Here is a 60,948-nt window from a genome sequence, read left to right as displayed (position 1 = left end):
AAATCATGTGTTACATAAACTTTACTATAAAAGATCAGAGAGCCAAGGATGGAAAGAAACCTAAAGGAAATATAACCCAGAAAGTGATGAGCTTTTCCTAGGAAAGAAGAATAGGGCAGTGGCAGGGGGAGAACACACCAAAGGCAGGGATAAGAAACCAACTGGACTCCAAATAACTTAAAAAATGTATTAGAGTTTCATTGAGCTATAATTGACATAACAATAAATTGCAAATATTATAGTATAAAATTTGATAAGTTTGACATCAGTATTCACCCATGAAACCTTCACCACAAAGTAGTGAATGTATCTACCATTTCCAAAAGTTTCTTTCTGTCCACTTGTAATCCTCCCTCTCAACCCTCCTCACCTACCCTTCCATTCCCAGGCAGCCAATGGTCTGCTCTCTGTCACTATAGATTACTTTGTATTTTCAAAAATGTTATGTGAATACGGTCATGCAGTATGCACTCTTTTAGGTTTGGCTTCTTTCACTTGACATAATTACACTGAGACTCATCTAGGTTGGTGGTCATATCACTAGCTCCTCTCTTTTTATTGCTAAATAGTATTCAGTTGTAGAGCTGTACCACTGTGTTTTTATCCATTCATCTGCTGACGGGCATTTTGGTTATTTACAGTTTCTGGCTGCTACAAATGAAGATGCTGTGAACATTTGTGCACAAACTTTTGTATAGACCTATGCTTTATTTTCTCGGGTAAATACAAAGGAATAGGATGGCAAGATCATAGAGTAGATATATGTTTAACTTTTTAAGAAACTACCAAACTGTTTTTTGAAGTGATTGTATCATGTGACATTTGCACCAGCAGTGTTTGAGAGAACCAATTTCTCTGTGTTTTCACCAATATTTGGTAGTGAGCTTTTTTGATGTTAGCCACTTAAATGAGTATGTAGTGGCATTTCATTGTGTTTTAATTTGCATTTCCCTAGTGGCTAATGATGTTGAGCATCTTTTCATGTGCTTATTTGACATCTGCATGTCTTCTTTGATGAAGCATCTGTCCAAATATATTGTTTCCAATAAACTTTACATTAAATGTAAATTATCTGAATATCCTACATAAAAGACCTTTGTTGTTAGATTAAATAAACACACACACACGCAATCAATGAATTTTTGCATGAAACACACTTTATGAAGATATAAACAGATCAAAAGTAGAAGGTTGGAAAACCTATACCACCCATATTCTAAGCATAAGAAAGTTTGTGTAGCTTATTAATATATTACTTATTAATATATTAAAAAGTGACTTCAAGTCAAGAGTATTACCAGAGGTAAAGAGGGATATATTATAATGATAAAAGGACCAATTCATGAAAAAATGTAATATTCCTAAATGTACTTATGCCTAATGAGATAACTTAAATATTACAGCATAAAATTGACCTTTTAGGGGGAGAAACAGACAAAGACACAGTCATAATTGGTCATTTTATACCCCCTCAACAATTGACAGAAAAATCAGTGATAAAGTAGCAGAACTGAACAATATCGTGTTCTCTGAGTTTCCTAGATATGTGGTTTGGTGTCATTAATTTTGGAAAGTTCTCAACAATTGTTACTTCAAATATTTCTCCTGTTTCATTACATTTTTATTCTCCTGGTATTGCAATTATGCATGTGGTGCACGATTTGATATTGTCCTAGAGTTCTTGAATGTTCTGTTATTGTTACTATTGTTTTCACTCTTTCTTTTCTTTGTATTTCTGTTTGGGAAGTTTCTATTGACCTATCTTCAAGCTCACTGATTCTTTCCTTGGCTATGTTCAGTCTACTGATGAACCCATCAAAAGCATTCTGCATTTCCATTATAGCATTTTTGATTTCTAGCATTTCCTTTTAAAAATAATTAATTATTTTTAGTGGACAAATAAAAGTTGCGTATGTTTATTATGTGCAACATGTTGTTTTGAAACGTATATACCTTGTGGAATGGCTAACTTGAGCTAATTAACATATGTATTACCTCATACTTATCATTTTTTATGATGAGAAAACTTAAAATCTCTTAGTGATTTTCAAGAATACAATACATGGTATTAACTATAATCACTATGTTGTGAAATAGATTTCTTGAATTTATTTTTCCTATTTAACCAAAATTTTATATCCTTTTACCAGCATCTCCTAAACCCCATTTTCCAGCCCCTGGTAACCACCATTCTACTTTCTAGTATTTCCTTTTGATTCTTTCTTAGCGTTTCCATTTCTACCATTACCCATTTGTTCTTTGAGGTTGTTTTTTATTTCCATTAGAGTCCTTATCATCATAATCATAGTTATTTAAAATTCCCTGTTACTCAAACATCTGTATTATTTCTGACTCTTGACCTAATGATTGTCTCTTTGGATTCTGTTTTTTCTTCATTTTGTTTTGCTTTGTAGTTTTTTCCTTGAAAGCCAAGCATGCTGCTTTGGGTAATAGAAACTGACCTAAATAGGCCTTTAGTGTGAGAATTTATGTTAATTTGACTAAGACTTGGATTGTGTTTAATATGTGCTGTAGTTACACGTGCCAGAGGCTTCAGCTTCTTGTATTATCCTTGTTTTTGTGTCCTCTTGACTGTGGACTTTCCTAAGTCCTCCTTCTCAGACAGTGCCTATGTTTTTGCGGCTCTTTCGGCTGTACGCCCCTGTTTTAATACTAGTATTCTTCTGGTGTAGTAGTAAGGTATATGTAGGAAAGGACATTCTCTAATCTAAATCTCAGTCTTTTAGTGGGCCTGTGTCTCAGAGAGGCAAACTTCACAAGTGTTTCTTCAGTCATATTCTTTTTCCCTCCAGTTTCCTTTCCTTTCCCTGACTGCACCACTCCTAATCTATTTTCTTGAAGTTCTGAGCTCTGTGGATTGCAATTTTTTTCTCTCTCAGGTGAGACAGGAAGGCTACAGCAGGCTAGAGTGGGAGAAATTCTCTTCCCCAAGCTGGTATAAGGCCCTGGCAAAATATTTTCCTCTGGAGAGTGGGCCTTTATTACAGAAAAGGCTCTAACTGGGTATATTTTATAATGATTACATTCCCTCCACCACCCCTTCCAGACCTGTAAGCTGTATGATTCCTTTTATATGAAGTCAAAGAACAGGTGAAATAATCTGTGGGGCCAGAGATCAGAATATGTTTTCCTTTCAGATGGGAGAATTGACTGAAAGGGGCCCAGTGGAAATTTTCAGGATTGACAGAAATGTTTTGTATGTTGTTTTGGGAGTTAACATTCATGAAAGTGAACGTTTAAAATCTGTGTATTTTAAATATGTAAATTATACTTCAATAGGAAAAAAAGAAAATCCAGCCTATAGATATGGAAAAACAAGCAATGTTAGCAGAGTGTCTGTAGTCATCAAGTCATGGAGATGCCAGTACAGCCTGGCTGGCTGGTGCTTAGGGGTGGTCAGTTGGTGCCATCACCTCCCTTTGGGAGCTGATATCTGTCATTCATTTCCCTGGGGTTTAGTTTCCCCTTGTATGAAAAGAAGTGGCCAGAGTAGATGGTCAGTAAACAGGATGACCATTTTATTATATATTGCCCAAATCATGACATTAGAATGAATCAAATAAAGCTCTATTGATAATTATGCCAGTACAAGAATTGGGAACTGCTCCTGTCCTGGGAAAAGAGGGATGAATTGCTGCCCTATAACTAAGCATTTCTAAAATGTCTCAGGCTATATGAGGTGACAGTCTGCATCCAGGAGTTGGATCGTATGAGTGATCTCAGGGGTTCTGTTTGATCTGATGCCACATCAGGACCTATCAGCATGGCCGATATTGCACAGCAGTGAGAGGGATTTTAGAAAGGCCTCCAGTCCTTCCAGTCTATGGGCTGCTGCCTTCCATGCCTGTGAAATAATACAGACTTCCTAAGAAGAAGACATTGACATTTCTAGGTTCAAAAACTATTGTTAAAATGAAGTTAATTTCTCAATAGGATGAAAAATGGATCCTGCTTTCCCCTGCTCTGATAATATGAAAATAATGAATCTTCTTTACAACAGTCACCTTTTAAAAAAAATCTTGAAAGGCAATGGATTAATCTGTATTTATAAGAGCCATAGAGCATAAAAACTATTAGTGTCACTTCTGGCTGCCAAAGATTTGAAGGGACTGAAGAAAAGGTCCTAAGTGACTAGGTTCTAGCCATTCTGAAATATTAGAACATCAAGTTGATGGGATTCAATTTACTAAAGGAGACATATTAGAATTCAGTTCTAGAAGGCATCTAATAAGTAATATACATGTGTATATAAGTGCTATAGGGAGTAGAAAATATTTAGGAGGCAACTGGATAATGTTCCAAAAGTTAGTGACCCTCCTTAGGATCATGGGAGAGAAGTGGAATTTAGAAGGGGAAACAGACATCCTGCTCAGAGTTAGGAGGACAGAGACTCTTATAAATAAGTTTATTTATAAATAAATCGAGCCTGTTAGATAAAACAGGAAGCAGTCTTCCAATTTCTGGGCTGCTATATAGGATCTCTTTGTACCCAAACATGACCCAGCGGATCTATCCTGGGCTAAGGAACCAGGAGGGGGCAATTCTGGTCCCAGGAAGGTGAGGCAGACTTGGTTCTGATATCCCTGTGCTCTTTCTAGTGTGATGTCATGCCTTTACATGACAAGGGACTTAGAGTCCAATCTTGCATCTCTGTGACTTCATGACCACAGACACTGCTAACATTGCTGTGTTTTTCCACATCTATAGGCTGGATTTTCTTTCTTTCCTATTGAAGCATAATTTACTTGAGGTCTCAAGGGACTTGGAGTCCAGTCTTGCCTCTGTCATTTACAAGCTGTGTGACTTAAGAGACATCGTTTTGCTTCTCTGAGCCTCTGAAATGTCTGAATTCCATTCTAAATTCCAATGTTAATATTCTAAATATTCTCTGGTTCTCAATCTAAGAAACCCACACTTTTGGTGCCTGTTCACCTGGAAAGTATCATCTCTTGCTGTCCTGTTTCTAAGTAGTGGAAAGAAGCAGGCTGGGGTTGTGTTGACCAGTTCATTTCCTTCCTACTCCCTGATTTGAGTCCTGGTTCATGGAGCTGCTGGTGCCCACTTTGGGTCTCCCCACCAGGAAGACACTGAATCTTAATGGGGGCACCACTGGCATCCAGCCCAAGTTGGTGATTTGGGACAACTTTCTGTGGAGACTGAGACTCCTGTGTGTAGCCATACAAGTGTAGGGGCCTATTGACTTCTCTTGCTTAGCTTCTGTTGTTTGGCTGAACATTTTTGTCGATGGATGAAGATGCCCATCACAGTACTTACCCAGTCAGGGTGGTCACTTACTGCTAGGACTGAGCCATAGGTGAGGACTTGATATCCCCTGAGGGAATTTTAGCATGTCTTTAACTGTATTCTGAATGAAATCATCAGGTTTTATGGGGAGTGGGGGAGAGGAGGCATGGGGGTAGAGGGAGAAGGCAAAAGATAAATGTTCGTAAATCATAAAATCAGATCATAAAAATAAATGTTCACTGGAGAAAATTTACAAAATACAGAAAGGCACAAAAATCTCTACGTGCAGAGATAGCCATTGTTTTGTTGTTTGTTTGTTTTTTGCGACAGGGTCTCACTCTGTCACCCATGCTGAAGTGCAGTGGTGTGATCATAGCTCACTGCAGCCTTGACCTCCCAGGCTCAAGGAATCCTTCCACCTTGGCCTCCTGAGACTACAGGTGTGGGCCACCATGCCCAGATAATTTTTGTATTTTTTTGTAGAAATGAGGTCTCGTCATATTGCCTAGGCTGGGTCTTGCCATTTTGCCCAGGCTGGTCTCAAACTCCAAGGCTCAGCAATCCACCCACCTCAGCCTCCCAAAGTGCTGAGATGACAGGTGTGGGCCACTACACCCAGCCCGCCATTGTTAATTAACATGCTAATTAAAGGGATAAGAGGGAAGTGTCATGATCGAACATTGGAAGGTGAAGGGATTTCTGGATCTGTAGACTCATGAAAACTATCTCTAGTATTCTATTAGCATCATACTGTGTGCTGACTTCTCAGAGCAATTTACTTTTGAAGAAAAGCAATAATGACCACAACAGAACTTTCTGGCTGGGCCTGAGACAGGCCAATCACTGAGGAGTAAATTATCCTACAATCTGCTGTTTAGTACAAAGACCACAAACCGAGCTACACCATCCTCCTGTTTCTGAAACTGTATGAGACACTTTCTGTTGATAGAACTGATACTGCCAAGGAGACAGGATGAGCTGCTACAGGGACTTCACAGACATGATTGTAAGAAGAGTAACAGGTACATCTCAGCAATTGTGTAGTTAGCAAACACTGTGTGCCTGCTATGAATGCATCAGAGTAAAGGACATGAGGTTGGGGAGGTGGTCCTGGCCCCCAGAGAACTTACATTAGTTGGGTTACAAGGTACACAGCAGAAATCCAAAGCAAGATGAGCTAAAGTCCAAAGAAGCAACAAATACAAGGAATGCCATCCATGGTGGGGACTTTAGGGCAGAGTCGGAGAATAATTCCACATCAAGAGGAGGGAATAGGAGTGGGGAATGAAAGCCTACTGAGGGGAGGTCAGGTCTGTAGCTGGATACCAATAGGTTAAATTAGGGCAGTTTCTATGTGCAAACCATCCTTTGGTCATATTTGTTTTTGAAAGGTTAAAGTCTAAGGTATTGTATTAATCTGGATAAGCTAGGTTATGCTTTGAGAATAAATTAAGCCCCAAATCTCAGTGGTCTAACAGCAGAAATTCATGTGGCTGGCTTAAACACTGCTAGAAATGCAAAATCATGAATATGCTTTTGAAGATTCATTTTTGTCTATGATGTTATCAGGAATCTGCCCACTCCAGCTTCTTGACTCTCTTTCTACAGATACTTTCTCCCTACCTAGAGAGACTCAGTTAATTTCTCTTTTAATTTTTCTTTCTTCATCACCATGCTACTTCCTATTTTATCCCTTGGGCTTCTTTATGTCCCTAAACTGGCAGCAGAGAGGCTAGATTTCTAGTTCCCAGCTCCTGGGATTATTCTGATAATTGTCTGATTGCTCTTCCGAAATGGGCTTGGTTATTGGGGTGCTGTGGGCTTGGTCAGTCATTCCCAGGGCCTGGCTTAGGTTTGGGGGGCACCGTAATAAGACTGAGATTGTGGCTTGTGTATCTCAAGTGTGATCTTGGTTACAAAACAAGGTGAAATCTGGAGTTGGAGTTACATCCATACAGGGGCAGCGGAGAAGGGGGCACTAAGCCAGGAGCTGAGTGAGAGGGAACTACAGGATCTATGTGTGAGGAAGGTTAGTGTAGGCAGAAAGAAATAAATAGAGGAGGATTTCCCTGAAGCAGCATCCTGGGACCATGTCTTAGTCCATTTGAGTGGTCATAACAAATACAGTAGACTGGTTGGCTTATAAATAATAGAAATGTATTTCTCAGTCTTCTGGAGGCTGGGAAGTTCAAGATCAAGGTGCTGGCAGAGTTGGTGTCTCGTGAGGGCCCACTTCTTGGTACACAGACAACACCTTCTCTCTGTGCTCTCCCATGGTGGAAGGGGCAAGGTACTGTCTGGGATCCCTTTTATAAAGGTACTAGTCCCATCCATGAGGTCTTTACCTTCATGATCTAATCACCTCCCAAAGGTCCCACCTCCTAATACTCTCACCTTGGGGCTTAGGATTTCAACATATGAAATAGGGTGGGGAGCACCAACATTCAGACCATAACAAACCACTTTTTTTTTTTTTTTGAGATGGAGTCTTGCTCTGTCACCCAGGGTAGAGTGCAATGGTGTGATCTTGGCTCACTGCAACCTCCACCTCCCAGGTTCAAGCAATTCTGCCTCAGCCTCCCAAGTAGCTAGGATTACAGGTGCCCGCCACTGCACCTGGCTAATTTTTGTGTTTTTAGTAGAGACAGGATTTCACCATGTTGGTCAGGCTCGTCTCGAACTCCTGACCTCGTGATCTGCCTGCCTTGGCCTCCCAAAGTGCTGGGATTATAGGCGTGAGCCACCGTGCCCGGCCCATAACAGACTATTTAAAGGGGCTGTCAGAGAGGAAACTCTACCTGCAACATGGAAACAGTCTAGGTATTCATCAATAAGGAACACAGGGAATTACAAAGAGCTAAGAGAATAATCCTTTGTCCTTGGTTTGTAGTTCATGATTCTCTTCTTTAGATAACATCCAGATCAACCCCACCCTTCTCCTTTTGTACCAAAGATTTACTGAACTTACCTCTTCCATCCTCCCTTCTCCCTCCCCTAGTGTTTGCTAGATCCATCACATGGAAATACCTTCTCCTAGGGCTGGATCAAAGAATGAGAACAAATAAGCCATGTAGTGGTCCCTGGCACAAGATGATAATTCCCTGGTCTAGATACCCAGGTTGGGGGTATGTGATGTGGTGTGCCTCCAATCTGGATACTCTAGGCTATCTCCAGGAAAGATCAGTTAGGCCATGTCCTCCTAGAGTTCTTCACATTACATATACTTTTGTCTCCTAAGGATGAAGGATCCAAGCAGCCATTCTGGTATTGACATACTTGAAGGCAGAAAATTTTCTTGTTCATGTTTCATTTTGAAGAACACAGTACTTCCAATAGGAGGAAACAAGTATTGTGGACATTTTAGTTTCTGATTTCCTATTGAATTCTGACTTTTCTCTCCTTTAAGTCATTTAATCAGCTACTGTTTCTATTTTCTACACATTGTTAAAGATAGTTTCAATGTGTTCCATTTCTGAGAAAATTATTTCTGACTAAATTTCCACCTTAGTTCCCAATAGGTTTTGTTTGCTGATTTGGTGACAAAGGTTTCTGGAAGCTAAATCAGACATATTAGCGTTTGTGACTAAAGTTGTTTAAATCTATATCTATATATCTGTGATACCTGCTTCAAAGATGAGAATGAGTTTTAAATTGATCTTTAAGATGTTGAACAACTGTGTCCACTGAAACATTTTAGACATTTTTCTGAACTTACCACTTCATGTCATAGGTTGATCAACTTTCATATTTTCTCTATCCATGTTTTCTTTTTTCAACTTGGTGCATGCAGCCCAGCTGGAAAACTCATATGAGATCAATATCCTTGGCTCTGAGCATGTCTTTGGTGTGGGACACAAATTCTTGTATATTAGGAACATCTTTGGAATTTGTTGATCTTGGAGGTGGTGTTTGCTTTGTTTCTGAATCTGTTGTTGGAAGCACACATATTTACTGTCTAATACAGTGGAAAGTTTTATAAAATATAATTTGAGGACATAACTTCCATCACCCAATAATGCTGTTTGACTTTTGCAAGGTAGATTTGTTACCTCTGAAGGGGACCAGTCACATCTAGAGTACATCCGAGTCCGTGTGTCACTGAATTGTGCTCCCTGAGCTCTACTCTGTGAGTCCTTGAATTATTTGGTGGAGGGGTCCTGTTGTAAATGGATGTAGTGAGTTGAATTGTGACTCCAAAAAGATTATGTCCACCTGGACATTCAGAATGTTTTCCAGAGGGAAGGGTCTCTGCAGATGTAATTAAAGTAAGAATCTTGAAATGAGATCATCTTGGATTTGCATGGGCACTAAATTCTTAGAAGAGAAGGGGGGAGCAGACGCAGACACACAGAAAACCCATGTGAAGATGGAGGCAGAGACTGGAGTTATGCTTCTAAAAACGGAGGAATGACAAGGGTTTGGCAGCTGCCAGAAGCAAGGGAAAAGCATGAAATGCATTCTTTCTCAGTGCTTCCAAAGGGAATCAACTTTGCTGACATGCTGATTTCAAACTTCTGGCCTCCAGAACCTCAAGGGAATAAATTTCTATTGTTTTAAGACACCAAGTCAGGCCTGGTGCAGTGGCTCCCGCCTGTAATTCTACACTTTGGGAGGCCAAGATGGGAGGATTGCTTGAGCCCAGGAGTTTGAGACCAGTCTGGGCAACATGGTGAGACCCTATCTCTACAAAATATAAAAGAATCAGCCAGCCCTGGTGGTGCAAGCCTGCGGTCCCCGCTACTCGGGAGACTGAGGTGGGTAGATCGCTTGACCCTGGGAAGTTGAGGCTGCAGTGAGCTGTGATCATGTCACTGCACTCCAGCCCGTGTGACACAGCAAGACCCTGTTTAAAAAAAAAAAAAAAGGACACCCAGCCTGCAGTGATTAATTATGGACACCTGGGAGACTGATATGCTGAAGGTCAAATGAAATATTTTACATACAGTAAGGAGCTTGTTTCTTAAAGCAGGGGTTGGCAAACTGTGGTCCCATGGGCTAGATCTGGCTGCTGCCTGTTTTTGTAAATAAAGTTTTATTGGAACACAGCCATGCTCATCCATTTATATATCATCTATGGCTGCTTTTGTGCTGCACAGTGGAACTGAGGAGTTACAACAGAAGCCATAAGGCCCACGAAGATAAATATATTTACGATTTTTTTTTTCCCCCTGAAACAGAGTCTCGCTCTGTCCCCCAGGCTGGAGTGCCGTGGCGAGATCTCAGCTCACTGCAAGCTCCGCCTCCCGGGTTCATTCTCCTGCCTCAGCCTCCCGAGTAGCTGGGACTACAGGGGCCCGCCACCTCGCCCGGCTAATTTTCTGTATTTTTAGTAGAGACGGGGTTTCACCGTGTTAGCCAGGATGGTCTTGATCTCCACACCTCGTGATCCGCCCGTCTCGGCCTCCCAAAGTGCTGGGACTACAGGTGTGAGCCACCGCACCCCGCCATATTTACAATTTTTTAGTTGGGCAGAAATACAGATTTACTTAAGAGAGCGACAGTGGTAGATACGGAATCCTGTGGTGACTGCTTTGGCTACCCTTAATAATATCTGCTTTGAAAAATCTGTATGTTTGTAGTTTGAATTTGCTTAAAACAAATTCACATCTCTCCTATAGAAGTGGAAATATTGATTAAAAGAGGTTCAACAAAAACAACTGATGTACAGGATTTGTGTAGCCTCCAGGTACGTTGTTTAGTTCAACCTCCTCATTTTGACTTCTTGGGCTTAATGTGAATTGGAAGCATTATTAGGTTGGTAGGATTGAGTAAGCAATAAACATACTCTCAGAATAAGGAAAAGAGCTGTCTATCATTGTATTGAAGGTCCGTCTCTTCCAGATGGTCCTGGATGCTTCTTATTTGATTAATAATGATAATGCAACTGGATAGGCTTTGTGTCTTGAGTGTGTGAAGTTCTCCCAGATTCTAAACAAGAGATGTGGTAACTGAATTGAAGAAGCACACAACAATAGCTTATTTATTTTGCTTATTTAGTACACAAAAATGCATAATCCTTCTGTTAAGGAAGTCTTCCTTAATGGTGACACATGTTTTTCTTCTAACATGTTGGTAAGTTTTCTAGGAAAATAAAGATTTAGAAATTTGGTCATTGAGCTCTTTCTGAAATATTCCTGAAAAAGACTCCTGTTACAAAATTTGTTCATACTTCTTGAAAATCCACTTCAAGGGATTTATCTAAGGAAATAACCAAACATTTAATTCCAGAGATGTTCATCAGAGCACTGTTTATAGCAATGTAAAGTTGCAAGGAACCTACATTTAAAACAGTAATTAGGAAGAGGTTAAATAAGTTATAGTGCTTTCATGTTTTGAGTTTATCATAGAATATTTAATGACATGGAACGATGTCATTGATATAATTTTAAGTGAGAAAAAACTAGAAAACACAATAGTATGTATCGTACAGAACAAACACACACTCAGAAAAAAACAGATGAAAGGTTTAGGTCTTTTAAAAATATTCTTTTGCTTATCTTTATTTTCTAATTTTTTTGATGAATAGTTTAGTAATAATAAAAATAAGTTAATTTAAATGAAATGAGCAGACTGTCATTTTGAATACTTTTGAGTTGAGCATTTGTAGTTGATATAAAAAAGAACTTTCTTTGTCTTTTTATAAAAACTGATAAGGTACTTAAACTATTGCTCACTAGGAGAGCATATCTAAATAAGTCACTTTCTCTTCCCAAGCCTCAGTTTCTTCATCTGGAAATGATAGCATTGAATTGACTGAATCTCTAAGCTCCTGATCAGCGCTGCCATTCTGAGCAGTATGAGTTAATGTTCAGAGCATCATATTCCTTGAGCCAACCTCACTTACCAAGAATTGCACACTCAAAACGGGGAATGATTCTGGAGCTGAAGCTGATACCAGCCAGCCCTGGATCCTCAACCTGCATGGGAACCTAGTCCGAGGGGGAACTCACACTCTTGCTTAGATGGAATCAGAAGGCCAGCATCTTTACTGGCCTGGGGGCCTTAGGCTAGGTTGGATTTTCTATGAAGGGGGGTTCTCTCTCTTTGTATCTCTTCTAAAAAAATTCTTTCTTGTCTTGATCAAGCTATGGTAATGTATTTTCTTAGAAAAAAACATTTCTACTTTAAAAATGTAATTTGTACTAATCAGCTCCAGGCAGAGAGCCTGCAATATACTTGGTGTCAATTTCATGTTTTGCTGAAGTTTGTGAAGTGTTTTGTTTCAGAACTTACCATTTGTGTATGTGTGTGCATGCATGTGTGTGTGTGTGTGTGTGTGTGTGTGTGTGTGTGTGTGTATTTGCCAGGGATCATCAGCCAGGCAAATAGTTTTCAGAAGATATAAGCCCTGAGCATTACATTTGACCTCTAAAATTTTTGTTGTCTTCACTCAAATTTATGGGGTCATCTTTTTCTTTCTGTCTCTCTCTTTCTCTTTATAAGATATCCTTACTCCTGTAGTATGTTGCACCATTTCTCCAAGAAGATTTTTTAAGTTCCTTAGGATAATCACTGTGATTTTGCTAATTTTGAATCCTGTTCATATCTTGCCCAGTATTATGTGCAGCGAACAGTAAGGATTTTATGTTTGAATTAAAGACCCACAGGACCTCTCAGATGCAACCATTGTCTACTGAAGGTGGAATGCTTTCAATCATGCCATATTTTTTTACCCTACTTGAGTTTCTCCTTTTGCTGGAAATTGAAATCAACCAGGAACAAGAACAGGATGCGTTTTTGTGCATTGATATGCTGAGACATTTTTGACATTGGAGCACAGATGTTGAGAAAAATAATTCCTAGGACTGTTCGTTCATTCCTTGAGTCCATAAATGCTTACTGAGTTTTGTTCACAATGCTATCTGAGGCAGCACAGTCAGAGAAAAGTTAAGACTTTTGGTGTCTGTGGTGTGGGTACAAAGATGGGGAGGAGGATGAGAAAGAGTTGAAGTGTTACACAGACTCCATGGTGCACCTGTCCATCCATTTATCCGTCTGTCCATCTCTCCTTCCCCCATCTGTCCATTCATTCTTCCATCTATCCATCCTATAAATATCAATTGAGAGTCTACTTAGCTCATAGCACTGTTCTAGGCATTGGGGGTGTAGTGGGAATAGACAGGCAATGTTTCCTGCTTTGTTGAAGGTAGAGCTTATAATATATTGGATGACACAGATCAACATTGAGTAAACAAGTTAATAGTATCATTTAAAAAGTGGCATGAAGAAAACCAGCACAGGGAAAGGGATAGAGGCTGACAGTAGCAGTTGGGGAAGTTTCTGTGAGGAGGTGATCTAGAGAGAGCCTGGGATGGGGTGAAAGGTACAGAGGAAGGAGCACTGGACTGGGAGTCAGGCTAAGTTCTCATTTTGACTTGTCACTAACTGCACAGCAGGGACAACTCCCTCAGCATCTCTCCCTCACCTGATTATTCATTAAATAAAATGATGTATGTAATAGTAACATTCAAGAGTAATGTATTATTATCAATAATGTTAAGGCCTGTCACATGATTAGCATTTAAGGGACCAATGGAAAAGTTATGTGTGGGGACTTTGAGTATTTCCTGCTTGTTCATGGCTGTAGACAGCCAAGCTCAACCTTTCTGAGGTCCTACAAATTTCCAAGGAAAGGACCTCAAAACGCTGAGAATATAAAACAGGAGGAAGCATTCAATCTCTTCACTGGATGAAATGTGAGTACGTGTTAGCACATGTATGTGTGTGTGTGTGGCGGGGGGAGGTCTTCTGAATGTGACAAACAACCACCAGTGTTTCCCAAAGCACAACAAAACAGTTTATTTAAAAACAACGCATTCAGTACTGTGTTTGGAACACAAGGCAATGAGGCAGGCACATTCACACTTAACAAGTACATCTGAGGAGCTGTCAAAGCAAACCGTTGCATTTTCTTCACAAACTACAGTCACAATATACACACAATTGCCTCTGTCCTTGTTCATCAAGAAGGCAGAAGATATTTACAAGTTCCTCAGTCTAGCAGTGCTGGCTTCTCTTGGGTCTCTGTGGCCCTCACAGTCTGGCAGCTTGTTTCCAAGGGCAGGCGAGGCTGCCTGTCACAAGAGAGGTCAGTCTGATTCGTAAGGCCCTTGGCTTCTTCCAAAGAGAAAGAGAACTTCTGATAGAGTTGGGAAAGAGGGAAGTCTTCAATACCAGTATCTCAAAATGGCATTTTCTAAGACAAATGCATCAAGTGTGTGAGTGAGGGGGTAAGTGGGCAGGGAATCATGGTATTAACAGTATAAGAAGCATTTATTTTCCCTGACACATACTTCTTGCTCATTTATTTAATAACTTACATTTGCTATTCTTCTACTTTTTTACCTTTTGGTTTCATCATTACTCTTAAAGAGCTTTGTTCTTCATTCTATACTGACACACTATACTTTAAAATGCTAAAATGAAATGGTGAAACCAAAGTATGTTAAGTAAGAGAAGATATCACAAACATTTCTTTTGTCTTGACTTCTAATTAATGCTTTCACAATGAATTGTCAATGTCTATGTAACCAATGGAAGCAGCACAGTGTGGAGTAGCAGAATCAGTGGTTGGGAGACCTAGAGTCTAATTCCAGTTAGCTAGCTGGGCAAATAAGTCACTCTAACTTTCTGAACCTCAATTGTCTCATCTCCACATGGAGGATGTTGATCTGGAATCCTGACTTGAGATAGCATCTAGATCTGTAAAGTTTTGCTATGGACTTAGGTGGTTGTCCCATGTGAGTAAATGAGAGTGTATTATGATGTTTCAATACATTTGTTTGGTGTCCTGGGAGAACTTCATTGCTAACTAATGATGCTTGGTGACTGGATCTCAGCCTGTCAATCAACTCCTCCCAGGGCTCTTGGCTGTAAGGGCTCTTGTGCTTTTCTGTACAATATGGGTTCAGATCTGGATCTTGAAATATGGCTAAAGAGCATTTCTAACATGGGGTACAGTTATTCTCAGTCTTAAAAAACGGTCTAGATTCTATATTTCAGAGGGAAATCTCCTTCTTCTTTTTGCAAGTACTTCAATGACTTTATTCCACTTACGCACGTTGACCAAACCTCTCTCCCACTGTCTGCCAATTTTTCTTCCCTAACAATTTTCTTCCCTAAGACTGAAAATGTTATGAGAGTGGCTGGTTCCTCAAGTAATGGTTTTCTTGTGAATTTGTTCATAATAAAACACAAGTCCCTTGTGCTTGTAGCTGCGGACTTTTCTCTTTGGTGTCAGGAAAAGAGCCAGAGGGTGAAGGCATACTTGTGCTCAGGCTGCATGCAATTTCGTGGGAATAAAGACAAACATTTGAACGTGTGCCTGACTCACTTAAAATAAAATGTAGCTTGCTCAATGTAGAGAAACAAGCTCATTTCAATGACCATTAGGAAGAAAGAAAACAGAAGTATAACCTGGCATTTTACACATAGTATAGAAAATGTCCAACTTGCGTTTCAAGCATTTACAGTTTAGAAATGCCTTACAGAACCTGTAGGGTATTTTATTACAGTAAGGAAAGTAGAGTTGGTCCTTCATTATCTAATTTTGATTTACTACATGCAGATAGCAATTTATGACCACTCACTGTGTCCTAGGAATCAGGCATATTTTTTCCGAACATTACCTTCCAAAAGATTTAATGAAGCCCACATAAGAATGACTTCTACCAGAAAAACTTCCAATTTGTAAACAAAACTTGTTCTGTGGATTACCAGGGTATCTGATTTCTTTTTCTTTTTCTTTCTTTTTTTTTTTTTTTGAGGCGGTGTCTTGCTCTGTCGCCCAGGCTGGAGTGCAATGGCGCTATCACAGCTCACTGCAAGCTCTGCCTCCCGGGTTCATGCCATTCCCCTGCCTCAGCCTCCTGAGGAGCTGAGACTATAGGCGCCTGCCACCACGCCTGGCTAATTTTTTGTATTTTTAGTAGAGACAGGGTTTTACCATGTTAGCCAGGATGGTCTCGATCTCCTGACCTTGTGATCCACCCGTCTCGGCCTCCCAAAGTGCTGGGATTACAGGTGTAAGCCACCACGCCCAGTGTCTGATTTCTAAATACTCAGTTGGAAGTACACTTACAACTAGTGGTGAGAAAGCACAGTTGCTCTATTGCTCAATGCCAGGGGACTGCAGTGGCCAAATGCGTGTTAGTTGATTTTTGTTTTTCATGGTCCAGCCTAACATTAGCTTAGCTAACTGCAAAGCATCACATGACACCTTATCCTACAAAGTTTGCCCAGTCAGCAATGAAGTTGCTCAGAGATATTCCTACCCAGTGGTATTTCTTGACCATTGGAAACTTTTCTGAGGGCAAATCAACTCCAGCTGAGTGCAACTTAAACTCTCCGCATGATGTTTACTGGGTGTCCCCTGGTGGGGTAGAGACCTTGGAACCTCAGAGCCTTTCCAGATATGTGGGGCTAAGTGAGCTTACTGGGTGCCTTGTTCTTCACCTGCTCCTTTGCAGGCACTGTTTTGTGGGTACCTGTAATTTTTTTTTTACTATGTCAGAAGGATGAGGGGCAAGTGGATAGGGAAAATGACAAAGTTGGGGAAACAAGTGATGGACTATAGGTATAGATTTTTTAAAAAAGATCAGACAAACATGATTTTAACTGGTAGTTAAATTAAAGAATGTTTTCCTGGAGGGTCACCCTTAGAAATTAGAAAAGCCACAGTTGGTAATCTCCTAAGGTACCAGGGAGTCTGTTGAGAGATTCCTAAGAGTCACGTGGAATATCTGAACACCTTAGGACCCAATAATATGCTGTTTTACTAAAAATCAGTAAAACGAACCAACATGGAAATGCTCCCCTTGGTGGAGCGGACATTTGAAAGTCCCTCCAAAGCCTCTGCTAGCCTCTCCTATTTGGTACTCACTGACTTAAAAATTGTTCAGGCAGTGCTGTGCTGGAGCTGGCTCAAGCTGTATTGGAGCCAACTTATACTGGCTCTTGAAAACATATTGTTGTGTTTTCAGCTGGTTGACATTAAGTTAGTAGCTTGAAATTGGCTGGGATGAGAGTATTTACACCATGGAAATTGGTAGGTGCTAAAAATCTGGGTTCCACTGTTTTCCAGAGCCAGTTGTTAAACATTTGGCAGCACACCAAAGAGCTAAAACTGTCTGAGAATCACACAGAAGGAAAATCAAAGGAACTCTTCGGTGTCACTGTTGTGTAAAGCCTTTCTATGTGCACAGCTATAGAAAGAAGTCTGGCCAAAGCTTCATTAGGATGGTGGCACATTATCCAACAGAGGTGGTACAAGGCTGCAAATAATAACTGATCACCCTTGTTATACTGGGTTGGTCTTAGAACTGGAGCCTCTTGAATTTCCTTTTTTGATTGGTTTCATTTTAGCCTGAATACCTTCGTGTTCTGGATACTACTTGAGGTTGATAAATCAGACCCCTTAGATAAATATTTTAGGCTCTGGGAATGACTTCCAAATTGAATCTGAATGTATCATTTAAGTTCCCTGTTTCTCATTCTCACCAGTTCTAAAGATGAGTGACCTGAGATCTGTCTCTTAGTTTGAAATATAAAGAGGGAAATATGAAGAGCTGGCCTTGAGATAAACTGTATATTAAAGCTATGCTTTCCACCTTGTCTTTGGGCTTGCATCCATTCTGACTAAATTGATCAGTTACTATTTGCTTATAAATTAGCAACTGGTCAATTCAGCTGAAACAGCTGAATTGTTGAGTCACTAAAACTGTGTCTATATTGCCATTTACCATGATAACCTCAGGGAATATGTGAAACCAATCACACAAGGACAGATAAGCTTTAGCTACTTGGTTCAAAATGGTATATATGACTCCCAATGTATATATTATTGGTTTCCAAATGCTGGCCACATGAATCACCTGGGAATCTTTGTAAGTTGGACTTATCCCAGGACATTATGAATCAAAGGTCCAGAGTGAGTGGCAAGAATTGTATTTTGAAGAGTTGCTTATTTCATACAGCTGTGTTTGCTGGGGAATCAGCTGCATAATCCGGGTCCTAACCCCAGAACCCCAGGGTAACCTTAAACTGAAGTCAGTTACTCAGCAACAGCTCTTCACTCTGATGCCACTGTCATCAACAACAAGAGAATAGGCTTCACTGAGGAACATCTATTCATACACGTCTTCAATCATAAGTCATCACAATAAAAATAAATTTTCAGAGATACTGCATAACACGACAATATATAATACAATAATGACATTCTAAAATGTTTCCCATTTCAAATGTATCTATGTGGCAAAGCGATCGGAGTGTGAGAGGGGCATAATGAGTCATTTTGATGCTTAGTACCAACTGATCTGTGGCCTTGATTAATTGGGCCACAGAGTCCAGACAGGTCAATCAGCTGGCCAAGGTGCCCTCAATCCCCAACACCCAAGGTGCTCCATCTGGGCTGCCAGCCACAAACACATAGCCCCTTTGCAAGCAAAATGACAGTTCTACACATTCCGGGGGAAGTAGAGGCTTAAGCAGAAACTTGTGCCTAGTGCATTCAAACAATTATGGGAAAAAAGGTTTTAAGAATCCAGAATTATACAGAAAATTGCTCAGTTTGTCATTTTGCACATGAAGACTCACAAAATTATTATTATTTGTATATCTTCTTAGCATATTGAACCAAACACAATATTTCAAAGTCTGCTGTTGAGATTACCTATAAAATAGAAGGCATTTCTTAACTCAAGGGACCCCGATGAAAGTTATATATATATGGAGAAGTACACAACAATTTTCAGCCTTCAACTTCTAAATTATGCATATACATTACTAAACAAGGTTTTATTAAGATGAATAGCTTATTGGGTAAGATTCCAGCTGTCAAGCATGAACCACCAGTAACTGAATTGTTATTTATCAAATCATGATTTACCAAGGGTGTTTTCTTTCATCTCAGGGAGAAGGCAGGTAATAACTGGTGGACAGTTGCATACCCACATAAGCATTTCCTTTATTGTTCTGTGTTGGGAAGTAATTTTTGGGAGGGAGGGGAGAACCTTTTTTCCTCTTTTATAGCCATTCTAACTTATTTTATGTGCCCTGCAGATCCCAGACCAAAACTCACTTTCCCTGTGAGCCCAGCTTCATTTGATGCTGGTAAGGCCAAGAAGTACTAGAGGAGGAATCATAATTTCTCCACTAATTGACTATGTCATCTGGGGAAAATCACCTAGCCTCTCTGTTTCTCAGTTTTCTCATTTGTAAAGTCAAGAATCAAGACTGGCAAAGCTGAAGGCCTCTTAATTTCCAGTGTCCTAGCATTCTACAGTGTTGTCCCTGCTTCCTTTGACCTCAGGTCAATACCGCTTTGCTGTCTGAGAGTGTCTAATAATTAGTGCCTTGACTCAAATCAGAAGAAATGTTCTCCCATTCCTTGGCTTCCCAACCAAATTAGGTTTCTCTTGGCATTCACATGCATGGATAAATAGTGGCTCGGGCATAAGGAGGCTGAGGGCAGGGGCAGCGGTTCTTCCTTTGCACATCCTTGCTGGTAGCCCCATGGCCAGGTTCCTGACATCAAGGTCACAGACAAGATGGCACAGCAGTCATAGTCAGCACTGCCAGGCACACACTACTAACCATACAGCACTTTTACAATAGTCACAGACACTTAAGACACAGACACAAGGTGGAAGAATGATAGACATTTTAATAATCAAATATTGGAAAGATTTTTTGGGGTGTGGAAGGAATTCTCTACACCACCATTTAACCCTGTCTCCCTTGGATCTGCGTCTGCACATGACACTCAGAATAACCGATGAAAACAGAGGGTCTACCATTAAGCAGGTTGCCAAAAGTTTGTGATTATTTCCCCCCTCTGCAACTTAACTGGTTTTCTGTGTTGGTGTTATGGGTAGAAAGACTTGGGGGCTTTATCGTAAAATGTATTCCAATAGCTGAAGGTGGACTCTGTTGTGAGTAGCCTAAAAAAGGGAAAGGCTCTGACAAAAGGATATAATTAGTCTAGAACCAACAAAGCAAGGTCAATGCAAAAGCCAGGGCATGTGTCTGTAGCTGAATGAGGAGGAAACAGCCAATGGTCCTCAGCTGATTACTGCCCAGTTCACTGCACTTGACTACACAAGCCTGGGAGCTGCAGGAAAGCCAGCTGCCTTTCTAATTAGGACACTTGGGACACACCAACTTTTTTGGTCATAAAAGTGGTTGTACAGATTTAATCTTTGAAACAGTCTTTAAAAACAGAGATTTTGCATGATCAGCTAGAAGCTGCTGTTCTTCAAAAGAGAAGGGTGATCTACTGGGATCATCTCCAGGAAGTCCTCCTTATAAGCAGAGATGAGCCTGATCTCTAAACCCCGCAGGTTCTGAAGAGAAGTTCATTTCCTCACTATTTTGAGTTTTCATTAAAATGATAGATAACATGGTGGTGGGGGACGGGAAAGTCCTCCCACCCTAAGGTTAAGATGGAGCCAAGAGTGCAATGAGATTTTAAAAATCTCCCTGAACTTAAATAAAAATCCTGGGCATTATGATGAGATAAAATTTAAATTGTCTACTACAGAACAATAAACTGTTTTTTAGAGATTCTGGTCTTTTCCTCTTTTAACCTTCTTGGTTTATAGTGTCTATGCATTTATATTTAGTGAAAACTAATGGGCACATTGGGATTAAAACTCCAGAGTCAGAATCTGGCCCATGTAATATTGGCATTAATATCACTTAGCTATAACCAAATGAACTAAGTGCTCAGGAACAGCCAACTAAACACTTCTGTCAGTTGTCAATCTCTCAGTGATCCCAACAGAGCACAGTGTGAGGACGTTAGTACAGTCCTCTTCAAAGGGACAGGGAACAAACAGTGTGGTTGTGATACCCATCAAATTATACCACTGAATTAAAAAATGTTTTTAATGTCTCCTCTAATAAATATATTGTAAGGTGTGTCACAATTGGTAACACATTTGAACTTGGTGTTCCTTTCATTAGTTAGTATCTGGATCTATGCAAGCTGCTTTAATTAGATTGCTTTCTGAAAAGAATAATAAGGCAGGTTTAGGACCAGGCAGAACATAAGCATAAGGATAGTGTCTTTCCTTACCATATTTGGTTTAATTTTAGGCATGATCATACCTTCCTAAAGAGGGGCAATGAGCTGATCACTGAACTACAGCACATTTTTTAGAGTTATTTGTCGTATTGAAAGCAATCTGGATGAGATTTCAGGAAAAGAATGAGCTACCTCGCTCAAATGCATAACAAATATGCTTGACTGGCATTTGGAAAGAAGATAAAAACTCTTATTAAAATTTAACATCAACTTGGCCAGACTTTGGGCTGAACTGGAAAAACAAAGTGATGCTCAGTAAAAAGCCAGGGATGGGAATGATTTGATTTCTACTCATAAGGCTGAAATAAGAAAATGACAATGGCCAGCTACTTCCTTCATCGCAGGTCTACATAATCTTGGATTCCAACTCTTGCCACTGCACAATGGCTTTTTCTTTTGAAGTGCTTAATTTGTAGTTGTATGGATCTGCCTTCAGTGGAAAGAGGGAATATCCAGTGCTACAGTGTTCTCAAAGAGAACAAATGGTTCTGCATTGGTGGTGGTGCACAGAATGATACGGAAAATGATCACACCTCAGCACTAGTCACCTGGGAGCCTGGCCTGGCCAAGCTCCTCCTCCACTTTAACCCAGCTGGAATGGGTAACACGGTTACCACACTTCGGGATACACAGAATTCCATAACAACTTCTAAATATTCTTCTTCCTTTTCCTTTATGTGTCCCAGGGTCTTAAGCTAATTCATGGCCTCTATATTCTGAGAGCACACCCAGCCCAGTGCATGGGTTGGGATTATGGGAGGCACTAAACTTAGGCTGGAATGGCCTTACAGATGTGGCCACAGTGCTATTATTTGCCATAACAATGCCTACGTCAAGAGACACAATGCTACCCACAACATAGGCTTTCTGTGTGATCATGAAAGATGCACTGCCTTATATCCCACTCACCACAGAGGGACCAACCATCCTGCTGTAGAATGACTGAATGGACTGGTGAGGACTGCATCGGAGACATTTTTTTTTAAAAAAAGGAATCACAAGGGGGTCCATCGTGATTGCTCATTTTGACATGAAGCATCAAAGTTACCCAGAACCTTAAACACATCAAGTACAAATGCAACACATACAAGCAAAGCGAATTCAATAGGATTCCTAGCAAACTATTAAACTGCAAGGTGGTAGGGCAGGGATTAGTTGCAGAGAAAGGGAGTGAGATGGTGACAGAGACAGAGATAAGGAAATAGATAGAAGATGAGATATGCAAACCAGTTTTTTACATTTCCATTTTTCAGAGTCTGATCCCACCAGCAAAACAGATCCTGCCCCAGTTGGCCCGAGGCCTCTGATTATGAGGACTATCTGAGCAGAGCTGCAGAAACTATAGCTCTAGTCCTCATGAAAATGAGAGGCAGTTTATTATTAAAATCCAAACATGAAAATACTTCAAACCATTTCGTTAGCAGCATAGTTCCAAATGCAGCATTCCCTTTATCAATCAAGTCTAAACCATGTGGCTTCAGTGCATCTGTCCTGCTAAATCTGCTGAAACTCTTAAAAGAGCAGTGCAAAAGAGAAAAGACATCTTTCCTTTTAAATGGCAGATAATCCTTATAAGACATTCTCTAGGGTTCTATTCTGAAGACTATTCGATTTGATTTGGGGCACTTTTTAAACAGCCATTTGGCACTTTCCGTTCGGAGTTCTTAGGCACAGTGTGACAGAGTCAGCTTGGTGAGCCCTTCCCCATGCATTCGGTACAGCAGCTGAAACTCAGCAGGCAGCTGGTGGGACTCCTGCCACTTGGTGGTAAATTTGGTTCCTTTTTTGTCATAGTAATGGTATGGAAGATCTTCCCTTGTGTTGGGGTCAAATCCAAAAGGCCAAAATCCATACAAGTGGATCTCTTCACATATTGCTGATGCAAGGGTGTACATAAGAATACCTGTGCTCAGCCGTTTAGGTGACAAATGTTTGTTTTTCCAGTACCTGTGGAACAATAAGTACATGTGGATTCAAAGGTCAGCGATGAAGGTTTCAATCAGCAAGGTCAATCTGACTGGGCTGGGTAGTGGATTTGTTAATGTAACTTAAATAGTGCTTGCTTTGAAATGATCTTTTGGGCAACCAAAAACAACCTCTGGGAACAACTGGCTACATGATTTGTGAGATCCAGCAAGAAATAAAAATTTGGACTCTTGGTTCCAAAAATATTGAAAATTTCGAGTGCAAGAGCAAAGTATTAAGCTAAGTGTTGGGCCCTTCTGAGCGTGGGATTTCCTGGGATCATACTGTTTGCACACCTTTGAAGCTGGCCTTTGAAGCTGCCCCTGGGTTTTTCTAAAGAGTGGTGTGGCTCTGACTCAGCGGTGACACAACAGAAGGCCACCAAAAAGAATGACTGTGCTTTTTTTACATAAAGGGCTCTTGGTTAGGGTAAAGGAGGTCGTTTAATCTAAGGGAAACTCCTCTGTCCCTTCCTTTCTCAAACCTAGAAATAAACCCTTCATTTGGGGTTTAGAAGGACTGTGGAGGCTTATTTTTCTTCTCTCTTGTAAAAAATTGTATTCCTTGCTTCTTTGTCTTCTAACTAGGGATTCCCAAGCCCATCTTCAGCATGCCACAATCTGGCATGCTAAATTTTTTAAATTCAGAAAGTGTGTAAGATACATTAAATGTAAATAATAAGTTATAGTTATTAGTCCTTCCACATTTAAATAATATTAATACTCAGAAACCTTCCTGCTGACACCACCAAATATTTGAGGCTTCTCTGTGGTGTGTGTATCATTGGAGATGCAGGCAGAATGAAACTGTTCATTAGTCAGGTTTCTGCGGACTGTATTTCCTTCCAGTTTTCATTGAACCTATGTATTTTTTTGAGGCCTGAGTGGCTGTGAAACATTATGATTAACTCCACTTTTGTGGCAGGCAGCCACACAGGATGGTTTCTGGAAGTTTCTAAGCACATGTAGTTTCTTATTCACTACTTGAAGATTTCAAAGGTGAACCTTTCCCCTTTCAGATGAAATTTAAAAGTTCAATCTTGGTTTTAATATTCCTGTCTAAGGAGCTAGAATTACTCTGACAACCCTTTCGGTATAGTCAAACTTAAACTGAACAAAAGGGGAGCAAAATGAGGAGATCAAAAGACCATGGGACAGGTCGGCAGGAGACTTGACTTCTAACTCTGGTCTTGCTCATTTAGGGCAGTGACTTTGGGTAAATAACTTCTGCTCCTTGCACCTTAATTGATTCATCTTTAAACTTAGGAGTTGGGCTACATTACCACTTAAAAAGGTGACCATATATCCTGGGGAACTAGGACCATCCTAGTTTTTCAGTTATCTGTGTTGCAATTATTAATAGCACCCTCTTTCTCTCAAAGAAAAAGTTCCAGTTTGGGCCATAAATTATGGCATCACTCTACCACTGAGATACAAACCAGTTTATTAGGCTGTAATTCCTCCTCCTATGAGAGGTCAGCTAAACAGATCTTACATCTTAGGAGGCTACAGGATGGGGAAAATCTATTGTGGAACAAAGATCTTCAGAATTCTCTGTTTACCAGGTGTCCCAGAACCCACCCCAACTTATAGTAATATCTAGGGCTATGTTAGGACACTGAGGCTACTTACATAGGGGAAACTGAAGTTGAGATAATTTTCTCCAGATGAGTTAAAAGAAAAAAAACTCTACAATAAATCTTGTTTTATAAAATGCCCTGGACTAGTGGTTCTCAATTCTGACTGCATATTGGAATCATCAGGGGAGTTGTTAAAAAATACCAAGTACCTGGTCTCCACCTCCCTGCCCACCAGATAAATTACATTAGGATCTCTTGAGGCAGAGCCTAGACAATAGTATTTTTAAAGCTCTCAAGTGATTATATATACAACCAGAATTGAAAATCACCAGACTAGATGAAAATATTGCATTTCTGACTGATCTGTCTATCAAATTCCAAGAGGTAACAATATGCTTATAGAATACTTTTATCATGTTTTTGTCCTAAAATATCAGATTATAAAGGCAGACTGTGCAATTTATGATTTATCTAGGTGTTTTGCTAACCTTGGACATCTACAAAACACATAAATTTAAATCAACTTCATTGTTTCTGAAAAAAAAAAAAAACCACTTGATTTGTCTCTAATTTAGCCATTGGCATTCTTGGAATATAGTTATCTATTTAGAGAAAATTCTTGATTTGTGGTGATTTCCATGACTGCTCCATAGCCCTACTAAGGGAGAAGACAGAGAAGAGACAGGAGACTGATGAAGCACCAATCCTTCCATCTGACACTTGGTTACCAGCTGTGGGTAGATGGAACTTCTTAGCTAGAATGATTAATTCATTCACTCATTACAAAAGGTATGAGTTTCTTCTAACTACTACTAAACTCACCACAACAACTAATGAATTGGATGGCTCCCACCCCCAAGAGATTACAACATTGATTTGCCATCTGGTGGAATATGAGTAAAATGCAATAAAATATACACACCTGTTGACGTGTTGCATTATATTTCCCGGCCAAGCCAGTTGGACTTTTAATTGACCTCTGTGTTCAACAAAAAAGTCAACTAATGTCCTGGTCACAGTTGCTGAAGTGTGGAAGAAAAATGCAGGGATCCAAAGAATGGCCCCATCAAGCTTTTTTAAACTGAGGAAAAAGTTGTTACGGTCCTGAATAGTCAAGAGATTGTTGTAATATTTTTCCAGGATGCTGGGGTTGAAGGTGGTAAGGTTGGTTTTTCTTCCAACATCTCTTTGGAAAGCCTCCGTAGGGGCGAAATTGCAACGGAAAACAAAATCTGATTTATCTATTTCTTGTCCACACTGGCTCCCTGTCAGGATCCCACTATTTCCAACCACAGCACAAATATTATAATGCTTGTTCATAATGGGTGACACATCTGGAAGCAGTGACCGGAAGTTATTGCTAATAGAGAAAACATATTTATGGCTGGAATAATCATAGTGCATCAGTTGTCCAATCCGAACACTATTCTTGGTCAAAGAAAAATTTTTTATTACATCGACATGCTGAAGAATTTCTTGCCTAAAATAAAAAAAAAATTCATGAAAAGCATTCCATTCAGAAGAATTGATTTTTCATCTTATGTCTTATGCTGACATTTCATTCAGAGGGAATATTAGGCTCATTGAATCCAACAAAGATTATACATGCATAATTGTGGTCCTTGAAGGGAGGACTGCTTCACAATCTATGCATATTCTAATCTTTCAGTCAGTTTCTGGGTGTATTCTTTGAGGCTTGTAAATGTAACTTACAGTTTTAGCTGCCATACCTTGGTTTTCTGCTCTACATGAAGAGTGTATCTTATTTGATCAGCAGGGAGCTATAGGGCAAATTATGTCAGAAAATACAGGGAGACAATTTACACAGGCCTGAAATAGCTCACATTAATGCACAAACATTAGTAACACAGAGTTTGTAAGTAGGGTCTACTTGTTTGCTACTGGACTGCAGTGCTCAAAGAGCACTGGTGTCCAAATAAGAGCCAAATAGATATGAGTCAGGACAGCACTATCTATTATTGAAAAAGAAGATGGTAATAGCAGTGGGTGTAGCTGAATATTTAATACAAATGAGATGATAATCTCATTAAGGTCCTCTGAATAATGAAACAGGGGTTTTTTTCTACTTGATTATATAGAAACACAATTTAGTTGAAGAAATCTAATCCTTAGAAGACAAGGCTATTATAAATCCTGAAAATACGTCCATATTCTAACAATTCACTACATAAACAAGGCAAGATTGATACTTAGAACTAATTTCAGGTTGCTTTCATATTGAGCTTTAAGTAAAATTAAGTATCTCTTCTTAAAGTTTTAGCTATTTAAAATATTCAAGAGAGACCAGTAACATGCTACTTGCTGCTAGATTCTCCAATGTTAAGTAATCCCATTGAATTTCTTATAACTTTTGCCTAAAATGTAGCAGGAATGAAATGAAATGCTTTGCATATCATCACATTACTTGGAATTTTATTTTAAAAATGACTTTATTCTTCAAAACAGAGGCAACAGCAACTGAAATCTTTGAAACTTCCCAAGTTACCAGTACCATTCTTACAAGTTGTTAAAAAAGTAAGGCAGATTTTAAATGCTACTGGAAAAAATTTAATTAAAGATTATCTAATTAATTAAAATGAGGGAAGTTTTGAGAAAGAAATATTCTTCTGACTGGTCATTTGGGTCACATGGCCTAGTGTGGGAAGAATATTTTTTATTGAGTTAGAAACATGTTCTGGGGAAAGCTAGAATGTGTTCTACCCATGAAAATTTTCCGAGTTGTCCATAAAATTAACATTGAATTAAAACCCTCCCAATTATTAAAAAAAAAAAAACTTCCAGAGTTTTAGAATTGATCAATTTTCATGAACTAATTTGTAATTAAACATAAGTATTTTTAAAATGTTAATCTTAATCATATGACTGTATGTTGACTTTTCATCTAAACAGTATTTTCATGAGACCATGAATATCCACTGAATTTGTTTTAATTCTGCCCGTAGATTAAACTTGTAAAAGAGAGAAAACAAGCAATACTAGAAATGCTAAGACCAAAACACAACTCCCTAAATAGAGTGGTTCGTAAAATAAGTATTCACACTTCTAATGAATACACTAGATGGCTCACATCCCATTTCGCAGTATAATAATCCCACCGTGAAGGAAGGAGTAATGAGTTATTGTGGTTTGCTAAGAGTAGACCAGAATCACTGAGTAGAATAAATACATTTTAACAAATCTCATCCTTCTTCCTTCCACCTAAAAAAACAAAACCCCAAAACCATCTTACGTGTATAAAATGAAACTGCTACAATGAGTATGAATTAAGTTAGTTAGCTTTACAATAAGTAAAGCTGTAAGGACAATGAAAACAGGCAAAACCAAAACAAAACCATAGTTAAATACCTACATACATTTGGGCCAGCATTTTCACAAGTAATGTGATGGAGACAGATTATGGCATTTTCTGTGTGTTTCAATGAAATAATACCATTTTATTCTATTTTTCAAGTTTTTTTCAGTGACGGAATGAAAATGCATTGGGTGGTCTTTTTGCAACTAACCTTTTGTCTGTTTTTGAAAAATAGATGGCTTTGGCAGTACTTGCCAGACTTGTTACCTGTAAATCATGGTGCTCAATCAAGCCAAAGTGAAATACCCTTTTTCTTTTTCTATTCAAATTGGTCCTGATGTGTCCTTTTTGTGACAGGACACTACATACTCAGGAGAAGGTTCCTGATCATTGTTTTGGGCAGTCATGCCAAGAAAACAATGCAGATACACCTGGTGGTGAGGGTGGGGGGTATAGATGTTTGTTGTTTTAGATGTTTTTGTTTGCTTGTTTTTGTTTTGTTTTGTTTCGAGCTCTAGAATTCTTAAAAGCACCTTTTGGATCTTTTCCTCCTATCCTACCTTTGAAGTAAAAACGCTGTCCGATTAAATGTCCACTTAGAAGGTTTCTCTTGGAGTTCCTGGGTGAGAGAATTCGTAATGGGCACAAATGACGGGTCTAGAAACTTCAGCGCAAATTGTGACCTGGAGAGGAGCATGAGCACAGACAAACGTGCTGGCCTCAGCTCAGGGAAGCCAAGGTAGCCATTAAAATCCAGCGGCCGGGGCGGCGGCGGCTGGCACGCGCGCGGGCTCCGTTCCGTCCCGGAGCCCCTCTCATTTGGTCCGCCCTCTGCTCCCACACACACCCGAGAGAAAGAAAGAAAACTAGGGAACCCCATCTGCATTGTCCATCCCTCCGGGTGCCGGAGAGACCATAAAATGGCCGTCATGCGGAGAGCAGGGCGCACGCCGGGCGTAGGGCTGGAGCCCGCGGCGCTGCGAGGACCACGGAATCAGCACCGCGGACAGCGGCCGCCCCGCCAGCCTGACCCGCTACGCCCTTGCAGCCCCAGAGAATTGATTTTTGGAGAAAGGGCAGAGGAAACCGGACACCCAGGGAAAGGCTGGGGGTGGTTCCTGCCTTAACCTCTTCCTTCCCGAGCCCACGTCCGATTTCACTTCCTATAACTTGGCTGGGGGTCCCCGGGGGCCGCCGGCCAACTCCGCTCCTCGATCCAAGCGGGGCTCCTCTGGGTTCCTCGCCTCGGTCCCAGCTTCGACCACAGGTGGCACTTTGTAGTTGTCACCTGCCCGTCAGGATGCCCCGCTGGGGGAGTTCCCGGGGTCACAGGTAGGGGCGGGGGCTCTCGCAGAGCTGCGTCAAGCTGCGCCTGGAGCCTTCTCAGTTCGGCCCAGCGCCTGGCCGTGACTCCGACCTGGCGAGGGTGGGCGGCCCTTCCGAGGCTGGCTTCCCGCAGGGGCGGGGGATGCAGGAATCCCGGAAAGGGGGTGGGGGCGGTGGCAGTGAGGGAAAGGGTCGAGGGAGAACGCCCCAGGGGCTTCCTGAGAATAAACCCGCGTGTCCTTTGATAGGGCTGGGGGAGGAGAGGAGGAGGGCGCGAGGGGAGTCCGGCGCCTGCGCCATTAAACCGCCCGCACCGCCCCGGGCCCGGCCCGCGGAGTCTGAGGACAGGGCGCGGGGAGGGCGCTCCCCTCACGCCAGTCCATCTCCGCTCGCCACCCCCTCCCGAACACACACACCGTCTTTCCCTCCACCCTCACCCTCCTGAAAGCCTCCCCGCCCCCATTTCTGAAATGAGGGAAGGGATGCTGAGGAAGAATACGAGAAATGCAATCACATCGATTTGGACAACGGCTTCTAGGGGCTTTGGGGTAAAAAAAAAAAAAAAAAAAAAAAAAAAAAAAAAAAAAAAAAAAAAAAACCAGGGAGGGGGAAGGGAGAATTAGAGAGAGGAGTGGAAAGACCGCGCAGTTATCTGGCCCAAAGAGTCTCGGAGAAACCAAAACACCCCTCCCCCACGTCTCCCCTTCCCCAAACACCCCAGCAACCAAATTCCCGAGGGCGCTAACACAGAGGCCCGCACTCACCGGAATCCCGCGTGGAACATGTACATTCGGGGCGCCCCCGGGCTGGCGTACTTGGGAGTGGTGAAGATGTTCTCCTTTTTCAGGGACACGTAGCTGATGAGCGATAAAATCAGCAGGGCGACGCTGAGCATGACCAGCCCCAACACACTGGCGACCCGGGCCATTTTGCAATTTCTCATCCCGGGCTGAGCTGGGTTCAGGGAAACCGGGGAAATCGGTCCATTGAGCGGCCAGCAGCTCGCTGGCGCGCGCGCGCGTGTGTGTGTGTGTGTGCGCGCGCGCGTGGCGGAGGAGGGGGACCCGGGCGGGGGCAGGGTGGCGACAGGGGCCGGGGGTTGGAGCCGGCAGGAGCCCCAGAGAGCAGCGGGACCCCCTAGGCAGGGGCGCGCGGGGCCGGGCGCCGAGCAGGAAGATGGAGGGGCTGCGCGGCGGCGTGGCGAAGGAGCGCGCAGCGCCGTGCGTCCCCGGCCGCCGGCTCAGGCTCCCCCGCGCGTTTCCAGCGAGGCTGCCATCTCTGCCGCCGCCTGCAAGATAAATGTGATTGGAATAATGTTACAGTTCGATCTAAGCACAGGATTTAATTAATGAACTCTAATCTCCCAAATAACCGGGGGGAGGGGGTGCAGGAGAGGGAGGGAGTAGGGGGAGGTGGTGGAGGGAGGGGGAATGAGGCTGACAGGCTGCAGCCCGCGCCTACGGCCTCCCCGGCTGAGGGTGCCGGCGAGGTGGCTATAGGGAGACGAGATCCCAAACTTAGTTTAATGGACCATTCATTACTTTATAATATCACGGAATAGGGAGACAAATAACCGGATTTGCTGTCCTAGAGTATAAACAACAGCTGGGTGCTTCTCAGAGAAGCAGGGAGAATGGTTTTTGGAAGGCAGCTGTTTAAAAGCATGTCCCCTCATGCGGGGGCCCTGGCCCTCTGCCCCCCGACCCTCCACCCCAAAGGAGGTTCCAAACAGCAACTGGGCCTGCCTGCCTCGGGAGCCCTTAAAACCTTCTTGGAATTTGCCAGAATGACTCCCCTGTCCGCCTTTTATGCCCACCACATACTTCACTTATCCCTAAAGGTTGGGTAGTGCCTAGCAAAGTTGCCAGGTGACCTGTGAGTAGGGAGGGCCTGCCTTCCTCTCCCCTTTCCGTCTTCCAGTGGAAGGACAATGTGCTTGCCCCTGACTTGACGGCCTGGTGAAGTCAGCCCTGGTTTAACTTTCCATTGCCCACTCTTCAGACCCATCCCTCGGGCCTGGCCTCCTGATGGACTAAGTGACCTGAGCCTTCCAGAAGCTGAGGCCATTAAAAAACACAGAATCTTTTTATGAAGGAGCCCAAGAACCAAATAAGAGAGGCTGCCTCTGAGAGTGGAAGGAAAACGCACTAACACTTTGCGTTGCTTGACCTTAAATTTGTTTTAGTATATTCACATGTTTCTTGTTTTAATATCCATTAGAAATACAAATTAATCCATTTTCAGTCATGCAATTAGGTGCTCAGGGGAAACTCGCATGTTTCTTTTAACTCTGTCCTTTGCAATTAGCTTATGGCCTCTGCCACCCTAGCTTTACTCTTGGCTTAGTACTCCCTAATACTGGTCAATAAGCGCTAATGAAGAGAGCTAGGGGTGACAAATTGGCCTTTGAGTTCTGATAAAACAAGCTGAGGTTTTTCCAAGGTGGTTATGACTTCTTTCTCTCCTGAACTTCTTGCCCTGTGGGCTTTCATGGACCTAATGTTATTATCTGTCTGGGGTCTGTAAATTCCTTGAAGGAGTGAGCTCCTGGATTGTAAGCTTCTGCAGAGCAAGGCTTGTCTTCCTTCTCCAATACTGTCTCTCACACACGTTATGCTTGCTAAATGTTTGAAGACCTGATGAGCTCCCTTGGGAAACATATCTGTGTGGTTGTGGACAGTAGCACACAGAATGCTCCTATTTGTTTCCAATGACAAAGGGGGTCACTTTGCACCCACTAGACTTTTTGACCAAAATCTAAAATTGTGTGTCAGAAGGACACAAATAGTCTCCTTCCCTCTGTGGGGCTTTTTTATTATTTAAAAAAATTTAGAAAAGGCTTGCATGCCTGGATATGATGAACACTTGAATTGTATTTTTTTGAATTGCTATTTGTTTTAAATGATTTTATAAGTAAGGTGTAAAATGCCAAAAGGGAGTAAGATCTTAAGAGAGCCATCTAGGAATGACACCTATTAGAAAAAATCTTCTTGAACAAGAAATCAGGGAACATGCTATGGAGAGGCAACCCGCGGTAGTGTTACACCTTCAGACTCTGGAGTCAGAAAGACCTGACTTCAAAAGCATACTCTGGGTATTATCGAAAACACAAAAAATAACATATGTTGGCAAGGATGCAGAGAAAAGGGAACTCTTATACACTGTTGGTGGGAATGCATACTAGTATAGCCACTATGGAGAACAGTACAGACGTACCTGAAAAAACTACAAATTGAACTATCATAAGATCCAGTAGTCCCATTACTGGGCATTTATGCAAAGGAACAGAAATCAGTATTTCAAAGAGTTACCTACCACCGTGTTTATTGCCACACTGTTCACAATAGCCAAGATATGGATCAACCCAAGTATTCAACAGCAGATGAATGGATACAGAAAATGTGGTATATCTACATAATGGAATCCCATTCAGCCATAAGTAAGAATGAAATTCTGTCATTCTCGGCAATGTGAATGAGCCTGGAGGACATTATGTTAAGTAAAATAAGCCAGGAACAGAAAGTTAAACACCGCATGTTCTCACTCATACACAGAAGCTAAAAACGCTGATCTCAAAGAAGTAAAAAGTAGAACAGAGAATACTAGAGGCTGGGAAGTGTAGGGGGAAGAGAGGATAAAAGATTTGTTAAAGGATACAAAATTACAGCTGGATAGAAGGAATAAGTTCTAGTGTTCTATAGCACTATAGGATGACTATAGTTACAATAATGTATTATATATTTTCATATACCTAGAAGAGAAGATATTGAATGCCCCAAAACAAAGAAATGATACAAGTTTGAGATGACAAATATGCGAATTACCCTGATGGGATCACTATACATTGTATGTATCAAAATATCACTATGTACCTATATATGTATGATTATTATGTATCAATTAAAATAAATGTTTACTCTGGCATACATAGCCAGGTGACCTTGGGTAAGTTACAACTTCTCTGTATTTCAGTCTCCTCATCTGCAGAACTGGGATAAAAGTCTCCCAGGGTTTGGGGGAAGATTAAACAAAGCATATAAAGGCCTTGCACCCTGGCCTATATTAATCAGTTAATAAATATGAGCTAACAGCTTGGGTAAGTTTTTAGTGTCTTTTTCTCTGACGCTGTATATGTCCTGCTACAGAGTGCATAGGAAAGGACATACTTGGGTGAGATATTTTCTTGGAGAGAATAGCAAAGATCAAGAAACTCTTCAGTTCCCTTTTTAAAACAGCATAACAATCATGAAAATGGCCCTACTGCCTAAGGTAATTTATAGATTCAATGCCATCCCCATTAAGCTACCAATGACTTTCTTCACAGAATTGGAAAAAACTACTTTAAAGTTCATATGGAACCATAAAAGAGCCCGCATTGCCAAGACAATCCTAAGTCAAAAGAACAAAGCTGGAGGCATCACACTACCTGACTTCAAACTATACTACAAGGCTACAGTAAACAAAACGGCATGGTACTGGTACCAAAACAGAGATATAGACCAATGGAACAGAACAGAGCCCTCAGAAATAATACCACACATCTACAACCATGTGATCTTTGATAAACCTGACAAAAACAAGAAATGGGGAAAGGATTCTGTATTTAATAAATGCTGCTGGGAAAACTGACTAGCCATAAGTAGAAAGCTGAAACTGGATCCCTTACTTACTCCTTATACAAAAATTAATTCAAGATGGATTAGAGACTTAAATGTTAGACCTAAAACCATAAAAACCCTAGAAGAAAACCTAGGTAATACCATTCAGGACATAGGTATGGGCAAGGACTTCATGTCTAAAACACCAAAAGCAATGGCAACAAGAGCCAAAATTAACAAATGGGATCTAGTTAAACTAAAGAACTTCTGCACAGCAAAAGAAACTACCATCAGAGTGAACAGGCAACCTACAGAATGGGAGAAAATTTTTGCAATCTACTCATCTGACAAAGGGCTAATATCCAGAACCTACAAAGAACTCAAACAAATTTACAAGAAAAAAACGAACAACCCCATCAAAAAGTGGGCAAAGGATATGAACAGACATTTCTCAAAAGAAGACATTTAATTTATGCAGCCAACAGACACATGAAAAAATGCTCATCATCGCTGGTCATCAGAGAAGTGCAAATCAAAACCACAATGAGATACCATCTCACACCAGTTAGAGTGGCAATCATTAAAAAGTCAGGAAACAGGCCGGGTGCGGTGGCTCAAGCCTGTAATCCCAGCACTTTGGGAGGCCGAGACGGGCGGATCATGAGGTCAGGAGATCGAGACCATCCTGGCTAACACAGTGAAACCCCGTCTCTACTAAAAATACAAAAACTTAGTCGGGCGAGGTGGCAGGCGCCTGTAGTCCCAGCTACTCGGGAGGCTGAGGCAGGAGAATGGCGTAAACCCGGGAGGCGGAGCTTGCAGTGAGCTGAGATCCGGCCACTGCACTCCAGCCCAGGCAACAGAGCGAGACTCCGTCTCAAAAAAAAAAAAAAAAAAAAAAAAAAAAAAAAAGTCAGGAAACCACAGGTGCTGGAGAGGATGTGGAGAAATAGGAACACTTTTACACTGTTGGTGGGACTGTAAACTAGTTCAACCGTTGTGGAAGACAGTGTGGCGATTCCTCAAGGATCTAGAACTAGAAATACCATTTGACCCAGCCATCCCATTACTGGGTATATACCCAAAAGATTATAAATCATGCTGCTATAAAGATACATGCACATGTATGTTTATTGTGACTCTATTCACAATAGCAAAGACTTGGAACCAACCCAAATGTCCATCAATGACAGACTGAATCAAGAAAATGTGGCACATATACACCATGGAGTACTATGCAGCCATAAAAAAAGATGAGTTCATGTTCTTTGTAGGGACATGGATGCAGCTGGAAACCATCATTCTGAGCAAACTATCGCAAGGACAGAAAACCAAACACCGCATGTTCTCACTCATAGGTGGTAATTGAACAATGAGATCACTTGGACACAGGAAGGGGAACATCACACACTGAGGCCTGTTGTGGGGTTGGGGGAGGGGGGAGGGATAGCATTAGGAGATATATCTAATGTAAATGATGAGTTAATGGGTGCAGCACACCAACATGGCACATGTATACATATGTAACAAATCTGCATGTTGTGCACATGTACCCCAGAACATAAAGTATAACTAAAAAAAAAAAGAAAAAAAAAAAACCAGCATTACAGGCTTTCCTGAGACATCTGATATGGGCCTGGATTTAAAAACTGATGTCTTACTTATGCTTAGCACATCTCTGTGAACCTTCTAAAGAAAGTCCTAGGAGGATGATTTTCATATTGCATACAGGCCACTGAAGGTCATATGATGTAAAGGGACCAAATTAGCCAGAAAATAAACAGGCAGGCAGTCATCCTTATTACATGTGCCAGGCTTATGGGTGAAAACAGATTGCTCAATAATTACCAGGGAAATAATTTTGTTGGTGGTGCTTCAAAAAACAGCTGTAGCTACTGGATAAGGGATTTTTCAGGCCTGAGATTGTAGCTATCTAATAATTTTTTAAAATCAGGACATTTTTACAAAATATCACTTACCAAATTTCACTGGAAATCAGCCCTGTGCAAGAGTATAGGAGAGCGAAAATAAGCATCACAGAAATGAAAAATGCCCCAGATTTAGTGTTTTCTAGGAGAGTGTTATTGTAGACATAGGAACTTACTTCCCTTCTTCCACTCTCATGAGTGCCCACCTTTTGCAAACATGACTCAGCTCCCTGGCTAGCCCCTCACCAACCCATATTGGCCAAGATCAATTTCCAGGAACCATTTAGGTGGGAAGGCCAGGAAAGCTGGTGTCTTTTGTTAGAAACAACATTGTTCCTTTGGGAAGCAGAGGTGGGCAGATCACTTGAGGTCAGGAGTTTGAGACCAGCCTGGCCAACATGATGAAACCCTGTCTCTACTAAAAATACAAAAATTAGCCCAGTGTGGTGGCGGGCCCCTGTAATCCCAGCTACTCAGGAGGCTGAAGAAGGAGAATCATTTGAACCCAGGAGGCAGAGGTTGCAGTGAGCTGAGATCACACCACTGTACTCCAGCCTGGGTGATAGAATGAGGCTGTCTCAAACAAAACAAAACAAAAACAGCATTGTTTATTCATTCATTTATTTCTGTTTTCTTTAATCATTCATGAAATGTCGGTTATCAGACACCATGGTTGGCAGACTCAGGGGTTATAAAATCATCCTTGACCCCACGATGCACGATGCTTATGGTCTTTTTGGGGAGAAGGATGTAAACATAACAGAGGTACTGCGTGAAAAGCTTCACGCCAGAGGACTGCTGAGAAAACTGGGCAACACACTCTGTCTGGGAGGTTAGCAAAGTTCTTCATAGAGGGCAACGTTTGAGCTGGATTTTAAAGCACGAGTAGGATTCATTATGTACAGAAGTTTAGAAAGGCCATTCCAAGTAAAGGGAAGACTAGAAGCAGGAAAGATTATGGTGGGCTTGGGGAAGAGCAAGAGGTAGGAGGTGACTGCCGTAAGAGAAGAGCCCAGAAAGCTAGTTAGAGTCAGATCAGGATGGGCCTGTGGGACATGACAAGGACTTGTTCAGGATCCTCTCGCAGCACTGCTCAGAACCATCTAAAGTTCACAGGGAGGAATGACTCAATGTGATTTGCACTGAATGGATGTCGAAGCAGCTGGAGCCAGGCCTGTGGGGAGGTGAGACACCAGCTGCTCCTGTGGATGTCAGCCGATGCGCCTCGTGGCCCTCCAGCCTGTCCACGTGCTAGAGGCCTCAGTGTGCCTTAATTTATCAATGAACCAATTGGCCATTTTATGTTATGAGACACCCCTGAATAAGGCATTAGGGAGTTGACTTTCGGGAGGGCAAGTGACCCTTCCCAGACAGCACGGAGATAATCGTGTGGGGAACTCAGAGGGAGTCCACTGAGGAGCTGCTCTTTGGCTGCATGTGACCAGAGTCCTTTCTGATGGCTGTTGCCCAGCACCTTGGTTTCTAATAAGTCTAACAGAGGACTCAGAGGAAGGGCCTTGGGGTCTTCTGGATTTGCACCTCCTCTTTCCCTATAGAAGATAAGCAGTCTATGAATTCAATGGTGGGAAAAGTCACTGTGGTCACAGAAAGTGTCATAAAATCTCAGATGAAACAGAAGCATGGAAGTTTCCAGATATGGAGATGGAAAGAGAGGATGGGGCAGGCAGGGCAAGAGAACTGAACAAAGATGTGGAGGCTGAAGAGGGCAAGGCGTGACAGGAGCCAGTAAATAGATCAGCCCCTTGGAGTAAAGTCAAAACAGCCAAGGTATGTAGGGTACTTAGGTGCTAGGGCATTGTAGATATTATCTATAATCTTTGCTCCACTCCTATGAGTGGGCACTTTATAGTTAAAGAAATTGACATTAAAATAAGTTAAGGACTTGCTCAAGGTAAAGTGCCTCTGGCTGGAAAGCCCACCCTTTCCACTAATCCACACTGCATGTAAGTGAGTCCCAGGACAGAGAGCTGGAGATGTGTACAGGCCTGCGAGGCTGAAACAATCATGTTTTGGCGGCGAGAACTACCATTGTTTCTACTGCCAATGATGACGATGATATCATCCAACACTTACTGCTCACATGCTATGTGTTGAGTATAACGCTGGGCATTTTACATAACTGATCTCACTCAATCTCTGTTCCATTCCCCTGAGGATATAAAGACCACCACCATTTCAAGAGTTCAGAATCAGGCTCAGTGAGCTTGACTTTATCAAGGTCATATTGCTAGTGTGTTCCAGAAGAGGATGTGGCCCCAATGTATTTCTCTGGTACTCCAGAGCCCAGAGGAAGAGGGAATTTCACCTTCTCCCTTTTTCTTTTTTTTTTTTTTTTTTTTTTTTTTTTTTTTTTTTTTTTTTTTTGAGACGGAGTCTCGCTCTGTCGCCTGGGCTGGAGTGCAGTGGCCGGATCTCAGCTCACTGCAAGCTCCGCCTCCCGGGTTTACGCCATTCTCCTGCCTCAGCCTCCCAAATAACTGGGACTACAGGCGCCCGCCATCTCGCCCGGCTAGTTTTTTGTATTTTTTAGAGACGGGGTTTCACCGTGTTCGCCAGGATGGTCTCGATCTTCTGACCTCGTGATCCACCCGTCTCGGCCTCCCAAAGTGCTGGGATTACAGGCTTGAGCCACCGCGCCCGGCCTCCCTTTTTCATTGTGTCTCAGAGTTCCTGAGGAAGGAAGTACACGTTGGCAAGGGTGGAGGGGTGGGGGCAACAAGGAAAGGACCAGAGTGGTACATAAGATATGCAGAGGCCTCTTCTGGTCTCTGGAGAAAGCCCAGTAGGGCAGGAGCCTGGGAAGGGAGGGCTAGCCATCCTGTGCAGACTGCCCTGAGACAGCCTCTTATTTTCATTGTATCCTTTTAGTGCCAGCATAGCACCCACCTAGTCCTCAGAGTGAAAAGAAGTCAGGGAAGTTTGCTGTATGGCATCCTTGAGGTCCAGGCCAGGGAGAAGGTCAGCATCCAGTACTGATGGTAGAGAAAGATCTGCCCCACTGGGATGGATGAGCTGACTCGCTTATTGAAGAGGCCATGTTTAATTAAATTAAGTAGTTAGATTAAGTTAGATTAATATTAATACATACACACAGTACAAAATATAAAGCCGAGGAAGGATGCACTGTGAACAAACGCCCTCCCACTGTTATCTCTCAGGGCCTCAGTTACCCTCCCAAGAAGCAGCTGCTGTTGCCGTCCGGAGATGATCTATGCATCAGATACTAAGCATATGAGTATGCATTCATTTTTAAACATAAATGCTGAGACCAGTTTAAAATGATATTTACTTCAGGGTTTTTTTCCCTATATTTCTACAAAAGACATTTTGCACAACATTTTAACATTTCAGATGTTTGCACTGATTGCATTTTCTAGAAGCTGGGGAATTACTCATTTTGCGCCTACAGACGAATGCATCTCTTAAAGCTCAGTGAAGTGTCTGTATGTGAAAGGAATATGGAAACTTCAAATAGTCTTTTTCTTCATCGAATAAATAAAATATATTTGGAAAGCCATCTTAAAGCTTAAGGCTTTTTGCAGCCTAGTCCCTAGGAAATGGTTTGAAAGGAGCTATTATGCTCAATTGTGTTAATCTCCCAGACCCTTGCATAGAATTCTGACTTTTCAAATGTTAGCAGCGATTACTTTTTCTAGAAGCTAAGGTATTATACTTGGAGAAGCTACTTGAAAAATAATCTTGCAGTTTAGTTTTAAGCTATTGTGTCTCTTCATTGCACCAACTGTGTGTATAGGCAATCACCCATGGTTACAACAGCCACAATAACATTACTAGGTACTGTCAGGGGAGGTCTTTGAAAAAAATCTAATTTTAGCCTTCATCTTGAGTTTTGGGGCAGTTTTTGTGCCTTGTGCTTCTGAAACTATAATTGTCAACAACGTATGTTTGAGAGCAGGGGAAGAATACGCTTTTGTTTGTATATCATTATAACAGTATAAAATGGTAACATTTCCATGCAATTTTGAAAAATGTCCTGTCACTTGCTGATTTATTGATGAGTACTGCTTCCACAGAGGAAATGATAGGAATTGTTGAAGAATAAACTGCTAAGCACCTCCTTCCCCGGGCTCTGGACCCCCTGCTCCAATTAAAAGCACATACCCCAGGCTGCGATTTCTTGTCTTGTGTTCACAGGGAATTCACATAGTAAGGAGGTCACTGGACTTTCTAATATTGAAAAACTCAGTCTCAGTAGAAGAAGAAAAAAGATTGAGTTACACCATGTTTGATATTATGGCCCTGCATGTTCTATCTCAAATCATGTTCACAATAATGCTGTATGATAATATTTTTATTCTTTTCCATTAATATAGGAGAAAGATACTCAGGGAGGTTAAATAACTTGGCCAAGATCACAGCAGCTTTTTAAACGATGAGATTTTAATATAGGACTGAATGACTACAATATTATTCCTCATTTCTTCCCAAGTCAGAGGTTTAGGCTCCTGTACCCTGGGGCATGAAGGATCCTTCTTCAAAGTAGTTATTTGTCATTAAGAAAGGAGCCATGGATTTGGTATTTCCATTGGCTTCTGTACCACTTTCTCCTCCTGGTAAGATTTTTACAAGGATGTTTGAGCACAGGGAAAGTGACTTCTCACTGGATAAGAAGATCCATGTACCCTTGTGAAGCAGCCTTACATCTTCATTTCAAAATCCCATTTTGCACTGTGGTTTTACAGTTTTACATGAAAAAAGCTCTGAGTCCTGTTGGAGGTTGTGTAAGATGAGGGGGTGGCTGGCTTGGGTGTCTGTACTTCAGTTTGGAAAAGGGCAACTTTGAAGTGAGCCTTTCTGCTGGTGGAAGAAGTTGGGTGAAGAACAGCAGAGGAGTTGCAGGTGGAGAATGTAATTAGCACCTTTGTCCTAATTGCAACCAGAGTAGAAGGAGCCAGGGCAGGCTCAGAGGAGAGATGAAGGTAACTGATCTTCCCCGGGATACCTCTGATGCTTTCTCCAGTTATCTGACACCTGGCTTCACTCCTAGTTAGCAGTTTGTCCTTCGTTTTCTTTTTGCTCTGAATTCAAGCTGCTAATTGGAAAAAAGAAGCTCAACTATTAAGTATGCTATTACGTTGGCAAAGAATTGTATTTATTTGTATTTTTTTTTTTGGTATTTTCCCCTAAGGAAAATGTCAGCCTGAAAGTGAGTAGAAAGCACTTTGTAATCCTACTCTTCATATCTAAGATAATCTATGATTAAAGAAAGTCTCTCTCCTGGACCTTAGTCACCACAAAGAAGTTCCACTGCTCACCTGGGTACAGGTGTTACCCCAAGGGCAGTCAGAGTTTGCAGAAGATTGAGAGAAGTATTGCTTCATTTCTTGGAGACCCAGCATGGCATCTATTATGTAGGTGGGTGTATCCAAGTACTCAAGTAGACCTCAAGGTGGTCACTGAAAAAAACTGCTGGGTTTGGCTCAGATCTTTGCCAACCCTTCACCATCTGCCTGAGAAAGCAGGCTCTTCAGATCCTGCAGCATTGCTTGCTCTTACAGATGTCTCTCAATCTGTTCTGCTTTCCCTTTTCTCTATAACCACAGGGTTGACAATCTAATGGGGACCTTATCACGGTAAACTTCCTTTTTAACCTTTACAGCAGCATTCTTCAACTTTAGTGTTATGCCAGAAGGCTGTGTTGTTCAGCAATTTTAGGCAGAATTTGCAAAACTATGGACACTGCATCTATTATAGATCCAGTGCAAAGCTAGCTGTGAAAAAGCGAGAGTTGCAAACAGCATTAGACCTTTAGATAGTAGCTGTGAGCATTTATCAAAGGGTGCTGACTTTGTGAGCTCAGTGTGGAAAGGGATGCTCGTTCCACTTAGGTCTTTACAGTTGATAATCACTATCTTCAGGACCATCTTTGGGGAAAAAAAATCTGACAACCATATAAATCTTACATTTTTTATAGCACTTCAATCTTTTTTCAAAGTATTCTCACATCTATTATCCCATCTTGACCTCCCAAGGAAACTGTGAGTTGGGCACAGCAAGTATTTCTATCCTGATTTCACAGATAAGACACAAAGAGGTTAAATCACACAGTAAGGCAGGAGACTGAGGCTAAACATCCATGTCTGATGTTAAGACTGCTAGTCTCTCTATGAAAAAAATACACCCTTTTTAAAAATCTCTGCAATTTAGCTTCTACTGCTATCACTCTACAAGAATCACTTCCTTATTTTCCTTGTCAGAGTTCCCTTAATTAATTATTTAAATTGACAAATCACACCTGTATATATTTATGGTGTACAACTTGATGTTTTGAAATATGTACATGTTGTGGAAAGGCTAAATGGAGCCAATGAACATTTGCTGGAATCTCTTTCTTTAAAGCAGTGTTTTCTTGACTCTACCTGCCTCTCAGCGTCATCAGAGTCACTGAAACATAATACTGATGCCCAGGTCCCACTTCAGACCAATTGAGTCTGGCTCTTGAAATTAGCTCCCAGGCATCTGTGTGTTTCAAAGCTCCTCAGGTGATTCTGATGCACAGTGAGGATCAAAAACCATTGCTAGAAGCTTACCAATGGCAACCCTCATGTCAAATTCAATGACTTTTTTCTTTGCTGCTAGCCTGGGGCTATTTGATACTAATTTCTTCTTTAAACTCACTCCTCTTTTGGCTTCCATAAAATGACACTTTCTCGGTTCTCTGTTCTCCGATGGCACTTTCCCTGTTTCAGTTTTTGTTTGTTCACCATCTTTGTTGTGTTTTTCCAACTCAGCCTCACCCTTTTCTTCACGTGGTCACACAGGATACAGAAAATAGTATGGAGAGTTGTGCAGAGGATCATTTCTTTTCAAGGGCTTGGATATTTGATTGCATGCTGTGCAAGGGCAGAGGCTTTGTTTTAATCATGGCTGCAGCGCTAGAACCTAGGACACTGCCAGATACATGCTCAATAACGGAATGAATGGTCACATCAATGTGACTGAATCTCATCTCTGTGTATATAGTCCTGCCGTGCATTCTAGTTCTGCCCCTCTAATGCCATCTCTTGGATGTACCATTGTCTTCTCAAAACCAACTATTCAAAGCTGAACACCTTCCTTCCTCCTACAAACTGTTCTTTTAAATGTTCTCCATCCACTTTGCTGCCTCCAGTAACCTCATCATCCCAGTTCTTTGGGTCAGCTTTGACTCTCCCTTCTTTGTTATCCTGCCTTGTGTTAGGATCTATTTAGCTGATTCTGCCCTGCCCATGGCCCTTGGTGAGAAGCAGTGCTGGGCTGTGCACCCATGACTGTGGTCCGCCCACCCATTGCTCAATAGCCCGTGTGGTGACCAAGGAAGAAGGCTCCTAGTTCCCTCTGGAACATGGAGGCAGAGAATGGAAAACATTGACTGGCAGATATGGAGGAACTACAAGTACGGCCTGTGAGCCAACTCTCTTGGACACTGAGTGGCTTTCTAGATTCATTTCCAAATCCCAAGAATCCTTTATAGAAACTCAGTTTTTCTTAAGGCTGATGACATGAAACTCTGTTCTGGCAACACTCATCCATCATTAATTATATTAATACTAATGCTTCCTCTTTTGAAAATTATATATATATATACACACACATATATATACACACACGTATGTATATACACACACACACATACATATATATAAATTTTTTTTTTTTTTTTTCAATTTGCTTGTTCCTTTATTTTTGGACCAACTAACAGAGGTCCTAACCGCCTCCTGCCTAAACCTGCTAATACCTTTCTAGGGGGTGTATTTGATCCTTCTTATCTCCTGATTTGTTGCCCCTTCTGCCTGAACTTCCTAACTTCCTTTCTCCAGCTTCACTATCTGGGGAACTCATATTTGTCTTCTTAGAAAGTTTTGTTTTATGAGGTTAGGAAGGAGGAATGGCCAGGGATTAAGTAACAGAATAGGGCTGAAGTCAACCAGAATCAAGTTAGTTCAAGGACCAGTGGACCAAGTTAATGACCTCGGAAAAGTTACTTAACCTCTCTGTGGGTTAGTTTTCTCACCACCAAATGGGAACTTGCAGTAACTATGATGGGACAAATGAAGGGGTTCAGTGAGTTAATGCATGTGACGCACTTAGCATTGTGTTGGGCATATACTAAATGCTGAAGATGTGTTCACTTTATTATTGACATCTCCCCTAAGAAAGCATCCCCAGTTTCCTGCCCTCATTCTCCACTCTCCAATAAAGATTTAGAATTAGGCTATTCTCTTGTCTGCTCTCATTAATGATACATTTTCCCCTTAATTTACAATTTAGGATTAAGCAATCTTTTGCACACTGTGCTTCACAATTGGATCATTGCATTGAAACTCGACTCATCCACAAGCTCTGCATCTTCTATTACCTCAGAACATGCTGAACCTCCTGATTGGTACCTGTAACAGGCACTGTCAGTGGATGCTCTAACACCCATCTTCTTCTTAAGATCAATTTCTGGGACCAGCTGCAGTGGCTCACACCTGCAATCCCAGCACTTTGGGAGGCCAAGGCTGGTGGATCACTTGAGGTCAGGAGTTCAAGACCAGCCTGGCCATCATGGTGAAACCCTGTCTCTACTAAAAGTACAAAAATTACCTGGGCATGGTGGTGCACGCCTGTAATCCCGGCTACTTGGGAAGCTGTAGCAGGAGAATCACTTGAACCCAGAAGGTGGAGGTTGCAGTGAGCTGAGATCATACCATGGCACTCTAGCCTGGGCAACAGAAACTCCATCTCAAAAAAAAAAAAAGAAGAAAAAAAAAGATTAATTTATGATGAGTCTAATCCCACTATCCTAATTCCATATTGTTTCCACATACTCTCAGGGGAGCGCAAGCCCCTTCTGGCCAACAAGATGTGAAGGGAGTTGTCTGGGAGGATTTCTGAGAAAGATTACCTCAGTTTTAAAATAAGACCCAAGAAGAGCAGTCCCTCTTCTTCCCCTGAACATTGTGTTTGTTGGGAGATCTGGAACGATGGCAGCCATTTTGTGACCATGAAGGGAGACAGCTGAGGACAAAGCTAACACCGAGGATAATACAGCGGAAAGGCAGAAGGAGCTGGGCCCTTGAGGATGTCATGAGCCATGGAACTAACTGATCCTGTAGCTTCCATTCACCAGAACCTCTAGCTATGTGAAGGAAAATCAAATATTCCATATTGTTTACACCAGTTAAGCTGGGGTTTAATTTGGCCAGAGATATTCTGACACAGTGCCCATGATATGTTGTTTAAGGTCTGATGTTTATTTTTTAAAAATATGGTTCCCAGTCCATGTCAGCTGGGACGTCTTGCAGAGAGATGCTTCTAATGATAACGGATGAGAGCAGTAGGGCATCGCCTCATCACCCTGCACTTCTTCTCTGCCCTGGCTTCCACCTTCTTCAAGCTCAATAGGCTGAAGATCTGCAGTCCAAATGGGAGAGGGAGAGAGGGAGGGAAATGAGAGTCCATGCCCAGGAAGCAGGAGCAGCAGGCGGCAGGGAGGGAAAGAAGGGTAGCAAGAGAGCCACGAGCAATGACTGCCATTCCCTGGGGCCCCTGGAGATCAGAACTGCATCACGTGCACTGCAGATATCACCGCACTGAATTCTCACACATCTTCCCAACTGCCTTCAGGTAGTGACCACATCCCCATGTCATCAGTGCAGAAACTGAAGGTCGGAGAGACTAAGTAACTTGCCTAATGTCACAAAGCATGGAAGTTGGGCTTCTTCTGAGATTCAGGTGTTTGAGAACCATGAACCCCTGAAATCATAAGCTCAGTTGTGTGTGTGTGTTTGTGTGTATGTGTGTGTGTGCACTTTTCTGAGGGGGGAGCATCTGTGATTCCTTGAAAAGTTTAAGGCTCACTGCAGCAAATGGGGGAGCTGGGCTTCAACCCACTTCCATCTTCCTCCTGAAGCCCAGCTTCTCACTTGTACTCATGTGTTTCCTGCTGAGCTTAAGGCTCAGGCCTCCTTCCCAGCACAGCCTTTTCTTTTTCTTTTTTTTTTTTTTTTGAGACGGAGTCTTGCTCTGTCGCCCAGGCTGGAGTGCAGTGGCCGGATCTCAGCTCACTGCAAGCTCCGCCTCCCGGGTTTACGCCATTCTTCTGCCTCAGCCTCCTGAGTAGCTGGGACTACAGGCACTGCCACCTCGCCCGGCCAGTTTTTTGTATTTTTTAGTAGAGACGGGGTTTCACCGTGTTAACCAGGATGGTCTTGATCTCCTGACCTCGCGATCCGCCCGTCTCGGCCTTCCAAAGTGCTGGGATTACAGGCTTGAGCCACCGCGCCCGGCCAGCACAGCCTTTTCTTTGACTCCCCCTATGGTGCTCCACTCTGCTTAATCTGTGAGTACCTCCCAGGTGTTGCCTGCAGTTCAATGGGCACAAACTTTTAGGACAGTGTTGTAGGTTGAATTGTGTCCCCGCCCAAAATATATGATGTTCTAACCCCCAGTATCTGTGAATGTGGCCTAATTTGGAAATAAGACCAGATGTAGTACTTTCTCAGTGGAGTCATCAGATGAAAGCAATAATGAGGAAGGTGGTACACATGCAGCTTTGGGAGAGAGGAGGAGTGACACAGTCATCCAGATGAGTGGGGCAGTGGAGTAACTGGATTGTCAGGGTAATAGCTGCATGTCCCTCCAAAAGCTATTCCAATAATTCAACCAGAAAACACACACAAAGTGCTTAGAACAGTGCCTGACATAACAAACACACAACAAATATTAGCTCATACTTTTTATTACTCTTCCTAAATCATCTTAATCTTCAAGAATAACATCACAGGGTGGACTGAAGCCCCAGGTGGTCTCCACTTTCATGTTTCCTGGGATCAACCCCCGGAAAACAGCCCCTTCATCTCAAAATCAGTGGAGCCTTTGCCTGCCTAGGGCATTTCCTTGCACATGTCTAGAAAGGAGCCAATCTGGAAGGCAGGCTTTGCTGGCAGCAGGCACAGGCATGGCAACAGCACACCGTGTCCTGCTGAAAGGAGAGACCACTTAGATGAGGCAGCTCTTTGTTGGTAATGACAGTTCCCACTCACCTTGGGATTTCATCAGGACCTAGTGTGGCCCTTGTGTTCCCAGTTTCCAGGGACTTCAGAATGATGCTACATGTGGTACAAGTAAGAAAGAACAGGCCAGGCGCGGTGGTTCACGCCTGTAATCCCAGCACTTTGGGAGGCCGAGGCGGGTGGATCACAAAGTCAGGAGATCGAGACCATCCTGGCTAACACGGTGAAACCCTGTCTCTAAAAATACAAAAAAAAAAAAAAAAAAAAAAAATTAGCCAGGCATGGTGGCGGGCGCCTGTAGTCCCAGCTACTCAGGAGGCTGAGTGGGGAGAATGGCGTGAACCCGGGAGGTGGAGCTTGCAGTGAGCTGAGATCGCGCCACTGCACTCCAGCCTGGGCGACAAAGCAAGACTCTGTCTCAAAAAAAAAGAAAGAAAAAGAAAGAACAAACAGCTACAGAGTGTGCAGACTTGGGGGATTTCTGTGCAGGGGTCCTTATTTTAAACTTCCAGCCACAAGAATGGGTTAACTGATGAATAAATGTAAATCATCCATGTGGTCACAGGAGCAGGGTGACTGGGGAGATGTGGGGGAAGATGGTACAATGTACTGAACCAGGAGTCCAAAGCCTTGGGATGTTATCCTGGCTCTGCCACAATGCAACAAGGCACCTTGAATGATTAAGATTCCTTTTGGGTAAACAAGAATGATGATGAAGATGAAGAAGATGAAGATGGTGATGATAGCTTGACTCTGGCTCTAACGAAACACAGTCCCTACAATTCTGAAGTCTGTGCTCCAAAAGGACGAGGATTGGAGGAGGCGAGGTTCCTGTGACAGCTGTCTCCTGGGTGCTCTCCTATAGCCCCTCTCCATTCTGGACTGCCTCTGTGGGCTCCCTTGCCCTCTGACTCTAGATTGGATTCAGTCATGCAAGACTCCAGCTAGAGATCAGAAGCCAGGAGTAGCATGAGGTCAGATATTTAGATCCTAAATCTAATGGCCCATCTTCAGTACTGAATTTACTAGGCTGTGAGCATCATTGGACAGTTGCGATCACTCCGTCTTGGAAATGGGTTTGTCTCTGGATTTAGGGACTTGCTGCTCCTACGGGCCTTCCTGCTCCCTCACTGACTTTTCAGAATTATTTTTTGAATTGTCCTCATTTTTCCAACCTCTCAGCCAGAGGTCTGAGGACCCCAGAGTTCAGAACTCAGTCTATTTTCTATTTATACTAATTCCCTAGATGAACGTAACCCATGGCTCATTCAAAGCTCAGGACTTTAAACATTTATTCATGCTGAAAGTTTCCAAACTTATATTTCCAGCCTGCACCTCCTCATATACTCCTGACTTACTTTTTCATCTTACCACTGTTTGCCTGGGGTACTTCATAGGCAGTGCTGTGTCAGAAGTTCCCAAGGTGTCTGGTTGTCTCCCTTTTGGTGTGAGCCGCCATTGATGATCATGACCCAGATTTTTAATTCATTAGAGGGTTGCAAGATGATGATAATCTATTTTTTTTTCACTTATGTGGAATAGTCCTATACCGTGAAACATCCTATCACCAACTATGGAGTTACTTTGAGGCATAGCTCATCCAGGGACAGCTGGTTTTCAGAATAATACATTTAGCATCTTCAAAATGTGACCACTGAAAAAAACAGGAGAGACAAAATGGAGTAGCCTCCAGGCTGAGGACCGGAAACAGTGCTGAGGTTGAGGACAGCCAGGCTATTGAGAGCAAGCACAGAGGGTGGGAGGCAGAGGAAACTCCTGCTTCTCTAACCCAGCTACTTGCACTTTCCACTGGTGGGGGGTGTTGTGTGTGCTGGGGTTATTTTAAGCCACGCAATGAATGTGGCGCATCTTCTTGGGGGTATCAATTTTACTTGAAGAGTGGGGAAAACGTTTTCTACACTAAAATAAATACAGAAACTTTATGAAATAAGATAGAAAAAGCACATGCATTTTAAAGTGAAAAACAGATTTTTCTCTTTTGCTGTAGGTCTTTTTATGCATTATTTTCAGACCTCAGGGATTTGTCTTCTTATCTTCTGCTTGTGGGAAGCGCTGCACCAGAACATTGCTTGTGCGTCTGTCCAACCTGAAGGGCCAGAGGCCGAGGAGATAGGCCAACTCTAGCCCCAGTGAGCATGTGAGAGAAGCCGACTTGGCCTCCAGCACAGCACCCTGGGCCAGGAGCACATTCTGGGTGTCGAGGTCAGTCTTTACTGGGGAAATCTGATCCCACCCGGGGTGTGGTTTCAGCTTCACCTCTCTCTGCAAGCAGATCTTGCTTCATGGTGTCACTTGCCCTGGGAGCTGGGACTAGGGAGAATGTTTCCACTGTTGTAGAGCCAGACCCTTTTCTGGGGAAAGGGGGCCTCTTTTTGGACATGATCAGGCCTTATTATTGGCGGTTTGGGCAGAAGGATATCTGCCTGGGTGGTGTAGAAGGTTATAGCAGGAAGGGACCTGCCAAATGCTCTACCTAAATTCGTTGTTACATATGAGGATCCTGGAGCTCAGAGAAGCAATTGATTGGCCTGGTCAGCGCCAAGGATAGATAAAAAATCCCATCTTGGCTTCTCAATACAGGGTTGTTTATGCTGCCCAGACGCCTTTCATTTGAGAGGAACTGAATGCTCCATCTGCTCCAACAAGGCCAGGTCTTGCTACAATAGACAGAATTTATAGAACTGCCTTTGCTAGGGATCTATCCTAACAAAATAGCCAGTGACTCATACAAAAATGTATGCACAAAGATTTTTTTATAGCAACATTATGGAAAATAGTAAATACAGGGACAAATCAAAAGGCAGATTGTTTATATCCATTGTGGAATAATCATCTAATGCAATAATGTATGTCATTAAATGTCTTCTTGAAAAGAACATGCACTGGTACAGGTTCTCAGTTTTGGGTACATGACTAGTGGAAATAGCAATGTGATCTCTGAGTGCTGGACTTTGGGTGGTTTTTATGCTTTCTTTATAATTTTCTGTATTTTTCAAATTTTCTACAATGAACACTCATTACTTTTATATTAATTACCTTTTAAAATATTAAAAGTGTCTTTGACTGACTGTAGTTACTAGCTAGTGGCAGTTGCCAATATGTTCTGCTATTTCTGAGTTCTCTGATTAGCCCCACACCTTGCTTCTAATTTGGCTTTTTTTTTTGGTTGGAAAATGTCTGTTAGTAGTTTATTCAGGGAGCATGTGAGTGGTTAAAAAAACCAAAACTATTAGTTTTTTATATTTAACAAGTATTTATTTTGCCCTGACTCTGAAAGGTATATGGTACTTAGCAAGGTATATGGCTTTTATTACATTTTCCTTCAACACTTTGAAGATATTATTCACTTGTATTCTGGCATCCATGCTGCTGATGAAAAGATTGAGGTCAGTTTAATGAGCATGTCTTTGTAGAAAATCTTTTCTTTCTCCCTGTCTCTCATAGCTGTTATGATGTTATCTTTAATGTTTTGCAGTTTCACAATGCTATGTCTAAGTGGGGATTTATCTTTGTTTATTGTGCTTGGCACTTGGTGTACACTTTCAGTCTGAGGAGTCAATATCTCTCATCAATTCTTAGCCATTTCCTCTTTGAGTGTTGTCTTGCCATCAGTTCTTCAGTTCTTCTAGAAGTCTGATTACACGTGTTTTCAAATTTTTCAGTCTATCCTCTGTTTCCCCACTATTCCTTTACCTTTTAAATTGAGGTAAAATTTGTACACACTGAAATGCATAGATTTTAAGTGTACTATTTGATTAGTGTATGCACCTGTGAAACCACAATCCCAATCAAAATTAAGAACATTTCCATCTTCAAGAACATTTTCTTATGCCTCCTTTTAGTCAATTCTCATTTCTTACAGACAACTGTTCTGTTTTTTTTAAATCATAGGGTAGTTTTTTCCTGTTCTCAAACTTTGCATAAATGGAATCATGCAGCATATATCTTTGTGTTTGGTCTATTTCACTTAAAGTGTTTTTGAGATTCAACCATGTTGTTGCATGTATTAGTAGTCCATTTTTTTTCCTTTTGCTAAGCAGAATTTTATGTAGAAAAATATCAAAATTTGTATAATTGAAATGCCTGAATCATTGGGGCTGGGGGTTGGAGGGAGAGTCTGTTCTACTGACTTTTTTTTTTTTTGACTATTAGTCACATTTCCTATGTCTTCACATGCTTAGTGATTTTTGATTGCATGTTAGACATTGTGATGATATGTTGTGGTGACTGAATTCTGTTACCCTCCTCTGAAGAATTCTAACATGGAGTTAAATCACTGGCTGATCACTTTGAACCTGTGGAGGCATGGTTTTGCCTTTAGTAAGAAGGAGTGTCTGTACAAAGTTCAAGGTGTTTAGCAAGCCTTCCCAACTTGATAGGTCTCACTCTCTTGGGGTGGGCATCTGATATCTCTGCTTAGTTATTTTACCATTTCAACTTGACTTCTGCTTGTCTTTTTAGAATCCTTATTGTGAATGTGCATTTTAGGGGTAAGCCAATAATTTAAGGGGAGTTTGTATGCAGATTTTTGGCACCACATACCATGACTCCCTCCTTTCTAGGATTTCCTTCTCTAATTTCCAGCTGCCCTGGAACTCTATTCTCTGACACCTGAAGTTATTAAGACTGCAGCTTTCTGCTTGAGATCTAGTGACTCTTCACTGTATGGACTGCAGTCTGCTGTCAACTGAAAATGGCTATATGTCATCCAACATGGCCTCTGCTTCTCAAGGGACATATCTCTTCCAGATTTTGCCTGCTTTTTGGTGTTATTCAGTGTCTTCAAGTGTTTAATATTTTTTACAGAGTTTATAATTGTTGTGTGTGACAGAGTTAGTCTGAAACAAGATATAATACTATTACCACAACTGAAGCTCTCCCCCTAAACATTTTTAAGTGTCTTCATCCTTTTATTTCTCTGTTGTATACTATGAGCAAATTATTTTGTCCTATATTTAACTTTTCTAATTATATTTTTTACTATATCAAGTTTAGAGCTATCTCATCCATTGTGGTTTATTTTTTAAGACTCCTGCAGATACCTTTTATTGTCACCTGTTCTGATTAATTCTGCTTTCTAATTTGATAATCTCTTATTATTTTTAATAGATACTATTTCTTTCATTATTTCAGGATATTATCACAGAAGTATTTAATAAAAAATCATTTTCTTATTGCTCAGTTATTTAAATTTTTTGTGAAGTGATTTCATCTCTCAATTGTTGATTTTTCTGGTTACTTTTTTAAGCATTATTTTACATTTCGGGTTTTGGAATATTAGTTTGCAGACTCATTTTGAGTGAGGTGGAAGTTTTCCCTCCCATCCCCTATCCTCTATCTAATACTTTAGTAGGTATCTCTACCTTGCCTCCTGGGGTATCTCAATCAGAACTAAGTGTTGGAGTGTTGGCTTGGGGATTCCAGCCCACAATAATATTTCTGGTATCTCAAAACTTCTCAGCAAGTTATTAGGCAAAAAATACGTCCCATCTTACATGCTTGTGTTAGAATCTGATGAAAGGTCCTCACAAGTGATGGGGTCTGTGTCCACTCCCGTTGATCCTAAACCAACTTTTGTGACTGCCTCAATCAATAGATTATGATGAGGTGACACTGTGACTTCTGAGTCAAGACCATAGAAATGACATGAACTGGCTGGGTGGTGGCACACGCCTGTAATCCCAACACTTTGGGAGGCCGAGGCCGATGGATCACTTGAGGTCAGAAGTTCAAGACCAGCCTGACCAACATGGTGAAACCCCATCTCTACTAAAAATACAAAATTTAGCCGGGCATAGTGGCAGGTGCCTGTAATGCAAGCTACTCAGGAGGCTGAGGCAGGAGAATCACTTGAAACCCAGACGTGCAGTGAGCCAAGATTGTGCCGCTGCACTCTAGCCTGGGCAACAAAGTAAGACTCTGCCTCAAAAAAACAAAAAAAACAAAAAAACCAAAAAAAAAGAAATGCCGTGCACTTCCATATTGCTCTCTTGGGATGCTCACTCTCACTTTTGGAACACAGCAACCATGCTATCAGGAAGGCCAAAATAGCCCTCACAGAGAGAACACATGTAGAGGGTAACCAACAGCTCAGCTAACGTCCCAAACTACAGCCAGCATGAACCTCCAGATATGTGAACAAAGGTGCCTCCAGGTGGTGCCTGCAGCCATTGAGCCACCTCCAACAGAGGCTCTAGACATCTTTGCTGTGCCCTGTCTGCATTCCTAAGCTACATAATCCATTAATAAAGTAAAATGACTTGTTTTACCCTACAGAATTGTTGGGTGATTTGCTATACAACAGTAATAACCAGAATGATTGTTCTGTCTAGCAGTTTGGCCCTTTGGAACACCCTATCAGAACTAAATAATTGTTGGCTTGAGAATTCCAGCCCATAGTAATATTGCCAATATCTCAAAAGTGTTCACCGAGCCAGTGGGTGGCTTGGCCCAGGTCCTGGTTAGGAAGCTGTGCCTGCTTCTCTCTGCCTCCCTAGGTGTGCACAGCTTCAACTCAGCATCAGCACCTGGCAGGAGTGTCTGGAAAACTTTTTCTTATCCCTTTCACAAGCAGGGAACATCCAGCCCATCTCTGGTTTCAGTGTTAGCCTCACCTTGTGGAACTTTGGGCCCCTTTAACTCCACAGAGACTACCCTCTCAGTTGACTGAGTATGTAGCCACATCAGACCGATCTAGTTAAATGTTTATGTGACCAAGTTGTGAATTGTTTTGCAGTTGCCATGGACCTCCAGGTTGAAGCTCATGTAATTGGAACATGAGCAGATGAACCAAGTATGCAACCATGGGCAGAATCTAAGTACTAAGATGGAGGTGCAAGAACTGAATTAAGAAGGAGACCCTGAATGACAGGATTCAGGATCCAATCAGATGGAGCCCTGGCATCATCTTATTATAAGACCCAATCAGGTCACACCTCATTGTGCTATGCTTGTAATACCCGACCCAGCTCCCAGCTCAGGGAGACAGATTTGAGCATTTCCTCCTGTTCACTGCCAGTTGACTTGCAATAAAGCTTTTCTTTGCTGAAAAGCTGATGCCAAGGTATTGGCTTCACATCAGGCAGCCGTCAGCCCATTGGTTGCTCGGTAACAAGTACATCCTTTTGAACTCGAGGCCCATCAAGCCTGGTGCTTCAACCATGTTTCTGTTTTTTTGTTGTTGTTGTTGTTGTTCCTGGTCTGTGGGGATGTTTTGTGTCTTTTAAATTTTTTAAATCAGATTTCACTTTTTCTGTCATCATTGTGTTTGAATAGAGGTGAGGTGGGGAGAATGCACACCATAAATTTACAGCACCATTTTAGCTGACAATCCTTCTACACGACTCATAAAGTCACAAAAAAAATCAATGAAATCAATGCTATACCACCTCTATCTCTCAACTCTGTACTCTTTGCCCCCTTTTTTAGTGCACACCATTCATTCCCCTGTTAGCCTGCTCCTGGGTCTCTCCACTGATCTCTATCACCAACTGGGAAGAAATTGGGTGACCTTATTTGCTTATACTAAAAAGGTGGGGAGTGTAGCAGACAGAATAATGCCTTCCCCAAATGTCCATGTCTTAATTCCTAGAACTTGTGAACAGACTACCTTACAGGCAGAAAGGATTTTGCAGGTATGACTAATTGAAGGATTTTGAGATGGGGAAATTATCCTGGATTATCTGGATGGGCCTGATGTAATCACATGGTCCTCATAAGAAGGTAAAGATAGAGAAGGTAGTGACAAAGGAAACAGAGCCAGAAAAGGTGATGTGATAACAGAGAAAGAGAGAGCAAGAGAGAGAGCACTATGTGGGAAAATGCTATGTGCTGGCCTTCAAAATGGAGAGGGAAGTTCATGAGTCAAGGAATGCAGGCAGCCTCTAGAAGCTAGAAAAAGCAGGGAAATGAATCCTTTCCTAGAGCCTCCAGAAAGAATGCAGTCCTGCTGACCCATTTTGGACTTCTGAAATCTAGAACTGTAAGAGAAAATAAGTGTGTTGTTTTAAGCTGTAAGTCTGTGATAATTTGTGACAGCAGCAATAAGAAACTAGTACAAGGACTGAAGGCTTAACCTCTCTAGAAATGTTCTAAACCTAAAATGGGACCAAAAGAGAAGGGCATTACTTAACTCAAATGAATGGCGCTGTCATAGTGGAACTCCAGTTGTGCAGATGGCTCCATATCTCACTTTCAGGCTCTGCTTCAGGGATGTTCTGTGTCTTAATGCCTGGGCTTCCTTCATCAATGCCATTGCTTTGGAATAGGTTTTATTTCTCTAGAAGATGTCTTCTACAATGCTATTGAGGTAGGAGGGTACTAGTACTGCAGCAGGAATTTGTTTTAGAGTCCAGATAGACACAGTAGAGGAAACAGGGTTTGAAAATTCATGAGGCTCTTAGCCTACAGGCTGGAGGCCTTACTGGGCCCTGGGTGCCTCAGTGGGAGATGGCAGGTTGATGGAGGGAGGCACCAAAGCCCATGGCAAGCCCAGCAAGGTCTTACCCTTCAGTCCTGCAATCCGAGGGAGGTCATGTGGTAGCTCCTCTAACGAACTGCACGGAGGAACAAGTTGCAGTAGGAAACAAAGGTGATTTTGCTTCAGATTCTTCAGAGATAGCAATATGTCAGCAGCCCCCAGAGAGGCTGAAAGTAAATGAATCAGTGCTAGAAAGTGAAGGATACCATCCGCACTGAATGGTGAAAAGGACTCCTGAACAGTATCTTCATTGATTTTTTTCTGTAATTGACACAGCATCCTGGTTTGCCTTCAGGCTTCAGAAGGAGAAAACGGGGAGCCCATGTACACAGAGCTTCCTCGTGTTGGAATTTAATAAAAAAATATTCCCTGGAATGAACTCCTTTTTCTTTCCCTTCATCATTCCTCTTTCTCTCTCTGCTGTCTGCCTCTTCTTTCTACTTCCTTTCTCCCTCCTTGCCTCTCCTTCCCCAGGTCAATCTCTCTCTCTCTCTTTCTCTCTCTCTCTGTCTCTCTCTCTCTCTCTCTCTCTCTCACACACACACACACACACACAATTTCCTTTTGTTCAAAATAAGAGCTTAGACAATAATTACCACGATATGGGCAACCTGCTTTTGCTGGATGTGACATCGAGGACCTTAGGAAAGAAAAAAATAGCACATTCCATCTTTCATGTTGGCTTAAATCTCATTTGAACAGCAGCTCAGTATTTTTCCAGGAAAATATATCACTCACAGTTGCTGTATCTGAGAACTGCCCTTTGGAGTAGAATGCAGAGAGAAAGCCTAGACTCCCTTTGTGGGCTCCACCACACGGGAGATGGAAGAATCATCCCCTCACCTGCAGAGCCACCCCCGTGGGCCTTGGTGGGCAGAGGCTGGTTCCTGCCTTGTTGCTAGTTATGGATTTCACAGATGAGGAAAGCACAGGTCCGTCAGATAACTTTAAGGAGAATCTCCTAAAAAGGACCCCCATGTAGGATCAGCCTGATAGCTGAGTGGGAACATTGTTCCTAGCTTGAAGCTGCCTCGATAAGGGCCGGGAGAAAAAGATCATTGAGAAGGACTGTGTGTGGATACAGCAGCTGCTGGGATGTGCCCAAGGAGAACAGGACTTGGTGCTGGGGAAAGCAGATTGCCTGATAATCTCTCTTTGTACCAGACATGTTTGCCTAAGTGTGCTCAGAAGCCTCAGACAGCATTTCAGACACTTTAACATAAAAATATTCCATTAGGCCAAAAGCTAGTCTTGGCACAAAAGAGGTTCAAAAATTAAAATGAACCTAAGACTGTTTTTTCTGCCTTTTGTTTGTTTGTTTTATATTTGGCCTCAAATTTGCCTTTGGTATCCATATTCACGTATTCAACAAATATTTATGCATTTCTTGCTATGTGGCAGGCACTGTGTGCTACGTGGTGAATATGATGGTTAGCAAATCTAGTGGAATGTTTTCTTTAGTGAGGGAGATGCACTTTGATCCAAGACTTTTACAAATGTAAACTACCAGCAGGGTAGGGGTTATGGAGGAGAGGTGGTGGGGTCATAAGAGGGTTAACAGAGGGAACTGGCTTGTCAAGGAGGTCAGAAAACAGTTCCCTAAAAATGTAATGACTGGAAGCTGAAGCTGGAAGCTGAAATCTGCAGGAAGCGTAGGAGTTAATTAGGGGAAGAAAATGGGAGAGTGTCTAAGATTTAGGTAAGAATGTGCAAAGGCCCTGTGGCATGGTGGTTTCAAGGAGCTAAAATCAGCCATAACTGATTGGCTAGCACCAGGGGTGAGGAGAATGCTGAGAAATAAAGTTGGAGAGTCAGGGCAGGTGCCAGGCTGTGTTAAAAATTTTGGTCTTTATCCGAAAAGCATTTGGATGGCTTTTAAGCAGCGTGTGTGTGTGTGTGTGTGTGTGTGTGTGTGTGTGTGTGTGAGAGAGAGAGAGAGAGAGACAGACAGAAGATGATGTAGAGAAGTGGATGGAATCCATAGATGCTTGGATTTCTGGCCTGAGCAAACTCATGAATGAAGGGTGGTAGCATTTGCTGATGCAGAGAACCATGGAGAAGGAGTGAGTGTGGGATGAACATGAATTTGATATGAGTCATGTTGGGTTTGAGGCATCTTTGAAAAACCTACATGAAGATGCTGGGTTAACCACCCTGTGCTCACAGCCCTTGTTGTCTTGGGTTGTTCTTCTAAGTGTCCCTGGCTGGCGGGAGACCTGCCCTCCATAGGGGCCAGCCTGCTAAGCCCTGCACTCTTGCTCTAAGCAAGACTTCCTAGAGGGGTGTGCCCTCCACTTAGTTCTGTGTCCTGTAGGAAAGGGGTCTGAGAAATTAGCTGAACGAAGGTGGCAATGACTCTGAATGCCACGGTGAATCTCCTCATAGGTACTTGTTGTTTAAGAATGACACCTGAGCCTCTCAAAGTTACAAAGCCCTTTCTCAACCACAGGACTATTGACAGTTTGGAAAGGATAACTCCTTGCTGTGGGAGGCTGTCCTCTGCAACACAGGATGTTTATTTAGCAGCATCCCTTCCTTCTCCACACTAGTTGTGACAATCAAAAGTGTCTCCAGATATTGCCGAATGTACCTCGGGTCGGGTGGAGGCAGAATTGCTACTGATTGGGAACTACTGCCATATACAATTTCATTTGGCCCTCATCATATCTAGGTGGGCAGAGCAAGTTTTATCATCCTTATCTTTAGATGAGAAAACTGAGACTCAGAAAGTTTAAGTTGTTTGCCCAAGATCACACAGCTACACATTTGTGGAACTGGGATCAGAACCTAATTCTTTTGACTCCGAGTGTGGGTCCCCTTCCTTTTTTTTTTTTTTTTAATTAACCATACTGCTTTCTAGTTAAGGCATAGCAATAATGATGAATTTCCTGGCACTGTGGCAAACTGCCAGGAGAAGATATTTTCTGCTTCTACCTAGGTAGCCCATTAGTCAACTTCATCAAATGAGGTTGATACCACAGAACATCCCAAATGCTAATGACAGAAACTGATGGTGCTAAAATGCTTTTGTGTGTGGTGATGGTGGGAGGATCAAATATCGCATTCAATATTCAAAATTCTAGTAAGGGAAGTGGACTAATATTTGTCATTGACTCATTTTCTTCACGACCACTCTGTGGCATTGTGGAGGCAGGTATCATGAGTCCCATTTTATGGACAAGTAAACTGAGGGACCTTAACATAAGTTACATGCCCAAGGTGGCTCAGCTAGCAAGTGGCCAAGCTGGGACTGAAACCCAGGTTGGGGTAAAGGTAAATTCATGTCTCCTGAATGCAGCCCTGCTGATTCCTCATGGGTGCATGGGCTGATGAACCAGATGGCCTTGAAGGGTCCTTTTAATGCTCCCATTTGATGATTTCAATTACAAAAACACTGTTGCGGGGGGAAAAGCACCAAATGTAATCCTAATGTGAATGGTCTGTTGCTATGTGCTGTTTTTCCTTGAATACCAGGGGTACCTCTGTGGATGTATGGAATATTCATATGGATGTGTGGATCCATATCTGTGGATGTGTGGAATATTGATATGGGTTAGCTGTGTCCCTGCCCAAATCTTATCTTGAATTGTAGCTCCCATGATTCTCACGTCGTGGGAGGGACCCAGTGGAGGGTAATTGAATAATGGGGGTGGGCCTTTTCCATGCTATTCTCATGATAGTGACTAAGTCTCACAAGATCTGATGGTTTTATAAAGGGGAATTTCCCTGCACAAGTTCTCTTCTGTTGTCTGCTGCCATGTGAGATGTGCCTTTCACCTTCCACAATGATTGGGAGGCCTTCCCATCCATGTGGAACTGTGAGTCCATTAAACCTCTTTCTTTTGTAAATTGGCCCATCTTGAGTATGTTTTTATCAGCAGCATGAAAATGGATTAATACAAATACTAATGCCCATTTTTGCCCGGTCTTATTAAAAAATCAGAGTCCAAATAAAGCAGTAAAACAATGCTTGTGGAACTTTCTTAACAAAGAGACATTAGTCTACTCCACTCCTTTTTCCTTTATAGCAGTCTGCTTTGAGCTGGGGAAGGAGACGGGGTTTGCTGGGAAATAATTAGAAGTGAAAAGATTTAGAAGTGGCCTAAGGACCCAAAAGCAGGACAGACACTGGGCAAACTCTTTGGATGGCAGGAAGCTTTCCTAGTCTCCCATGACCTCCTTTCACTCTGGGCTCCTTTGTTCCATACTTCCTCCCTCCCCCTGGAAGTGCACAGTGCCCTAAATCAGAGGGTTGCTACTCCAACTACACATTAGAATTGCCCAGGAGACTTTAAAAATATATACTGGGTCCCCCTGCCAAGATCAATTAATTCAGAACTTTGGGACTGGGGTGCGTGATTCTAATGTCTCACCAGGGCTGAGAACCATTGCCATCTTTATCCAACTCATTTGTCCTGGCTTCCATTCTTTTTGGGGACTTGATGAGAGTAAGCTGTTAATGTGAGAAACTGAATTAAACTAAGATGTTAGAAGCTACAGTCATTTAATGGGTCAGTCTTTGAGATGATGTATTTGTAGCTTTATAGGAACCTTGGTCTATTCCTGCCTGTTCCTTCCCTGCCAAACTGCAGGTAATAAAGGACCATCACTATTAGAGTCCCAGCCAGACTCCCCTGGCAACATATGGGGAGCTCCTCACCACCAGTGAGGTGGGGGTATCTGGGGAAGGTCTGATGCTCACATAATTGGCTCCCCAAATTGCTGCTATTAGCTACTTCTTCCATCGCACTTCTGTGCAAGAGCCATTGCTGTCCATGTGCTCAGCCCTGATCCAGACAACAGATAACCCTGACTGAGGCAGACCTGGCACATCAGCCCAGGGGACCAGAATTAGGTTAGCTGCCAAGGATAGAACAGATCTCACAAAATAAACAGTTTTACCCCCTTCTTTCCCATATTAACCTAGCCCAAACCCCTGGACTCTGCCTTAGTTCCCCTGCCTGAATCTCCTGTTCCATATTGAGCCTATAACCTTGTACTTCTCATTTAATCTCCTTGTGGTTTCAGCTCTGTCAACAGCCTCCACTGACCAGATTGAGCCTTCTCAGACCTGCAAGGAGATGACTTGGTCATGCTTCTTGCCTCCTGGCCATTGGCTGACCCACTTATATCCTGGAGGCAGATCCTCAACCAGGTCTGTTTCCACAGTCCTTGCCATGCCTACCCCTGATTGCTGATAACATCCGCCCCGGCCCATCTTCATAGCCTACCAGCCCTGGATATGACAGAGGGGCAATCATGGATCATAACATTCAGAACTAAGGCTTCCATTTCCCCTTCGATATTAGTATGTCATCAAAGGAAGTGGGAGAACCGTAGTAGAGCCACATATTACTATGGAGAAC

General features: G+C 42.1%; 1 protein-coding gene across 1 annotated transcript; it reads right to left on the bottom strand.

Annotated features, from left to right (window-relative positions):
• Nucleotides 1-22,368: 22,368 nt before the first annotated feature.
• On the bottom strand, nt 22,369-32,482 carry ST8SIA3 (ST8 alpha-N-acetyl-neuraminide alpha-2,8-sialyltransferase 3). Its single transcript, XM_025365196.1, has 4 exons — nt 30,300-32,482; nt 28,770-28,892; nt 25,819-26,376; nt 22,369-23,299 (listed from the first exon to the last, which is right to left on the bottom strand). Exons 1-4 carry the CDS (start codon nt 30,476-30,478, stop codon nt 23,017-23,019), a joined length of 1,143 nt encoding a protein of 380 aa, XP_025220981.1. The 5' UTR covers nt 30,479-32,482; the 3' UTR covers nt 22,369-23,016.
• Nucleotides 32,483-60,948: the final 28,466 nt, after the last annotated feature.

The sequence above is a fragment of the Theropithecus gelada genome, chromosome 18 (assembly GCF_003255815.1).
Source record: "Theropithecus gelada isolate Dixy chromosome 18, Tgel_1.0, whole genome shotgun sequence".
Taxonomy (NCBI): Eukaryota; Metazoa; Chordata; class Mammalia; order Primates; family Cercopithecidae; genus Theropithecus; species Theropithecus gelada.
Note: the sequence above shows the minus strand (reverse complement) of the source record. Positions and strands in the feature narration are given on the sequence as shown.

Excerpts from the sequence above, each read along its gene's own strand:
- ST8SIA3 (XM_025365196.1), bottom strand. The coding sequence starts at position 30,478 with ATGAGAAATTGCAAAATGGCCCGGGTCGCCAGTGTGTTGGGGCTGGTC. Across the intron at positions 26,377-28,769 it reads ACAGCGTTTTTACTTCAAAG|GCAAGAAATTCTTCAGCATG; the intron begins GTAGGATAGGAG and ends TTTTTATTTTAG. Across the intron at positions 23,300-25,818 it reads ATAATGCAACACGTCAACAG|GTACTGGAAAAACAAACATT; the intron begins GTGTGTATATTT and ends ATTGTTCCACAG.